Source organism: Erythranthe guttata, chromosome 12 (assembly GCF_056151865.1).
Source record: "Erythranthe guttata isolate IM_541 chromosome 12, IM_541, whole genome shotgun sequence".
NCBI classification, from domain to species: Eukaryota; Viridiplantae; Streptophyta; class Magnoliopsida; order Lamiales; family Phrymaceae; genus Erythranthe; species Erythranthe guttata.
The window spans coordinates 9,782,890-9,854,978 of record NC_142544.1 but is presented as its reverse complement, the minus strand read 5'-3'; positions in this window follow the sequence as shown (position 1 = coordinate 9,854,978).

The window sequence follows — 72,089 nt, the reverse complement described above, 5'->3', positions numbered from 1 at the left end:
TGTTTGGTTATTCGTTTTAAAGTCCTAGTGTTGTAATTTTTTTAAGAACCATGTTGCGAATGCACTTTTGCTCATGTTTTTCTACATGTACGTTTGTGCATGTCTATTTGAGCGAGTGTGTTTGTGCATGTTTGTTGATTTGTATGAATGTCCTAGGATTGTATTTTGTGTTTTCATGATCCTTTTTGCGAACGCACTTTTGCGTGAGTACTTTTGTGCATGGTTTTGTACTTTTTACTTATGTGCGTATCTTTTCTAGCGAGTGTTTTTGTGCATGTTTCTTGATGCGCATTCATGTCCTCGAACTGTAGTACGTATTTTTGTGATCGCTTTTGGAATCCAATTTTGACCATGTTCGAGTCCGAATTTGGAATTTTGACGTTAGACAGGAATTGTAGCCAGCTGAAATAGCTTTCTAATGCCGCCAGAACCAGTTGATTTGGAGTCCGGATGAGAAAGTTATGCTCGACTTCGTGGACACTACCAAAGATGTTGAGGGATCCTCTCTTCTAATTTGATTTTATTTTCCTAATTGCAACTCTTTTGTTACTCTTTGATCATTTTTGCTTCATGGACATCTAATTTTCGATTTGTACCTATAAGATACTAAATCCACCAATTAAAACAGAAAGATAAATTAATCCAAAAAAAATCCACGTAAACGTAGAGTGTTATTTCTACACTCCACTGTATCTTTTGTATCTAGTGGTTTTGCTGTTGTTTGGTTATTCGTTTTAAAGTTCTAGTGTTGTAATGTTTTTAAGAACCATGTTGCGAATGCACTTTTGCTCATATTTTTCTACATGTACGTTTGTGCATGTCTATTTGAGCGAGTGTGTTTGTGCATGTTTGTTGATTTGTATGAATGTCCTAGGATTGTATTTTGTGTTTTCATGATCCTTTTTGCGAACGCACTTTTGCGTGAGTACTTTTGTGCATGGTTTTGTACTTTTTACTTATGTGCGTATCTTTTCTAGCGAGTGTTTTTGTGCATGTTTCTTGATGCGCATTCATGTCCTCGAACTGTAGTACGTATTTTCGTGATCGCTGTTGGAATCCAATTTTGACCATGTTCGAGTCCGAATTTGGAATTTTTGTGTTAGACAGGAATTGTAGCCAGCTGAAATAGCTTTCTAATGCCGCTAGAACCAGTTGATTTGGAGTCCGGATGAGAAAGTTATGCTCGACTTCGTGGACACTACCAAAGATGTTGAGGGATCCTCTCTTCTAATTTGATTTTATTTTCCTAATTGCAACTCTTTTGTTACTCTTTGATCATTTTTGCTTCATGGACATCTAATTTTCGATTTGTACCTATAAGATACTAAATCCACCAATTAAAACAGAAGGATAAATTAATCCAAAAAAAATCCACGTAAACGTAGAGTGTTATTTCTACACTCCACTGTATCTTTTGTATCTAGTGGTTTTGCTGTTGTTTGGTAATTCGTTTTAAAGTCCTAGTGTTGTAATTTTTTTAAGAACCATGTTGCGAATGCACTTTTGCTCATGTTTTTCTACATGTACGTTTGTGCATGTCTATTTGAGCGAGTGTGTTTGTGCATGTTTGTTGATTTGTATGAATGTCCTAGGATTGTATTTTGTGTTTTCATGATCCTTTTTGCGAACGCACTTTTGCGTGAGTACTTTTGTGCATGGTTTTGTACTTTTTACTTATGTGCGTATCTTTTCTAGCGAGTGTTTTTGTGCATGCTTCTTGATGCGCATTCATGTCCTCGAACTGTAGTACGTATTTTTGTGATCGCTTTTGGAATCCAATTTTGACCATGTTCGAGTCCGAATTTGGAATTTTGACGTTAGACAGGAATTGTAGCCAGCTGAAATAGCTTTCTAATGCCGCCAGAACCAGTTGATTTGGAGTCCGGATGAGAAAGTTATGCTCGACTTCGTGGACACTACCAAAGATGTTGAGGGATCCTCTCTTCTAATTTGATTTTATTTTCCTAATTGCAACTCTTTTGTTACTCTTTGATCATTTTTGCTTCATCGACATCTAATTTTCGATTTGTACCTATAAGATACTAAATCCACCAATTAAAACAGAAAGATAAATTAATCCAAAAAAAATCCACGTAAACGTAGAGTGTTATTTCTACACTCCACTGTATCTTTTGTATCTAGTGGTTTTGCTGTTGTTTGGTTATTCGTTTTAAAGTTCTAGTGTTGTAATGTTTTTAAGAACCATGTTGCGAATGCACTTTTGCTCATATTTTTCTACATGTACGTTTGTGCATGTCTATTTGAGCGAGTGTGTTTGTGCATGTTTGTTGATTTGTATGAATGTCCTAGGATTGTATTTTGTGTTTTCATGATCCTTTTTGCGAACGCACTTTTGCGTGAGTACTTTTGTGCATGGTTTTGTACTTTTTACTTATGTGCGTATCTTTTCTAGCGAGTGTTTTTGTGCATGTTTCTTGATGCGCATTCATGTCCTCGAACTGTAGTACGTATTTTCGTGATCGCTGTTGGAATCCAATTTTGACCATGTTCGAGTCCGAATTTGGAATTTTTGTGTTAGACAGGAATTGTAGCCAGCTGAAATAGCTTTCTAATGCCGCTAGAACCAGTTGATTTGGAGTCCGGATGAGAAAGTTATGCTCGACTTCGTGGTCACTACCAAAGATGTTGAGGGATCCTCTCTTCTAATTTGATTTTATTTTCCTAATTGCAACTCTTTTGTTACTCTTTGATCATTTTTGCTTCATGGACATCTAATTTTCGATTTGTACCTATAAGATACTAAATCCACCAATTAAAACAGAAGGATAAATTAATCCAAAAAAAATCCACGTAAACGTAGAGTGTTATTTCTACACTCCACTGTATCTTTTGTATCTAGTGGTTTTGCTGTTGTTTGGTAATTCGTTTTAAAGTCCTAGTGTTGTAATTTTTTTAAGAACCATGTTGCGAATGCACTTTTGCTCATGTTTTTCTACATGTACGTTTGTGCATGTCTATTTGAGCGAGTGTGTTTGTGCATGTTTGTTGATTTGTATGAATGTCCTAGGATTGTATTTTGTGTTTTCATGATCCTTTTTGCGAACGCACTTTTGCGTGAGTACTTTTGTGCATGGTTTTGTACTTTTTACTTATGTGCGTATCTTTTCTAGCGAGTGTTTTTGTGCATGCTTCTTGATGCGCATTCATGTCCTCGAACTGTAGTACGTATTTTTGTGATCGCTTTTGGAATCCAATTTTGACCATGTTCGAGTCCGAATTTGGAATTTTGACGTTAGACAGGAATTGTAGCCAGCTGAAATAGCTTTCTAATGCCGCCAGAACCAGTTGATTTGGAGTCCGGATGAGAAAGTTATGCTCGACTTCGTGGACACTACCAAAGATGTTGAGGGATCCTCTCTTCTAATTTGATTTTATTTTCCTAATTGCAACTCTTTTGTTACTCTTTGATCATTTTTGCTTCATGGACATCTAATTTTCGATTTGTACCTATAAGATACTAAATCCACCAATTAAAACAGAAAGATAAATTAATCCAAAAAAAATCCACGTAAACGTAGAGTGTTATTTCTACACTCCACTGTATCTTTTGTATCTAGTGGTTTTGCTGTTGTTTGGTTATTCGTTTTAAAGTTCTAGTGTTGTAATGTTTTTAAGAACCATGTTGCGAATGCACTTTTGCTCATATTTTTCTACATGTACGTTTGTGCATGTCTATTTGAGCGAGTGTGTTTGTGCATGTTTGTTGATTTGTATGAATGTCCTAGGATTGTATTTTGTGTTTTCATGATCCTTTTTGCGAACGCACTTTTGCGTGAGTACTTTTGTGCATGGTTTTGTACTTTTTACTTATGTGCGTATCTTTTCTAGCGAGTGTTTTTGTGCATGTTTCTTGATGGGCATTCATGTCCTCGAACTGTAGTACGTATTTTCGTGATCGCTGTTGGAATCCAATTTTGACCATGTTCGAGTCCGAATTTGGAATTTTTGTGTTAGACAGGAATTGTAGCCAGCTGAAATAGCTTTCTAATGCCGCTAGAACCAGTTGATTTGGAGTCCGGATGAGAAAGTTATGCTCGACTTCGTGGACACTACCAAAGATGTTGAGGGATCCTCTCTTCTAATTTGATTTTATTTTCCTAATTGCAACTCTTTTGTTACTCTTTGATCATTTTTGCTTCATGGACATCTAATTTTCGATTTGTACCTATAAGATACTAAATCCACCAATTAAAACAGAAGGATAAATTAATCCAAAAAAAATCCACGTAAACGTAGAGTGTTATTTCTACACTCCACTGTATCTTTTGTATCTAGTGGTTTTGCTGTTGTTTGGTAATTCGTTTTAAAGTCCTAGTGTTGTAATTTTTTTAAGAACCATGTTGCGAATGCACTTTTGCTCATGTTTTTCTACATGTACGTTTGTGCATGTCTATTTGAGCGAGTGTGTTTGTGCATGTTTGTTGATTTGTATGAATGTCCTAGGATTGTATTTTGTGTTTTCATGATCCTTTTTGCGAACGCACTTTTGCGTGAGTACTTTTGTGCATGGTTTTGTACTTTTTACTTATGTGCGTATCTTTTCTAGCGAGTGTTTTTGTGCATGTTTCTTGATGCGCATTCATGTCCTCGAACTGTAGTACGTATTTTTGTGATCGCTTTTGGAATCCAATTTTGACCATGTTCGAGTCCGAATTTGGAATTTTGACGTTAGACAGGAATTGTAGCCAGCTGAAATAGCTTTCTAATGCCGCCAGAACCAGTTGATTTGGAGTCCGGATGAGAAAGTTATGCTCGACTTCGTGGACACTACCAAAGATGTTGAGGGATCCTCTCTTCTAATTTGATTTTATTTTCCTAATTGCAACTCTTTTGTTACTCTTTGATCATTTTTGCTTCATGGACATCTAATTTTCGATTTGTACCTATAAGATACTAAATCCACCAATTAAAACAGAAAGATAAATTAATCCAAAAAAAATCCACGTAAACGTAGAGTGTTATTTCTACACTCCACTGTATCTTTTGTATCTAGTGGTTTTGCTGTTGTTTGGTTATTCGTTTTAAAGTTCTAGTGTTGTAATGTTTTTAAGAACCATGTTGCGAATGCACTTTTGCTCATATTTTTCTACATGTACGTTTGTGCATGTCTATTTGAGCGAGTGTGTTTGTGCATGTTTGTTGATTTGTATGAATGTCCTAGGATTGTATTTTGTGTTTTCATGATCCTTTTTGCGAACGCACTTTTGCGTGAGTACTTTTGTGCATGGTTTTGTACTTTTTACTTATGTGCGTATCTTTTCTAGCGAGTGCTTTTGTGCATGTTTCTTGATGGGCATTCATGTCCTCGAACTGTAGTACGTATTTTCGTGATCGCTGTTGGAATCCAATTTTGACCATGTTCGAGTCCGAATTTGGAATTTTTGTGTTAGACAGGAATTGTAGCCAGCTGAAATAGCTTTCTAATGCCGCTAGAACCAGTTGATTTGGAGTCCGGATGAGAAAGTTATGCTCGACTTCGTGGTCACTACCAAAGATGTTGAGGGATCCTCTCTTCTAATTTGATTTTATTTTCCTAATTGCAACTCTTTTGTTACTCTTTGATCATTTTTGCTTCATGGACATCTAATTTTCGATTTGTACCTATAAGATACTAAATCCACCAATTAAAACAGAAGGATAAATTAATCCAAAAAAAATCCACGTAAACGTAGAGTGTTATTTCTACACTCCACTGTATCTTTTGTATCTAGTGGTTTTGCTGTTGTTTGGTAATTCGTTTTAAAGTCCTAGTGTTGTAATTTTTTTAAGAACCATGTTGCGAATGCACTTTTGCTCATGTTTTTCTACATGTACGTTTGTGCATGTCTATTTGAGCGAGTGTGTTTGTGCATGTTTGTTGATTTGTATGAATGTCCTAGGATTGTATTTTGTGTTTTCATGATCCTTTTTGCGAACGCACTTTTGCGTGAGTACTTTTGTGCATGGTTTTGTACTTTTTACTTATGTGCGTATCTTTTCTAGCGAGTGTTTTTGTGCATGCTTCTTGATGCGCATTCATGTCCTCGAACTGTAGTACGTATTTTTGTGATCGCTTTTGGAATCCAATTTTGACCATGTTCGAGTCCGAATTTGGAATTTTGACGTTAGACAGGAATTGTAGCCAGCTGAAATAGCTTTCTAATGCCGCCAGAACCAGTTGATTTGGAGTCCGGATGAGAAAGTTATGCTCCACTTCGTGGACACTACCAAAGATGTTGAGGGATCCTCTCTTCTAATTTGATTTTATTTTCCTAATTGCAACTCTTTTGTTACTCTTTGATCATTTTTGCTTCATCGACATCTAATTTTCGATTTGTACCTATAAGATACTAAATCCACCAATTAAAACAGAAAGATAAATTAATCCAAAAAAAATCCACGTAAACGTAGAGTGTTATTTCTACACTCCACTGTATCTTTTGTATCTAGTGGTTTTGCTGTTGTTTGGTTATTCGTTTTAAAGTTCTAGTGTTGTAATGTTTTTAAGAACCATGTTGCGAATGCACTTTTGCTCATATTTTTCTACATGTACGTTTGTGCATGTCTATTTGAGCGAGTGTGTTTGTGCATGTTTGTTGATTTGTATGAATGTCCTAGGATTGTATTTTGTGTTTTCATGATCCTTTTTGCGAACGCACTTTTGCGTGAGTACTTTTGTGCATGGTTTTGTACTTTTTACTTATGTGCGTATCTTTTCTAGCGAGTGCTTTTGTGCATGTTTCTTGATGGGCATTCATGTCCTCGAACTGTAGTACGTATTTTCGTGATCGCTGTTGGAATCCAATTTTGACCATGTTCGAGTCCGAATTTGGAATTTTTGTGTTAGACAGGAATTGTAGCCAGCTGAAATAGCTTTCTCATGCCGCTAGAACCAGTTGATTTGGAGTCCGGATGAGAAAGTTATGCTCGACTTCGTGGTCACTACCAAAGATGTTGAGGGATCCTCTCTTCTAATTTGATTTTATTTTCCTAATTGCAACTCTTTTGTTACTCTTTGATCATTTTTGCTTCATGGACATCTAATTTTCGATTTGTACCTATAAGATACTAAATCCACCAATTAAAACAGAAGGATAAATTAATCCAAAAAAAATCCACGTAAACGTAGAGTGTTATTTCTACACTCCACTGTATCTTTTGTATCTAGTGGTTTTGCTGTTGTTTGGTAATTCGTTTTAAAGTCCTAGTGTTGTAATTTTTTTAAGAACCATGTTGCGAATGCACTTTTGCTCATGTTTTTCTACATGTACGTTTGTGCATGTCTATTTGAGCGAGTGTGTTTGTGCATGTTTGTTGATTTGTATGAATGTCCTAGGATTGTATTTTGTGTTTTCATGATCCTTTTTGCGAACGCACTTTTGCGTGAGTACTTTTGTGCATGGTTTTGTACTTTTTACTTATGTGCGTATCTTTTCTAGCGAGTGTTTTTGTGCATGCTTCTTGATGCGCATTCATGTCCTCGAACTGTAGTACGTATTTTTGTGATCGCTTTTGGAATCCAATTTTGACCATGTTCGAGTCCGAATTTGGAATTTTGACGTTAGACAGGAATTGTAGCCAGCTGAAATAGCTTTCTAATGCCGCCAGAACCAGTTGATTTGGAGTCCGGATGAGAAAGTTATGCTCGACTTCGTGGACACTACCAAAGATGTTGAGGGATCCTCTCTTCTAATTTGATTTTATTTTCCTAATTGCAACTCTTTTGTTACTCTTTGATCATTTTTGCTTCATCGACATCTAATTTTCGATTTGTACCTATAAGATACTAAATCCACCAATTAAAACAGAAAGATAAATTAATCCAAAAAAAATCCACGTAAACGTAGAGTGTTATTTCTACACTCCACTGTATCTTTTGTATCTAGTGGTTTTGCTGTTGTTTGGTTATTCGTTTTAAAGTTCTAGTGTTGTAATGTTTTTAAGAACCATGTTGCGAATGCACTTTTGCTCATATTTTTCTACATGTACGTTTGTGCATGTCTATTTGAGCGAGTGTGTTTGTGCATGTTTGTTGATTTGTATGAATGTCCTAGGATTGTATTTTGTGTTTTCATGATCCTTTTTGCGAACGCACTTTTGCGTGAGTACTTTTGTGCATGGTTTTGTACTTTTTACTTATGTGCGTATCTTTTCTAGCGAGTGCTTTTGTGCATGTTTCTTGATGGGCATTCATGTCCTCGAACTGTAGTACGTATTTTCGTGATCGCTGTTGGAATCCAATTTTGACCATGTTCGAGTCCGAATTTGGAATTTTTGTGTTAGACAGGAATTGTAGCCAGCTGAAATAGCTTTCTAATGCCGCTAGAACCAGTTGATTTGGAGTCCGGATGAGAAAGTTATGCTCGACTTCGTGGTCACTACCAAAGATGTTGAGGGATCCTCTCTTCTAATTTGATTTTATTTTCCTAATTGCAACTCTTTTGTTACTCTTTGATCATTTTTGCTTCATGGACATCTAATTTTCGATTTGTACCTATAAGATACTAAATCCACCAATTAAAACAGAAGGATAAATTAATCCAAAAAAAATCCACGTAAACGTAGAGTGTTATTTCTACACTCCACTGTATCTTTTGTATCTAGTGGTTTTGCTGTTGTTTGGTAATTCGTTTTAAAGTCCTAGTGTTGTAATTTTTTTAAGAACCATGTTGCGAATGCACTTTTGCTCATGTTTTTCTACATGTACGTTTGTGCATGTCTATTTGAGCGAGTGTGTTTGTGCATGTTTGTTGATTTGTATGAATGTCCTAGGATTGTATTTTGTGTTTTCATGATCCTTTTTGCGAACGCACTTTTGCGTGAGTACTTTTGTGCATGGTTTTGTACTTTTTACTTATGTGCGTATCTTTTCTAGCGAGTGTTTTTGTGCATGCTTCTTGATGCGCATTCATGTCCTCGAACTGTAGTACGTATTTTTGTGATCGCTTTTGGAATCCAATTTTGACCATGTTCGAGTCCGAATTTGGAATTTTGACGTTAGACAGGAATTGTAGCCAGCTGAAATAGCTTTCTAATGCCGCCAGAACCAGTTGATTTGGAGTCCGGATGAGAAAGTTATGCTCGACTTCGTGGACACTACCAAAGATGTTGAGGGATCCTCTCTTCTAATTTGATTTTATTTTCCTAATTGCAACTCTTTTGTTACTCTTTGATCATTTTTGCTTCATCGACATCTAATTTTCGATTTGTACCTATAAGATACTAAATCCACCAATTAAAACAGAAAGATAAATTAATCCAAAAAAAATCCACGTAAACGTAGAGTGTTATTTCTACACTCCACTGTATCTTTTGTATCTAGTGGTTTTGCTGTTGTTTGGTTATTCGTTTTAAAGTTCTAGTGTTGTAATGTTTTTAAGAACCATGTTGCGAATGCACTTTTGCTCATATTTTTCTACATGTACGTTTGTGCATGTCTATTTGAGCGAGTGTGTTTGTGCATGTTTGTTGATTTGTATGAATGTCCTAGGATTGTATTTTGTGTTTTCATGATCCTTTTTGCGAACGCACTTTTGCGTGAGTACTTTTGTGCATGGTTTTGTACTTTTTACTTATGTGCGTATCTTTTCTAGCGAGTGCTTTTGTGCATGTTTCTTGATGGCATTCATGTCCTCGAACTGTAGTACGTATTTTCGTGATCGCTGTTGGAATCCAATTTTGACCATGTTCGAGTCCGAATTTGGAATTTTTGTGTTAGACAGGAATTGTAGCCAGCTGAAATAGCTTTCTCATGCCGCTAGAACCAGTTGATTTGGAGTCCGGATGAGAAAGTTATGCTCGACTTCGTGGTCACTACCAAAGATGTTGAGGGATCCTCTCTTCTAATTTGATTTTATTTTCCTAATTGCAACTCTTTTGTTACTCTTTGATCATTTTTGCTTCATGGACATCTAATTTTCGATTTGTACCTATAAGATACTAAATCCACCAATTAAAACAGAAGGATAAATTAATCCAAAAAAAATCCACGTAAACGTAGAGTGTTATTTCTACACTCCACTGTATCTTTTGTATCTAGTGGTTTTGCTGTTGTTTGGTAATTCGTTTTAAAGTCCTAGTGTTGTAATTTTTTTAAGAACCATGTTGCGAATGCACTTTTGCTCATGTTTTTCTACATGTACGTTTGTGCATGTCTATTTGAGCGAGTGTGTTTGTGCATGTTTGTTGATTTGTATGAATGTCCTAGGATTGTATTTTGTGTTTTCATGATCCTTTTTGCGAACGCACTTTTGCGTGAGTACTTTTGTGCATGGTTTTGTACTTTTTACTTATGTGCGTATCTTTTCTAGCGAGTGTTTTTGTGCATGCTTCTTGATGCGCATTCATGTCCTCGAACTGTAGTACGTATTTTTGTGATCGCTTTTGGAATCCAATTTTGACCATGTTCGAGTCCGAATTTGGAATTTTGACGTTAGACAGGAATTGTAGCCAGCTGAAATAGCTTTCTAATGCCGCCAGAACCAGTTGATTTGGAGTCCGGATGAGAAAGTTATGCTCGACTTCGTGGACACTACCAAAGATGTTGAGGGATCCTCTCTTCTAATTTGATTTTATTTTCCTAATTGCAACTCTTTTGTTACTCTTTGATCATTTTTGCTTCATCGACATCTAATTTTCGATTTGTACCTATAAGATACTAAATCCACCAATTAAAACAGAAAGATAAATTAATCCAAAAAAAATCCACGTAAACGTAGAGTGTTATTTCTACACTCCACTGTATCTTTTGTATCTAGTGGTTTTGCTGTTGTTTGGTTATTCGTTTTAAAGTTCTAGTGTTGTAATGTTTTTAAGAACCATGTTGCGAATGCACTTTTGCTCATATTTTTCTACATGTACGTTTGTGCATGTCTATTTGAGCGAGTGTGTTTGTGCATGTTTGTTGATTTGTATGAATGTCCTAGGATTGTATTTTGTGTTTTCATGATCCTTTTTGCGAACGCACTTTTGCGTGAGTACTTTTGTGCATGGTTTTGTACTTTTTACTTATGTGCGTATCTTTTCTAGCGAGTGCTTTTGTGCATGTTTCTTGATGGGCATTCATGTCCTCGAACTGTAGTACGTATTTTCGTGATCGCTGTTGGAATCCAATTTTGACCATGTTCGAGTCCGAATTTGGAATTTTTGTGTTAGACAGGAATTGTAGCCAGCTGAAATAGCTTTCTCATGCCGCTAGAACCAGTTGATTTGGAGTCCGGATGAGAAAGTTATGCTCGACTTCGTGGTCACTACCAAAGATGTTGAGGGATCCTCTCTTCTAATTTGATTTTATTTTCCTAATTGCAACTCTTTTGTTACTCTTTGATCATTTTTGCTTCATGGACATCTAATTTTCGATTTGTACCTATAAGATACTAAATCCACCAATTAAAACAGAAGGATAAATTAATCCAAAAAAAATCCACGTAAACGTAGAGTGTTATTTCTACACTCCACTGTATCTTTTGTATCTAGTGGTTTTGCTGTTGTTTGGTAATTCGTTTTAAAGTCCTAGTGTTGTAATTTTTTTAAGAACCATGTTGCGAATGCACTTTTGCTCATGTTTTTCTACATGTACGTTTGTGCATGTCTATTTGAGCGAGTGTGTTTGTGCATGTTTGTTGATTTGTATGAATGTCCTAGGATTGTATTTTGTGTTTTCATGATCCTTTTTGCGAACGCACTTTTGCGTGAGTACTTTTGTGCATGGTTTTGTACTTTTTACTTATGTGCGTATCTTTTCTAGCGAGTGTTTTTGTGCATGCTTCTTGATGCGCATTCATGTCCTCGAACTGTAGTACGTATTTTTGTGATCGCTTTTGGAATCCAATTTTGACCATGTTCGAGTCCGAATTTGGAATTTTGACGTTAGACAGGAATTGTAGCCAGCTGAAATAGCTTTCTAATGCCGCCAGAACCAGTTGATTTGGAGTCCGGATGAGAAAGTTATGCTCGACTTCGTGGACACTACCAAAGATGTTGAGGGATCCTCTCTTCTAATTTGATTTTATTTTCCTAATTGCAACTCTTTTGTTACTCTTTGATCATTTTTGCTTCATCGACATCTAATTTTCGATTTGTACCTATAAGATACTAAATCCACCAATTAAAACAGAAAGATAAATTAATCCAAAAAAAATCCACGTAAACGTAGAGTGTTATTTCTACACTCCACTGTATCTTTTGTATCTAGTGGTTTTGCTGTTGTTTGGTTATTCGTTTTAAAGTTCTAGTGTTGTAATGTTTTTAAGAACCATGTTGCGAATGCACTTTTGCTCATATTTTTCTACATGTACGTTTGTGCATGTCTATTTGAGCGAGTGTGTTTGTGCATGTTTGTTGATTTGTATGAATGTCCTAGGATTGTATTTTGTGTTTTCATGGTCCTTTTTGCGAACGCACTTTTGCGTGAGTACTTTTGTGCATGGTTTTGTACTTTTTACTTATGTGCGTATCTTTTCTAGCGAGTGCTTTTGTGCATGTTTCTTGATGGGCATTCATGTCCTCGAACTGTAGTACGTATTTTCGTGATCGCTGTTGGAATCCAATTTTGACCATGTTCGAGTCCGAATTTGGAATTTTTGTGTTAGACAGGAATTGTAGCCAGCTGAAATAGCTTTCTCATGCCGCTAGAACCAGTTGATTTGGAGTCCGGATGAGAAAGTTATGCTCGACTTCGTGGTCACTACCAAAGATGTTGAGGGATCCTCTCTTCTAATTTGATTTTATTTTCCTAATTGCAACTCTTTTGTTACTCTTTGATCATTTTTGCTTCATGGACATCTAATTTTCGATTTGTACCTATAAGATACTAAATCCACCAATTAAAACAGAAGGATAAATTAATCCAAAAAAAATCCACGTAAACGTAGAGTGTTATTTCTACACTCCACTGTATCTTTTGTATCTAGTGGTTTTGCTGTTGTTTGGTAATTCGTTTTAAAGTCCTAGTGTTGTAATTTTTTTAAGAACCATGTTGCGAATGCACTTTTGCTCATGTTTTTCTACATGTACGTTTGTGCATGTCTATTTGAGCGAGTGTGTTTGTGCATGTTTGTTGATTTGTATGAATGTCCTAGGATTGTATTTTGTGTTTTCATGATCCTTTTTGCGAACGCACTTTTGCGTGAGTACTTTTGTGCATGGTTTTGTACTTTTTACTTATGTGCGTATCTTTTCTAGCGAGTGTTTTTGTGCATGCTTCTTGATGCGCATTCATGTCCTCGAACTGTAGTACGTATTTTTGTGATCGCTTTTGGAATCCAATTTTGACCATGTTCGAGTCCGAATTTGGAATTTTGACGTTAGACAGGAATTGTAGCCAGCTGAAATAGCTTTCTAATGCCGCCAGAACCAGTTGATTTGGAGTCCGGATGAGAAAGTTATGCTCCACTTCGTGGACACTACCAAAGATGTTGAGGGATCCTCTCTTCTAATTTGATTTTATTTTCCTAATTGCAACTCTTTTGTTACTCTTTGATCATTTTTGCTTCATCGACATCTAATTTTCGATTTGTACCTATAAGATACTAAATCCACCAATTAAAACAGAAAGATAAATTAATCCAAAAAAAATCCACGTAAACGTAGAGTGTTATTTCTACACTCCACTGTATCTTTTGTATCTAGTGGTTTTGCTGTTGTTTGGTTATTCGTTTTAAAGTTCTAGTGTTGTAATGTTTTTAAGAACCATGTTGCGAATGCACTTTTGCTCATATTTTTCTACATGTACGTTTGTGCATGTCTATTTGAGCGAGTGTGTTTGTGCATGTTTGTTGATTTGTATGAATGTCCTAGGATTGTATTTTGTGTTTTCATGATCCTTTTTGCGAACGCACTTTTGCGTGAGTACTTTTGTGCATGGTTTTGTACTTTTTACTTATGTGCGTATCTTTTCTAGCGAGTGCTTTTGTGCATGTTTCTTGATGGGCATTCATGTCCTCGAACTGTAGTACGTATTTTCGTGATCGCTGTTGGAATCCAATTTTGACCATGTTCGAGTCCGAATTTGGAATTTTTGTGTTAGACAGGAATTGTAGCCAGCTGAAATAGCTTTCTCATGCCGCTAGAACCAGTTGATTTGGAGTCCGGATGAGAAAGTTATGCTCGACTTCGTGGTCACTACCAAAGATGTTGAGGGATCCTCTCTTCTAATTTGATTTTATTTTCCTAATTGCAACTCTTTTGTTACTCTTTGATCATTTTTGCTTCATGGACATCTAATTTTCGATTTGTACCTATAAGATACTAAATCCACCAATTAAAACAGAAGGATAAATTAATCCAAAAAAAATCCACGTAAACGTAGAGTGTTATTTCTACACTCCACTGTATCTTTTGTATCTAGTGGTTTTGCTGTTGTTTGGTAATTCGTTTTAAAGTCCTAGTGTTGTAATTTTTTTAAGAACCATGTTGCGAATGCACTTTTGCTCATGTTTTTCTACATGTACGTTTGTGCATGTCTATTTGAGCGAGTGTGTTTGTGCATGTTTGTTGATTTGTATGAATGTCCTAGGATTGTATTTTGTGTTTTCATGATCCTTTTTGCGAACGCACTTTTGCGTGAGTACTTTTGTGCATGGTTTTGTACTTTTTACTTATGTGCGTATCTTTTCTAGCGAGTGTTTTTGTGCATGCTTCTTGATGCGCATTCATGTCCTCGAACTGTAGTACGTATTTTTGTGATCGCTTTTGGAATCCAATTTTGACCATGTTCGAGTCCGAATTTGGAATTTTGACGTTAGACAGGAATTGTAGCCAGCTGAAATAGCTTTCTAATGCCGCCAGAACCAGTTGATTTGGAGTCCGGATGAGAAAGTTATGCTCGACTTCGTGGACACTACCAAAGATGTTGAGGGATCCTCTCTTCTAATTTGATTTTATTTTCCTAATTGCAACTCTTTTGTTACTCTTTGATCATTTTTGCTTCATCGACATCTAATTTTCGATTTGTACCTATAAGATACTAAATCCACCAATTAAAACAGAAAGATAAATTAATCCAAAAAAAATCCACGTAAACGTAGAGTGTTATTTCTACACTCCACTGTATCTTTTGTATCTAGTGGTTTTGCTGTTGTTTGGTTATTCGTTTTAAAGTTCTAGTGTTGTAATGTTTTTAAGAACCATGTTGCGAATGCACTTTTGCTCATATTTTTCTACATGTACGTTTGTGCATGTCTATTTGAGCGAGTGTGTTTGTGCATGTTTGTTGATTTGTATGAATGTCCTAGGATTGTATTTTGTGTTTTCATGATCCTTTTTGCGAACGCACTTTTGCGTGAGTACTTTTGTGCATGGTTTTGTACTTTTTACTTATGTGCGTATCTTTTCTAGCGAGTGCTTTTGTGCATGTTTCTTGATGGGCATTCATGTCCTCGAACTGTAGTACGTATTTTTGTGATCGCTTTTGGAATCCAATTTTGACCATGTTCGAGTCCGAATTTGGAATTTTGACGTTAGACAGGAATTGTAGCCAGCTGAAATAGCTTTCTAATGCCGCCAGAACCAGTTGATTTGGAGTCCGGATGAGAAAGTTATGCTCGACTTCGTGGACACTACCAAAGATGTTGAGGGATCCTCTCTTCTAATTTGATTTTATTTTCCTAATTGCAACTCTTTTGTTACTCTTTGATCATTTTTGCTTCATGGACATCTAATTTTCGATTTGTACCTATAAGATACTAAATCCACCAATTAAAACAGAAAGATAAATTAATCCAAAAAAAATCCACGTAAACGTAGAGTGTTATTTCTACACTCCACTGTATCTTTTGTATCTAGTGGTTTTGCTGTTGTTTGGTTATTCGTTTTAAAGTTCTAGTGTTGTAATGTTTTTAAGAACCATGTTGCGAATGCACTTTTGCTCATATTTTTCTACATGTACGTTTGTGCATGTCTATTTGAGCGAGTGTGTTTGTGCATGTTTGTTGATTTGTATGAATGTCCTAGGATTGTATTTTGTGTTTTCATGATCCTTTTTGCGAACGCACTTTTGCGTGAGTACTTTTGTGCATGGTTTTGTACTTTTTACTTATGTGCGTATCTTTTCTAGCGAGTGCTTTTGTGCATGTTTCTTGATGGGCATTCATGTCCTCGAACTGTAGTACGTATTTTCGTGATCGCTGTTGGAATCCAATTTTGACCATGTTCGAGTCCGAATTTGGAATTTTTGTGTTAGACAGGAATTGTAGCCAGCTGAAATAGCTTTCTCATGCCGCTAGAACCAGTTGATTTGGAGTCCGGATGAGAAAGTTATGCTCGACTTCGTGGTCACTACCAAAGATGTTGAGGGATCCTCTCTTCTAATTTGATTTTATTTTCCTAATTGCAACTCTTTTGTTACTCTTTGATCATTTTTGCTTCATGGACATCTAATTTTCGATTTGTACCTATAAGATACTAAATCCACCAATTAAAACAGAAGGATAAATTAATCCAAAAAAAATCCACGTAAACGTAGAGTGTTATTTCTACACTCCACTGTATCTTTTGTATCTAGTGGTTTTGCTGTTGTTTGGTAATTCGTTTTAAAGTCCTAGTGTTGTAATTTTTTTAAGAACCATGTTGCGAATGCACTTTTGCTCATGTTTTTCTACATGTACGTTTGTGCATGTCTATTTGAGCGAGTGTGTTTGTGCATGTTTGTTGATTTGTATGAATGTCCTAGGATTGTATTTTGTGTTTTCATGATCCTTTTTGCGAACGCACTTTTGCGTGAGTACTTTTGTGCATGGTTTTGTACTTTTTACTTATGTGCGTATCTTTTCTAGCGAGTGTTTTTGTGCATGCTTCTTGATGCGCATTCATGTCCTCGAACTGTAGTACGTATTTTTGTGATCGCTTTTGGAATCCAATTTTGACCATGTTCGAGTCCGAATTTGGAATTTTGACGTTAGACAGGAATTGTAGCCAGCTGAAATAGCTTTCTAATGCCGCCAGAACCAGTTGATTTGGAGTCCGGATGAGAAAGTTATGCTCCACTTCGTGGACACTACCAAAGATGTTGAGGGATCCTCTCTTCTAATTTGATTTTATTTTCCTAATTGCAACTCTTTTGTTACTCTTTGATCATTTTTGCTTCATCGACATCTAATTTTCGATTTGTACCTATAAGATACTAAATCCACCAATTAAAACAGAAAGATAAATTAATCCAAAAAAAATCCACGTAAACGTAGAGTGTTATTTCTACACTCCACTGTATCTTTTGTATCTAGTGGTTTTGCTGTTGTTTGGTTATTCGTTTTAAAGTTCTAGTGTTGTAATGTTTTTAAGAACCATGTTGCGAATGCACTTTTGCTCATATTTTTCTACATGTACGTTTGTGCATGTCTATTTGAGCGAGTGTGTTTGTGCATGTTTGTTGATTTGTATGAATGTCCTAGGATTGTATTTTGTGTTTTCATGGTCCTTTTTGCGAACGCACTTTTGCGTGAGTACTTTTGTGCATGGTTTTGTACTTTTTACTTATGTGCGTATCTTTTCTAGCGAGTGCTTTTGTGCATGTTTCTTGATGGCATTCATGTCCTCGAACTGTAGTACGTATTTTCGTGATCGCTGTTGGAATCCAATTTTGACCATGTTCGAGTCCGAATTTGGAATTTTTGTGTTAGACAGGAATTGTAGCCAGCTGAAATAGCTTTCTCATGCCGCTAGAACCAGTTGATTTGGAGTCCGGATGAGAAAGTTATGCTCGACTTCGTGGTCACTACCAAAGATGTTGAGGGATCCTCTCTTCTAATTTGATTTTATTTTCCTAATTGCAACTCTTTTGTTACTCTTTGATCATTTTTGCTTCATGGACATCTAATTTTCGATTTGTACCTATAAGATACTAAATCCACCAATTAAAACAGAAGGATAAATTAATCCAAAAAAAATCCACGTAAACGTAGAGTGTTATTTCTACACTCCACTGTATCTTTTGTATCTAGTGGTTTTGCTGTTGTTTGGTAATTCGTTTTAAAGTCCTAGTGTTGTAATTTTTTTAAGAACCATGTTGCGAATGCACTTTTGCTCATGTTTTTCTACATGTACGTTTGTGCATGTCTATTTGAGCGAGTGTGTTTGTGCATGTTTGTTGATTTGTATGAATGTCCTAGGATTGTATTTTGTGTTTTCATGATCCTTTTTGCGAACGCACTTTTGCGTGAGTACTTTTGTGCATGGTTTTGTACTTTTTACTTATGTGCGTATCTTTTCTAGCGAGTGTTTTTGTGCATGCTTCTTGATGCGCATTCATGTCCTCGAACTGTAGTACGTATTTTTGTGATCGCTTTTGGAATCCAATTTTGACCATGTTCGAGTCCGAATTTGGAATTTTGACGTTAGACAGGAATTGTAGCCAGCTGAAATAGCTTTCTAATGCCGCCAGAACCAGTTGATTTGGAGTCCGGATGAGAAAGTTATGCTCCACTTCGTGGACACTACCAAAGATGTTGAGGGATCCTCTCTTCTAATTTGATTTTATTTTCCTAATTGCAACTCTTTTGTTACTCTTTGATCATTTTTGCTTCATCGACATCTAATTTTCGATTTGTACCTATAAGATACTAAATCCACCAATTAAAACAGAAAGATAAATTAATCCAAAAAAAATCCACGTAAACGTAGAGTGTTATTTCTACACTCCACTGTATCTTTTGTATCTAGTGGTTTTGCTGTTGTTTGGTTATTCGTTTTAAAGTTCTAGTGTTGTAATGTTTTTAAGAACCATGTTGCGAATGCACTTTTGCTCATATTTTTCTACATGTACGTTTGTGCATGTCTATTTGAGCGAGTGTGTTTGTGCATGTTTGTTGATTTGTATGAATGTCCTAGGATTGTATTTTGTGTTTTCATGGTCCTTTTTGCGAACGCACTTTTGCGTGAGTACTTTTGTGCATGGTTTTGTACTTTTTACTTATGTGCGTATCTTTTCTAGCGAGTGCTTTTGTGCATGTTTCTTGATGGGCATTCATGTCCTCGAACTGTAGTACGTATTTTCGTGATCGCTGTTGGAATCCAATTTTGACCATGTTCGAGTCCGAATTTGGAATTTTTGTGTTAGACAGGAATTGTAGCCAGCTGAAATAGCTTTCTCATGCCGCTAGAACCAGTTGATTTGGAGTCCGGATGAGAAAGTTATGCTCGACTTCGTGGTCACTACCAAAGATGTTGAGGGATCCTCTCTTCTAATTTGATTTTATTTTCCTAATTGCAACTCTTTTGTTACTCTTTGATCATTTTTGCTTCATGGACATCTAATTTTCGATTTGTACCTATAAGATACTAAATCCACCAATTAAAACAGAAGGATAAATTAATCCAAAAAAAATCCACGTAAACGTAGAGTGTTATTTCTACACTCCACTGTATCTTTTGTATCTAGTGGTTTTGCTGTTGTTTGGTAATTCGTTTTAAAGTCCTAGTGTTGTAATTTTTTTAAGAACCATGTTGCGAATGCACTTTTGCTCATGTTTTTCTACATGTACGTTTGTGCATGTCTATTTGAGCGAGTGTGTTTGTGCATGTTTGTTGATTTGTATGAATGTCCTAGGATTGTATTTTGTGTTTTCATGATCCTTTTTGCGAACGCACTTTTGCGTGAGTACTTTTGTGCATGGTTTTGTACTTTTTACTTATGTGCGTATCTTTTCTAGCGAGTGTTTTTGTGCATGCTTCTTGATGCGCATTCATGTCCTCGAACTGTAGTACGTATTTTTGTGATCGCTTTTGGAATCCAATTTTGACCATGTTCGAGTCCGAATTTGGAATTTTGACGTTAGACAGGAATTGTAGCCAGCTGAAATAGCTTTCTAATGCCGCCAGAACCAGTTGATTTGGAGTCCGGATGAGAAAGTTATGCTCCACTTCGTGGACACTACCAAAGATGTTGAGGGATCCTCTCTTCTAATTTGATTTTATTTTCCTAATTGCAACTCTTTTGTTACTCTTTGATCATTTTTGCTTCATCGACATCTAATTTTCGATTTGTACCTATAAGATACTAAATCCACCAATTAAAACAGAAAGATAAATTAATCCAAAAAAAATCCACGTAAACGTAGAGTGTTATTTCTACACTCCACTGTATCTTTTGTATCTAGTGGTTTTGCTGTTGTTTGGTTATTCGTTTTAAAGTTCTAGTGTTGTAATGTTTTTAAGAACCATGTTGCGAATGCACTTTTGCTCATATTTTTCTACATGTACGTTTGTGCATGTCTATTTGAGCGAGTGTGTTTGTGCATGTTTGTTGATTTGTATGAATGTCCTAGGATTGTATTTTGTGTTTTCATGGTCCTTTTTGCGAACGCACTTTTGCGTGAGTACTTTTGTGCATGGTTTTGTACTTTTTACTTATGTGCGTATCTTTTCTAGCGAGTGCTTTTGTGCATGTTTCTTGATGGGCATTCATGTCCTCGAACTGTAGTACGTATTTTCGTGATCGCTGTTGGAATCCAATTTTGACCATGTTCGAGTCCGAATTTGGAATTTTTGTGTTAGACAGGAATTGTAGCCAGCTGAAATAGCTTTCTCATGCCGCTAGAACCAGTTGATTTGGAGTCCGGATGAGAAAGTTATGCTCGACTTCGTGGTCACTACCAAAGATGTTGAGGGATCCTCTCTTCTAATTTGATTTTATTTTCCTAATTGCAACTCTTTTGTTACTCTTTGATCATTTTTGCTTCATGGACATCTAATTTTCGATTTGTACCTATAAGATACTAAATCCACCAATAAAACAGAAGGATAAATTAATCCAAAAAAAATCCACGTAAACGTAGAGTGTTATTTCTACACTCCACTGTATCTTTTGTATCTAGTGGTTTTGCTGTTGTTTGGTAATTCGTTTTAAAGTCCTAGTGTTGTAATTTTTTTAAGAACCATGTTGCGAATGCACTTTTGCTCATGTTTTTCTACATGTACGTTTGTGCATGTCTATTTGAGCGAGTGTGTTTGTGCATGTTTGTTGATTTGTATGAATGTCCTAGGATTGTATTTTGTGTTTTCATGATCCTTTTTGCGAACGCACTTTTGCGTGAGTACTTTTGTGCATGGTTTTGTACTTTTTACTTATGTGCGTATCTTTTCTAGCGAGTGTTTTTGTGCATGCTTCTTGATGCGCATTCATGTCCTCGAACTGTAGTACGTATTTTTGTGATCGCTTTTGGAATCCAATTTTGACCATGTTCGAGTCCGAATTTGGAATTTTGACGTTAGACAGGAATTGTAGCCAGCTGAAATAGCTTTCTAATGCCGCCAGAACCAGTTGATTTGGAGTCCGGATGAGAAATTTATGCTCCACTTCGTGGACACTACCAAAGATGTTGAGGGATCCTCTCTTCTAATTTGATTTTATTTTCCTAATTGCAACTCTTTTGTTACTCTTTGATCATTTTTGCTTCATCGACATCTAATTTTCGATTTGTACCTATAAGATACTAAATCCACCAATTAAAACAGAAAGATAAATTAATCCAAAAAAAATCCACGTAAACGTAGAGTGTTATTTCTACACTCCACTGTATCTTTTGTATCTAGTGGTTTTGCTGTTGTTTGGTTATTCGTTTTAAAGTTCTAGTGTTGTAATGTTTTTAAGAACCATGTTGCGAATGCACTTTTGCTCATATTTTTCTACATGTACGTTTGTGCATGTCTATTTGAGCGAGTGTGTTTGTGCATGTTTGTTGATTTGTATGAATGTCCTAGGATTGTATTTTGTGTTTTCATGGTCCTTTTTGCGAACGCACTTTTGCGTGAGTACTTTTGTGCATGGTTTTGTACTTTTTACTTATGTGCGTATCTTTTCTAGCGAGTGCTTTTGTGCATGTTTCTTGATGGGCATTCATGTCCTCGAACTGTAGTACGTATTTTCGTGATCGCTGTTGGAATCCAATTTTGACCATGTTCGAGTCCGAATTTGGAATTTTTGTGTTAGACAGGAATTGTAGCCAGCTGAAATAGCTTTCTCATGCCGCTAGAACCAGTTGATTTGGAGTCCGGATGAGAAAGTTATGCTCGACTTCGTGGTCACTACCAAAGATGTTGAGGGATCCTCTCTTCTAATTTGATTTTATTTTCCTAATTGCAACTCTTTTGTTACTCTTTGATCATTTTTGCTTCATGGACATCTAATTTTCGATTTGTACCTATAAGATACTAAATCCACCAATTAAAACAGAAGGATAAATTAATCCAAAAAAAATCCACGTAAACGTAGAGTGTTATTTCTACACTCCACTGTATCTTTTGTATCTAGTGGTTTTGCTGTTGTTTGGTAATTCGTTTTAAAGTCCTAGTGTTGTAATTTTTTTAAGAACCATGTTGCGAATGCACTTTTGCTCATGTTTTTCTACATGTACGTTTGTGCATGTCTATTTGAGCGAGTGTGTTTGTGCATGTTTGTTGATTTGTATGAATGTCCTAGGATTGTATTTTGTGTTTTCATGATCCTTTTTGCGAACGCACTTTTGCGTGAGTACTTTTGTGCATGGTTTTGTACTTTTTACTTATGTGCGTATCTTTTCTAGCGAGTGTTTTTGTGCATGCTTCTTGATGCGCATTCATGTCCTCGAACTGTAGTACGTATTTTTGTGATCGCTTTTGGAATCCAATTTTGACCATGTTCGAGTCCGAATTTGGAATTTTGACGTTAGACAGGAATTGTAGCCAGCTGAAATAGCTTTCTAATGCCGCCAGAACCAGTTGATTTGGAGTCCGGATGAGAAAGTTATGCTCCACTTCGTGGACACTACCAAAGATGTTGAGGGATCCTCTCTTCTAATTTGATTTTATTTTCCTAATTGCAACTCTTTTGTTACTCTTTGATCATTTTTGCTTCATCGACATCTAATTTTCGATTTGTACCTATAAGATACTAAATCCACCAATTAAAACAGAAAGATAAATTAATCCAAAAAAAATCCACGTAAACGTAGAGTGTTATTTCTACACTCCACTGTATCTTTTGTATCTAGTGGTTTTGCTGTTGTTTGGTTATTCGTTTTAAAGTTCTAGTGTTGTAATGTTTTTAAAACCATGTTGCGAATGCACTTTTGCTCATATTTTTCTACATGTACGTTTGTGCATGTCTATTTGAGCGAGTGTGTTTGTGCATGTTTGTTGATTTGTATGAATGTCCTAGGATTGTATTTTGTGTTTTCATGGTCCTTTTTGCGAACGCACTTTTGCGTGAGTACTTTTGTGCATGGTTTTGTACTTTTTACTTATGTGCGTATCTTTTCTAGCGAGTGCTTTTGTGCATGTTTCTTGATGGGCATTCATGTCCTCGAACTGTAGTACGTATTTTCGTGATCGCTGTTGGAATCCAATTTTGACCATGTTCGAGTCCGAATTTGGAATTTTTGTGTTAGACAGGAATTGTAGCCAGCTGAAATAGCTTTCTCATGCCGCTAGAACCAGTTGATTTGGAGTCCGGATGAGAAAGTTATGCTCGACTTCGTGGTCACTACCAAAGATGTTGAGGGATCCTCTCTTCTAATTTGATTTTATTTTCCTAATTGCAACTCTTTTGTTACTCTTTGATCATTTTTGCTTCATGGACATCTAATTTTCGATTTGTACCTATAAGATACTAAATCCACCAATTAAAACAGAAGGATAAATTAATCCAAAAAAAATCCACGTAAACGTAGAGTGTTATTTCTACACTCCACTGTATCTTTTGTATCTAGTGGTTTTGCTGTTGTTTGGTAATTCGTTTTAAAGTCCTAGTGTTGTAATTTTTTTAAGAACCATGTTGCGAATGCACTTTTGCTCATGTTTTTCTACATGTACGTTTGTGCATGTCTATTTGAGCGAGTGTGTTTGTGCATGTTTGTTGATTTGTATGAATGTCCTAGGATTGTATTTTGTGTTTTCATGATCCTTTTTGCGAACGCACTTTTGCGTGAGTACTTTTGTGCATGGTTTTGTACTTTTTACTTATGTGCGTATCTTTTCTAGCGAGTGTTTTTGTGCATGCTTCTTGATGCGCATTCATGTCCTCGAACTGTAGTACGTATTTTTGTGATCGCTTTTGGAATCCAATTTTGACCATGTTCGAGTCCGAATTTGGAATTTTGACGTTAGACAGGAATTGTAGCCAGCTGAAATAGCTTTCTAATGCCGCCAGAACCAGTTGATTTGGAGTCCGGATGAGAAAGTTATGCTCCACTTCGTGGACACTACCAAAGATGTTGAGGGATCCTCTCTTCTAATTTGATTTTATTTTCCTAATTGCAACTCTTTTGTTACTCTTTGATCATTTTTGCTTCATCGACATCTAATTTTCGATTTGTACCTATAAGATACTAAATCCACCAATTAAAACAGAAAGATAAATTAATCCAAAAAAAATCCACGTAAACGTAGAGTGTTATTTCTACACTCCACTGTATCTTTTGTATCTAGTGGTTTTGCTGTTGTTTGGTTATTCGTTTTAAAGTTCTAGTGTTGTAATGTTTTTAAGAACCATGTTGCGAATGCACTTTTGCTCATATTTTTCTACATGTACGTTTGTGCATGTCTATTTGAGCGAGTGTGTTTGTGCATGTTTGTTGATTTGTATGAATGTCCTAGGATTGTATTTTGTGTTTTCATGGTCCTTTTTGCGAACGCACTTTTGCGTGAGTACTTTTGTGCATGGTTTTGTACTTTTTACTTATGTGCGTATCTTTTCTAGCGAGTGCTTTTGTGCATGTTTCTTGATGGGCATTCATGTCCTCGAACTGTAGTACGTATTTTCGTGATCGCTGTTGGAATCCAATTTTGACCATGTTCGAGTCCGAATTTGGAATTTTTGTGTTAGACAGGAATTGTAGCCAGCTGAAATAGCTTTCTCATGCCGCTAGAACCAGTTGATTTGGAGTCCGGATGAGAAAGTTATGCTCGACTTCGTGGTCACTACCAAAGATGTTGAGGGATCCTCTCTTCTAATTTGATTTTATTTTCCTAATTGCAACTCTTTTGTTACTCTTTGATCATTTTTGCTTCATGGACATCTAATTTTCGATTTGTACCTATAAGATACTAAATCCACCAATTAAAACAGAAGGATAAATTAATCCAAAAAAAATCCACGTAAACGTAGAGTGTTATTTCTACACTCCACTGTATCTTTTGTATCTAGTGGTTTTGCTGTTGTTTGGTAATTCGTTTTAAAGTCCTAGTGTTGTAATTTTTTTAAGAACCATGTTGCGAATGCACTTTTGCTCATGTTTTTCTACATGTACGTTTGTGCATGTCTATTTGAGCGAGTGTGTTTGTGCATGTTTGTTGATTTGTATGAATGTCCTAGGATTGTATTTTGTGTTTTCATGATCCTTTTTGCGAACGCACTTTTGCGTGAGTACTTTTGTGCATGGTTTTGTACTTTTTACTTATGTGCGTATCTTTTCTAGCGAGTGTTTTTGTGCATGCTTCTTGATGCGCATTCATGTCCTCGAACTGTAGTACGTATTTTTGTGATCGCTTTTGGAATCCAATTTTGACCATGTTCGAGTCCGAATTTGGAATTTTGACGTTAGACAGGAATTGTAGCCAGCTGAAATAGCTTTCTAATGCCGCCAGAACCAGTTGATTTGGAGTCCGGATGAGAAAGTTATGCTCCACTTCGTGGACACTACCAAAGATGTTGAGGGATCCTCTCTTCTAATTTGATTTTATTTTCCTAATTGCAACTCTTTTGTTACTCTTTGATCATTTTTGCTTCATCGACATCTAATTTTCGATTTGTACCTATAAGATACTAAATCCACCAATTAAAACAGAAAGATAAATTAATCCAAAAAAAATCCACGTAAACGTAGAGTGTTATTTCTACACTCCACTGTATCTTTTGTATCTAGTGGTTTTGCTGTTGTTTGGTTATTCGTTTTAAAGTTCTAGTGTTGTAATGTTTTTAAGAACCATGTTGCGAATGCACTTTTGCTCATATTTTTCTACATGTACGTTTGTGCATGTCTATTTGAGCGAGTGTGTTTGTGCATGTTTGTTGATTTGTATGAATGTCCTAGGATTGTATTTTGTGTTTTCATGGTCCTTTTTGCGAACGCACTTTTGCGTGAGTACTTTTGTGCATGGTTTTGTACTTTTTACTTATGTGCGTATCTTTTCTAGCGAGTGCTTTTGTGCATGTTTCTTGATGGGCATTCATGTCCTCGAACTGTAGTACGTATTTTCGTGATCGCTGTTGGAATCCAATTTTGACCATGTTCGAGTCCGAATTTGGAATTTTTGTGTTAGACAGGAATTGTAGCCAGCTGAAATAGCTTTCTCATGCCGCTAGAACCAGTTGATTTGGAGTCCGGATGAGAAAGTTATGCTCGACTTCGTGGTCACTACCAAAGATGTTGAGGGATCCTCTCTTCTAATTTGATTTTATTTTCCTAATTGCAACTCTTTTGTTACTCTTTGATCATTTTTGCTTCATGGACATCTAATTTTCGATTTGTACCTATAAGATACTAAATCCACCAATTAAAACAGAAGGATAAATTAATCCAAAAAAAATCCACGTAAACGTAGAGTGTTATTTCTACACTCCACTGTATCTTTTGTATCTAGTGGTTTTGCTGTTGTTTGGTAATTCGTTTTAAAGTCCTAGTGTTGTAATTTTTTTAAGAACCATGTTGCGAATGCACTTTTGCTCATGTTTTTCTACATGTACGTTTGTGCATGTCTATTTGAGCGAGTGTGTTTGTGCATGTTTGTTGATTTGTATGAATGTCCTAGGATTGTATTTTGTGTTTTCATGATCCTTTTTGCGAACGCACTTTTGCGTGAGTACTTTTGTGCATGGTTTTGTACTTTTTACTTATGTGCGTATCTTTTCTAGCGAGTGTTTTTGTGCATGCTTCTTGATGGGCATTCATGTCCTCGAACTGTAGTACGTATTTTCGTGATCGCTGTTGGAATCCAATTTTGACCATGTTCGAGTCCGAATTTGGAATTTTGACGTTAGACAGGAATTGTAGCCAGCTGAAATAGCTTTCTAATGCCGCCAGAACCAGTTGATTTGGAGTCCGGATGAGAAAGTTATGCTCCACTTCGTGGACACTACCAAAGATGTTGAGGGATCCTCTCTTCTAATTTGATTTTATTTTCCTAATTGCAACTCTTTTGTTACTCTTTGATCATTTTTGCTTCATCGACATCTAATTTTCGATTTGTACCTATAAGATACTAAATCCACCAATTAAAACAGAAAGATAAATTAATCCAAAAAAAATCCACGTAAACGTAGAGTGTTATTTCTACACTCCACTGTATCTTTTGTATCTAGTGGTTTTGCTGTTGTTTGGTTATTCGTTTTAAAGTTCTAGTGTTGTAATGTTTTTAAAAACCATGTTGCGAATGCACTTTTGCTCATATTTTTCTACATGTACGTTTGTGCATGTCTATTTGAGCGAGTGTGTTTGTGCATGTTTGTTGATTTGTATGAATGTCCTAGGATTGTATTTTGTGTTTTCATGGTCCTTTTTGCGAACGCACTTTTGCGTGAGTACTTTTGTGCATGGTTTTGTACTTTTTACTTATGTGCGTATCTTTTCTAGCGAGTGCTTTTGTGCATGTTTCTTGATGGGCATTCATGTCCTCGAACTGTAGTACGTATTTTCGTGATCGCTGTTGGAATCCAATTTTGACCATGTTCGAGTCCGAATTTGGAATTTTTGTGTTAGACAGGAATTGTAGCCAGCTGAAATAGCTTTCTGATGCCGCTAGAACCAGTTGATTTGGAGTCCGGATGAGAAAGTTATGCTCGACTTCGTGGTCACTACCAAAGATGTTGAGGGATCCTCTCTTCTAATTTGATTTTATTTTCCTAATTGCAACTCTTTTGTTACTCTTTGATCATTTTTGCTTCATGGACATCTAATTTTCGATTTGTACCTATAAGATACTAAATCCACCAATTAAAACAGAAGGATAAATTAATCCAAAAAAAATCCACGTAAACGTAGAGTGTTATTTCTACACTCCACTGTATCTTTTGTATCTAGTGGTTTTGCTGTTGTTTGGTAATTCGTTTTAAAGTCCTAGTGTTGTAATTTTTTTAAGAACCATGTTGCGAATGCACTTTTGCTCATGTTTTTCTACATGTACGTTTGTGCATGTCTATTTGAGCGAGTGTGTTTGTGCATGTTTGTTGATTTGTATGAATGTCCTAGGATTGTATTTTGTGTTTTCATGATCCTTTTTGCGAACGCACTTTTGCGTGAGTACTTTTGTGCATGGTTTTGTACTTTTTACTTATGTGCGTATCTTTTCTAGCGAGTGTTTTTGTGCATGCTTCTTGATGCGCATTCATGTCCTCGAACTGTAGTACGTATTTTTGTGATCGCTTTTGGAATCCAATTTTGACCATGTTCGAGTCCGAATTTGGAATTTTGACGTTAGACAGGAATTGTAGCCAGCTGAAATAGCTTTCTAATGCCGCCAGAACCAGTTGATTTGGAGTCCGGATGAGAAAGTTATGCTCCACTTCGTGGACACTACCAAAGATGTTGAGGGATCCTCTCTTCTAATTTGATTTTATTTTCCTAATTGCAACTCTTTTGTTACTCTTTGATCATTTTTGCTTCATCGACATCTAATTTTCGATTTGTACCTATAAGATACTAAATCCACCAATTAAAACAGAAAGATAAATTAATCCAAAAAAAATCCACGTAAACGTAGAGTGTTATTTCTACACTCCACTGTATCTTTTGTATCTAGTGGTTTTGCTGTTGTTTGGTTATTCGTTTTAAAGTTCTAGTGTTGTAATGTTTTTAAGAACCATGTTGCGAATGCACTTTTGCTCATATTTTTCTACATGTACGTTTGTGCATGTCTATTTGAGCGAGTGTGTTTGTGCATGTTTGTTGATTTGTATGAATGTCCTAGGATTGTATTTTGTGTTTTCATGGTCCTTTTTGCGAACGCACTTTTGCGTGAGTACTTTTGTGCATGGTTTTGTACTTTTTACTTATGTGCGTATCTTTTCTAGCGAGTGCTTTTGTGCATGTTTCTTGATGGGCATTCATGTCCTCGAACTGTAGTACGTATTTTCGTGATCGCTGTTGGAATCCAATTTTGACCATGTTCGAGTCCGAATTTGGAATTTTTGTGTTAGACAGGAATTGTAGCCAGCTGAAATAGCTTTCTCATGCCGCTAGAACCAGTTGATTTGGAGTCCGGATGAGAAAGTTATGCTCGACTTCGTGGTCACTACCAAAGATGTTGAGGGATCCTCTCTTCTAATTTGATTTTATTTTCCTAATTGCAACTCTTTTGTTACTCTTTGATCATTTTTGCTTCATGGACATCTAATTTTCGATTTGTACCTATAAGATACTAAATCCACCAATTAAAACAGAAGGATAAATTAATCCAAAAAAAATCCACGTAAACGTAGAGTGTTATTTCTACACTCCACTGTATCTTTTGTATCTAGTGGTTTTGCTGTTGTTTGGTAATTCGTTTTAAAGTCCTAGTGTTGTAATTTTTTTAAGAACCATGTTGCGAATGCACTTTTGCTCATGTTTTTCTACATGTACGTTTGTGCATGTCTATTTGAGCGAGTGTGTTTGTGCATGTTTGTTGATTTGTATGAATGTCCTAGGATTGTATTTTGTGTTTTCATGATCCTTTTTGCGAACGCACTTTTGCGTGAGTACTTTTGTGCATGGTTTTGTACTTTTTACTTATGTGCGTATCTTTTCTAGCGAGTGTTTTTGTGCATGCTTCTTGATGGGCATTCATGTCCTCGAACTGTAGTACGTATTTTCGTGATCGCTGTTGGAATCCAATTTTGACCATGTTCGAGTCCGAATTTGGAATTTTGACGTTAGACAGGAATTGTAGCCAGCTGAAATAGCTTTCTAATGCCGCCAGAACCAGTTGATTTGGAGTCCGGATGAGAAAGTTATGCTCCACTTCGTGGACACTACCAAAGATGTTGAGGGATCCTCTCTTCTAATTTGATTTTATTTTCCTAATTGCAACTCTTTTGTTACTCTTTGATCATTTTTGCTTCATCGACATCTAATTTTCGATTTGTACCTATAAGATACTAAATCCACCAATTAAAACAGAAAGATAAATTAATCCAAAAAAAATCCACGTAAACGTAGAGTGTTATTTCTACACTCCACTGTATCTTTTGTATCTAGTGGTTTTGCTGTTGTTTGGTTATTCGTTTTAAAGTTCTAGTGTTGTAATGTTTTTAAGAACCATGTTGCGAATGCACTTTTGCTCATATTTTTCTACATGTACGTTTGTGCATGTCTATTTGAGCGAGTGTGTTTGTGCATGTTTGTTGATTTGTATGAATGTCCTAGGATTGTATTTTGTGTTTTTATGGTCCTTTTTGCGAACGCACTTTTGCGTGAGTACTTTTGTGCATGGTTTTGTACTTTTTACTTATGTGCGTATCTTTTCTAGCGAGTGCTTTTGTGCATGTTTCTTGATGGGCATTCATGTCCTCGAACTGTAGTACGTATTTTCGTGATCGCTGTTGGAATCCAATTTTGACCATGTTCGAGTCCGAATTTGGAATTTTTGTGTTAGACAGGAATTGTAGCCAGCTGAAATAGCTTTCTCATGCCGCTAGAACCAGTTGATTTGGAGTCCGGATGAGAAAGTTATGCTCGACTTCGTGGTCACTACCAAAGATGTTGAGGGATCCTCTCTTCTAATTTGATTTTATTTTCCTAATTGCAACTCTTTTGTTACTCTTTGATCATTTTTGCTTCATGGAAATCTAATTTTCGATTTGTACCTATAAGATACTAAATCCACCAATTAAAACAGAAGGATAAATTAATCCAAAAAAAATCCACGTAAACGTAGAGTGTTATTTCTACACTCCACTGTATCTTTTGTATCTAGTGGTTTTGCTGTTGTTTGGTAATTCGTTTTAAAGTCCTAGTGTTGTAATTTTTTTAAGAACCATGTTGCGAATGCACTTTTGCTCATGTTTTTCTACATGTACGTTTGTGCATGTCTATTTGAGCGAGTGTGTTTGTGAATGTTTGTTGATTTGTATGAATGTCCTAGGATTGTATTTTGTGTTTTCATGATCCTTTTTGCGAACGCACTTTTGCGTGAGTACTTTTGTGCATGGTTTTGTACTTTTTACTTATGTGCGTATCTTTTCTAGCGAGTGTTTTTGTTCATGCTTCTTGATGCGCATTCATGTCCTCGAACTGTAGTACGTATTTTTGTGATCGCTTTCGGAATCCAATTTTGACCATGTTCGAGTCCGAATTTGGAATTTTGACGTTAGACAGGAATTGTAGCCAGCTGAAATAGCTTTCTAATGCCGCCAGAACCAGTTGATTTGGAGTCCGGATGAGAAAGTTATGCTCCACTTCGTGGACACTACCAAAGATGTTGAGGGATCCTCTCTTCTAATTTGATTTTATTTTCCTAATTGCAACTCTTTTGTTACTCTTTGATCATTTTTGCTTCATCGACATCTAATTTTCGATTTGTACCTATAAGATACTAAATCCACCAATTAAAACAGAAAGATAAATTAATCTAAAAAAAATCCACGTAAACGTAGAGTGTTATTTCTACACTCCACTGTATCTTTTGTATCTAGTGGTTTTGCTGTTGTTTGGTTATTCGTTTTAAAGTTCTAGTGTTGTAATGTTTTTAAGAACCATGTTGCGAATGCACTTTTGCTCATATTTTTCTACATGTACGTTTGTGCATGTCTATTTGAGCGAGTGTGTTTGTGCATGTTTGTTGATTTGTATGAATGTCCTAGGATTGTATTTTGTGTTTTCATGGTCCTTTTTGCGAACGCACTTTTGCGTGAGTACTTTTGTGCATGGTTTTGTACTTTTTACTTATGTGCGTATCTTTTCTAGCGAGTGCTTTTGTGCATGTTTCTTGATGGGCATTCATGTCCTCGAACTGTAGTACGTATTTTCGTGATCGCTGTTGGAATCCAATTTTGACCATGTTCGAGTCCGAATTTGGAATTTTTGTGTTAGACAGGAATTGTAGCCAGCTGAAATAGCTTTCTCATGCCGCTAGAACCAGTTGATTTGGAGTCCGGATGAGAACGTTATGCTCGACTTCGTGGTCACTACCAAAGATGTTGAGGGATCCTCTCTTCTAATTTGATTTTATTTTCCTAATTGCATTTCTTTTGTTACTCTTTGATCATTTTTGCTTCATGGACATCTAATTTTCGATTTGTACCTATAAGATACTAAATCCACCAATTAAAACAGAAGGATAAATTAATCCAAAAAAAATCCACGTAAACGTAGAGTGTTATTTCTACACTCCACTGTATCTTTTGTATCTAGTGGTTTTGTTGTTGTTTGGTAATTCGTTTTAAAGTCCTAGTGTTGTAATTTTTTTAAGAACCATGTTGCGAATGCACTTTTGCTCATATTTTTCTACATGTACGTTTGTGCATGTCTATTTGAGAGAGTGTGTTTGTGCATGTTTGTTGATTTGTATGAATGTCCTAGGATTGTATTTTGTGTTTTCATGGTCCTTTTTGCGAACGCACTTTTGCGTGAGTACTTTTGTGCATGGTTTTGTACTTTTTACTTATGTGCGTATCTTTTCTAGCGAGTGCTTTTGTGCATGTTTCTTGATGGGCATTCATGTCCTCGAACTGTAGTACGTATTTTCGTGATCGCTGTTGGAATCCAATTTTGACCATGTTCGAGTCCGAATTTGGAATTTTTGTGTTAGACAGGAATTGTAGCCAGCTGAAATAGCTTTCTCATGCCGCTAGAACCAGTTGATTTGGAGTCCGGATGAGAACGTTATGCTCGACTTCGTGGTCACTACCAAAGATGTTGAGGGATCCTCTCTTCTAATTTGATTTTATTTTCCTAATTGCAACTCTTTTGTTACTCTTTGATCATTTTTGCTTCATGGACATCTAATTTTCGATTTGTACCTATAAGATACTAAATCCACCAATTAAAACAGAAGGATAAATTAATCCAAAAAAAATCCACGTAAACGTAGAGTGTTATTTCTACACTCCACTGTATCTTTTGTATCTAGTGGTTTTGTTGTTGTTTGGTAATTCGTTTTAAAGTCCTAGTGTTGTAATTTTTTTAAGAACCATGTTGCGAATGCACTTTTGCTCATGTTTTTCTACATGTACGTTTGTGCATGTCTATTTGAGCGAGTGTGTTTGTGCATGTTTGTTGATTTGTATGAATGTCCTAGGATTGTATTTTGTGTTTTCATGATCCTTTTTGCGAACGCACTTTTGCGTGAGTACTTTTGTGCATGGTTTTGTACTTTTTACTTATGTGCGTATCTTTTCTAGCGAGTGTTTTTGTGCATGCTTCTTGATGCGCATTCATGTCCTCGAACTGTAGTACGTATTTTTGTGATCGCTTTTGGAATCCAATTTTGACCATGTTCGAGTCCGAATTTGGAATTTTGACGTTAGACAGGAATTGTAGCCAGCTGAAATAGCTTTCTAATGCCGCCAGAACCAGTTGATTTGGAGTCCGGATGAGAAAGTTATGCTCCACTTCGTGGACACTACCAAAGATGTTGAGGGATCCTCTCTTCTAATTTGATTTTATTTTCCTAATTGCAACTCTTTTGTTACTCTTTGATCATTTTTGCTTCATCGACATCTAATTTTCGATTTGTACCTATAAGATACTAAATCCACCAATTAAAACAGAAAGATAAATTAATCCAAAAAAAATCCACGTAAACGTAGAGTGTTATTTCTACACTCCACTGTATCTTTTGTATCTAGTGGTTTTGCTGTTGTTTGGTTATTCGTTTTAAAGTTCTAGTGTTGTAATGTTTTTAAGAACCATGTTGCGAATGCACTTTTGCTCATATTTTTCTACATGTACGTTTGTGCATGTCTATTTGAGCGAGTGTGTTTGTGCATGTTTGTTGATTTGTATGAATATCCTAGGATTGTATTTTGTGTTTTCATGGTCCTTTTTGCGAACGCACTTTTGCGTGAGTACTTTTGTGCATGGTTTTGTACTTTTTACTTATGTGCGTATCTTTTCTAGCGAGTGCTTTTGTGCATGTTTCTTGATGGGCATTCATGTCCTCGAACTGTAGTACGTATTTTCGTGATCGCTGTTGGAATCCAATTTTGACCATGTTCGAGTCCGAATTTGGAATTTTTGTGTTAGACAGGAATTGTAGCCAGCTGAAATAGCTTTCTCATGCCGCTAGAACCAGTTGATTTGGAGTCCGGATGAGAACGTTATGCTCGACTTCGTGGTCACTACCAAAGATGTTGAGGGATCCTCTCTTCTAATTTGATTTTATTTTCCTAATTGCAACTCTTTTGTTACTCTTTGATCATTTTTGCTTCATGGACATCTAATTTTCGATTTGTACCTATAAGATACTAAATCCACCAATTAAAACAGAAGGATAAATTAATCCAAAAAAAATCCACGTAAACGTAGAGTGTTATTTCTACACTCCACTGTATCTTTTGTATCTAGTGGTTTTGTTGTTGTTTGGTAATTCGTTTTAAAGTCCTAGTGTTGTAATTTTTTTAAGAACCATGTTGCGAATGCACTTTTGCTCATGTTTTTCTACATGTACGTTTGTGCATGTCTATTTGAGCGAGTGTGTTTGTGCATGTTTGTTGATTTGTATGAATGTCCTAGGATTGTATTTTGTGTTTTCATGATCCTTTTTGCGAACGCACTTTTGCGTGAGTACTTTTGTGCATGGTTTTGTACTTTTTACTTATGTGCGTATCTTTTCTAGCGAGTGTTTTTGTGCATGCTTCTTGATGCGCATTCATGTCCTCGAACTGTAGTACGTATTTTTGTGATCGCTTTTGGAATCCAATTTTGACCATGTTCGAGTCCGAATTTGGAATTTTGACGTTAGACAGGAATTGTAGACAGCTGAAATAACTTTCTAATGCCGCCAGAACCAGTTGATTTGGAGTCCGGATGAGAAAGTTATGCTCCACTTCGTGGACACTACCAAAGATGTTGAGGGATCCTCTCTTCTAATTTGATTTTATTTTCCTAATTGCAACTCTTTTGTTACTCTTTGATCATTTTTGCTTCATCGACATCTAATTTTCGATTTGTACCTATAAGATACTAAATCCACCAATTAAAACAGAAAGATAAATTAATCCAAAAAAAATCCACGTAAACGTAGAGTGTTATTTCTACACTCCACTGTATCTTTTGTATCTAGTGGTTTTGCTGTTGTTTGGTTATTCGTTTTAAAGTTCTAGTGTTGTAATGTTTTTAAGAACCATGTTGCGAATGCACTTTTGCTCATATTTTTCTACATGTACGTTTGTGCATGTCTATTTGAGCGAGTGTGTTTGTGCATGTTTGTTGATTTGTATGAATGTCCTAGGATTGTATTTTGTGTTTTCATGGTCCTTTTTGCGAACGCACTTTTGCGTGAGTACTTTTGTGCATGGTTTTGTACTTTTTACGTATGTGCGTATCTTTTCTAGCGAGTGCTTTTGTGCATGTTTCTTGATGGGCATTCATGTCCTCGAACTGTAGTACGTATTTTCGTGATCGCTGTTGGAATCCAATTTTGACCATGTTCGAGTCCGAATTTGGAATTTTTGTGTTAGATAGGAATTGTAGCCAGCTGAAATAGCTTTCTCATGCCGCTAGAACCAGTTGATTTGGAGTCCGGATGAGAAAGTTATGCTCGACTTCGTGGTCACTACCAAAGATGTTGAGGGATCCTCTCTTCTAATTTGATTTTATTTTCCTAATTGCAACTCTTTTGTTACTCTTTGATCATTTTTGCTTCATGGACATCTAATTTTCGATTTGTACCTATAAGATACTAAATCCACCAATTAAAACAGAAGGATAAATTAATCCTAAAAAAATCCACGTAAACGTAGAGTGTTATTTCTACACTCCACTGTATCTTTTGTATCTAGTGGATTTGCTGTTGTTTGGTAATTCGTTTTAAAGTCCTAGTGTTGTAATTTTTTTAAGAACCATGTTGCGATTGCACTTTTGCTCATGTTTTTCTACATGTACGTTTGTGCATGTCTATTTGAGCGAGTGTGTTTGTGCATGTTTGTTGATTTGTATGAATGTCCTAGGATTGTATTTTGTGTTTTCATGATCCTTTTTGCGAACGCACTTTTGCGTGAGTACTTTTGTGCATGGTTTTGTACTTTTTACTTATGTGCGTATCTTTTCTAGCGAGTGTTTTGGTGCATGCTTCTTGATGCGCATTCATGTCCTCGAACTGTAGTACGTATTTTTGTGATCGCTTTTGGAATCCAATTTTGACCATGTTCGAGTCCGAATTTGGAATTTTGACGTTAGACAAGAATTGTAGCCAGCTGAAATAGCTTTCTAATGCCGCCAGAACCAGTTGATTTGGAGTCCGGATGAGAAAGTTATGCTCCACTTCGTGGACACTACCAAAGATGTTGAGGGATCCTCTCTTCTAATTTGATTTTATTTTCCTAATTGCAACTCTTTTGTTACTCTTTGATCATTTTTGCTTCATGGACATCTAATTTTCGATTTGTACCTATAAGATACTAAATCCACCAATTAAAACAGAAATATAAATTAATCCACAAAAAATCAACGTAAACGTAAACGTAGAGTGTTATTTCTACTCCACTGTATCTTTTGATTCTAGTAATTTTGTTGTTGTTTGGTTATGGGTACTAAAGTCTTACTGTTGAGGTTCGTGTTTTGAAGAACGTTGTTGCGAATGCAGTTATGCGCATGTTTCTTTAGATGTACGTTTGTGTTAGAGTAAGTGACCGGCAAGCCAACTTGTGGCTGTGGTCTTTCTCTTTTCTTTGTAATAAAACAATCGTTTTTCGTTCGTAATAATAAAATATCATATTTGGCATTCTATATCTGTTATCCCATGCAAGCAGCATAGATATAGTCCTAACGAGTTACTCTATTACTGTGAGTTGATCTAGTAGAATCGTGAGATAACTCAGCAATGTAATGTAACTGTTAAACCTTGTTCCTAGTCGATGGGTTACGCCAATAATGAGGATACCGGCCTTTCCCTTTTGAGACTAGCACTTAGTGTATGTGTACTGCGTCTCATCAGTCCTCGGTGTTGTGACATCGGCATACTTGAGTGGGTGCTCATACTGGATGAGTTCACTGAACTCCCTCGCCCTAGAAATCTATAAGTGGTTCTCATTCATCGAGTAATAGGTTTCTAAGATATAGTTGTACACCATTAGTCCTTAAGACCCAGACATCACCGTGACTTCACTAGAGGACCGATTGTATCGTGACCTGTCCCTGAGTCCCACCGCGGACCGCACCAAGGGCCAACGTTCGTGCAATCCGAAATCTAGTGTGAAGTCTGTGTATTGTAGTAGGGGATTCGAGCGCTTGAGTAGTCATGGATGTCCTGTGTGTTCTGACGGTTTATAATCCATGGAATCTCTGGCCAGAGTTGATAGTGGGGTGATTAGGGAAATGTGTTTCCCTAAGTCGCACACGAACGGATTTATAATACCTAGAACGTTCGCACGGTTATTGAACTTTATAAGAGGTCTCGGTGAACCAATGCCTCTAGTTCAATCGGGACATGTGCTACGAAGGGATCGTACCGTACGCTAACTATATCATAAGGTTCTTGCAGGCACTTCATTTGTATCTAGGGAATCATGATGCGTAGTTGCTAGACGCCAATCTTGATTCGTTGGGCACCGATTTGATCGGGATTAGGTAAAATGAGTTTTACCCTAATCGGGACTCTTGGGAGGAGTTCGTATAAGAACAATGTGTTGTTCGAATCACAAAGAGTTGTGAGCCCACGGCTAGCATACACCTGAACCATTGAGGGTCACACTTCTCGTGTAACATGGATCCTTGATAACAATGAGCATAGATTAATATGTTAATCTTTGCAAAGTTGGAGGTCAATATGATTGAGTCCAAGATTCGTGATTGTGGATTACGAGTCGGAATAAACGTGGAGAAAGAGAAATGCGGAATTTAGTGAACTTTCTAAATTGGGAAGTTTCCCGATTTAGCAAGTCCACTAAAGTGGAAGTTTCCAATTTTGGAAATTGGAAATTTCGAAGAGGCACTCGTATCGACGAGGACTTTGAGCTCGTCACAAATATAATTTTGTTATAATTTTGTGGACGATCGTTTATTAGAAACGAGGCCGACGAGGGAATGGGCTTAATGCATCAGTGGGTCAAGCCCAATGACTTAAGCCCGCTAGGGTTGAAAACCCTAGGTATAAATAGACCTCAAACAAGAGTTTGAGATCAGATTTTTACACAACAAACCCTAGCCGCTCAAGCCCTAGCCGTCCTCCCTCACGGCCGTTGCTGCACCGCCGCACCACCGCCGTCCGCCGCCGGAATCCGCCGGTTTTTCCCTCTCCTTTCTCTATCGTATTCCCTTGTTATCTAACCCCTTTGTATCTAGTGCTACAGTAGGGGGAGATCCGTTTATTCGAGGTGAAACCTAATTGGAGAGGAGCTGCTGCCCCGACGGAATTGCCACACCGCCGCACGCGCCGCTGCACCGCCCACGCGCCGCCGCCGTTGTCACGCACGCGCCGCCGTCGCTCCACCTACGGACCAGCTGCCGTTCAATGGTGTTCCTGCAGCCCCGAGGATTGGTAATCGCAGCTTGTACGTGATTGGTTCTTGATTTCGATTCGTTGAAATCTCACGCTACAAGAGGTAAACAAATCGAAACTGTCGTAGATTAATTCGAACATGTTTGTATGAATTGCAATTTATGACTATGAGTAATATGCGATTATGTGTTTCGATTTCATTAAATGATGTATAAGCATGTTTCGTGATTTTCGATTATACGTATTTTCAATTAAATCAAAAATTTACCATATGTATGGCGGAAGCGTTAAGGTACGTTGACTATGTGATTAGTTTATGCATGTAATCGAAACTAGTTCGATATAATTTTTTTAAATTCCGCTGCGTATACATGCACGATCCCCATAATTTGTTCGATATAATTTGTTTATCGTTTTCGAAAGCATGCTTCGATTTGTTGAATTGTTGAATTTTTGGTGTTATCAAATTGGGTGGTTTAATATTAATTAAATATTTTGAATATTTCAGAAAATATAAAATTTTGAAAACTCGTTTTTCTGCTGTTTTTCCCCAGCTGACCGAACCGGTCCGGTCGGACCGGTCCGACCGGTCCGGTCAGCAACAACAAAAAAAAAAAAAAAAAATAATAATTTCTTTTATTGATTTTCTGAGATTAATATTAAAATTAATTGATTTTTAATTTTTGAAATTATTTATCAATTAAACCCAATTAGATAATTGATCCATTAATTTAATTTGAATTCAAAGAATAGTGTTGGATTAATTATTTAATTTAATCGTTAAATTAGTTTAATTAATGGAACACAAATTAGATGGCAAATAATTAATGGACTTCATTCTTATTTGAATGATTTATGAATGAAGGAAGTCCGTTAATTATATTTGCAATTTATCGTATTTATTAATTAATTCATGAGATGAATAATTGTGATTAAGTACGATGATGATCGTATGTCTCTCTTAGGATCAATATGCGTTTCCACATACCTAGAGAACATAGTTGTATGAATCACAAACGATCATAACCTAAAACTTCCGATGAGCTAATAAGATTTAATAAATAAAATCCCTCATTCTTAATTAAGAATAATTATCAAGCTATAAAGAAAAACCAAATTGTTGAATTTTTCTTTCCTTCTACCAACAATTAAATTATGTGTAGCCTCTCATAATAGTGCAGTAAGCCGTGTTAGCGGGGAGTGCTATTGTGGGATAAGCTGTAATTTAATTGACATTAGATGGAGAAACGGTCATAGATAAAATTATGTTGGATTAATGTGGTCGGCTAGATTAACTAGGGATTGCATTAGTTTGATATAGTTGGATCTATGACATCTCATATTGGTGGGCTAGACTTGACACACGAAGATTTTGATATTCGCTAGATTAACTTAGGTCATTATCAAGTGTGAGGTAAATCGATCTTTAGGGTCACATAGTGATGTGATTGATAGTACTCTACCTTTAGGCTTATGTAATCAGGATAGATTAACTACGGGTTACATTAGCGCTATTGGACCTAAAGCCCATTAAAGAAAAATAAGTTTTCTCGATTGTCTGCTAGAGGGTGGTGGAATTCGATAAAATTAGTGGGAGAACAATTAAAATATAAAAGTCCAAAATTTTAATTGTAACGATTATTACGAACTAAACTCTAATTATTGTCTTCTTAAAATTTTCTCAGCAACAATGTCCAAACATCCCCTTTCCTCAATCCTCGACCAAAACAAACTCACCGGTCCAAACTATTTGGATTGGCTTCGCAATCTGAAACTTGTGCTCCAAGTCGAGGAGCGTCTCTATGTGCTCAATGAACGTCCCCCCGCTGCTCTTCCTGCGACTGCTACTGCTGACGAGACTGCCACTTTCGAGGCATGGAAGAAGGACGACCTCCATGCGAGGTGCTACATGCTAGCATCCATGGTGCCAGAGCTCACGAGGAAGTATGAGTCTCACGTGCATGCTTATGATATCAAGCACCATCTTGAAAGCATGTACAGTGAGAATACTAGGGCATCGAGGTACTAAGCTACCAAGGAGTTGATCACCATGAGGCTGCGTGAAGGGGCTTCGGTCCACGAACACGGTCTCAAGATGATCACTCTCCTTGAGAAGCTGGTGAGCCTCGATGTCACCCTCCCCGCTGAGCTCTCGGTGGATTTGATCCTACTGTCCCTTCCTAGTTCTTATGAATCGTTCATAGTGAACTTCAACATGAACAAGATCGATCCACCATTGGATGAGTTGTTGAACATGTTGGTCAGCTATGAGTCCACAATCAAGAAGGAGAAATCTGTTCTCCTAGTTGCTCCTTCTGTGAAGAAAAGTTCTTTCCAGAAGAAAAGGAAAGAAAGGAGTTTCGGCCCGAGCAAGAAACTTGAAAAGGGCGAGTCGAGCGGAGTGAAGAATGACAAGGTCACCAAGCAAGTTGATTACGCTTGCCATCATTGTGGAAAGAAGGGCCATTGGCGACGCAACTGCAAGGCTTACCTCGATCAGAAACGTTCTGAAAAGGGTACGTATTTAGTTGAAGTTAACTTGTCCGTTAAATCTTCTGCTTGGGTATTGGATACTGGTTGTGGCTCACATCTTTGTAATGATTTGCAGCTCATGACAAGAAGTAGGAAGCTTAATGTGGGTGAGACCTACCTAAGAATGGGCAACGGAGCAAGGGTTGCTGCTGAAGCCATTGGGACAATTTATCTTTCTGTTTTGGATTCTAGTTTTTCCATTGTTTTGAACAATTGTTTATTTGTTCCGTCACTTATTCGAAACCTTATTTCAATTCCTGTTTTGGATAATGAAGGTTTTACTTTTGTTTTTGGAAATTCGATTTGCATTATACAAAATGAACAAAATATGATTTGTAAGGGACAACTTATAAACAACTTATATGAACTGAATCCAAGTGAAATACCTATTAACGTTATACCAGCAAAACGAAAAGATATAAGTCTTAACCCCGCACAACTTTGGCACGCTCGACTAGGTCACATTTCCTTGAGAAGGATGAACAAGTTTGTTAGTGAAGGAATGTTCTCCTTGGAGGACGTTAAATCACTTCAATCTTGTGTATCCTGCCTTAAAGGAAAAATGACCAAGACACCCTTCAAAGGGAAGATGGAACGGGCCGAGGGTCTTTTGGATTTGATCCATTCAGACGTGTGTGGTCCACTAAGCGTTAGTGCTAGGGGTGGTTTTAACTACTTCGTTACCTTTACCGATGATTATTCTAGGTATGGTTTCGTGTACTTAATGAAGTATAAGTCTGAAACTTTTGAAAGGTTCAAAGATTTTAGACACCAAGTAGAAAACCAACTCGGTGGACGTATTAAGAAACTACGATCCGATCGTGGTGGCGAATACTTAAGTACTGAGTTTATAGACTATCTTAAAGAGAATGGGATTCTGTCTCAATGGACTCCTCCTGGAACTCCTCAACTTAATGGAGTTTCCGAACGTCGGAATCGAACACTGTTAAACATGGTTCGATCTATGATGGGGTTCACCGAGCTACCGGCATACCTGTGGGGTCATGCACTCCTAACTGCCGTGTATTTGCTGAATAGGGTTAATACCAAAGCAGTTAACTCCACACCTTATGAACTTTGGCACTCCAAGAAACCCACGTTTAAACATATTAGGATATGGGGTTGTCCCGCTTACGTGAAGCGGCTAGTGGGAGATAAGTTGGATACAAAATCCGACCTATGCTATTTTGTGGGGTATCCCGAGGATTCCATGGGATACGAATTCTACTATGTTTCCGAGGCAAAGGTGTTCGTCTCGAGAAATGCCGTGTTCCTTGAGAAGGAATTTCTATCGGATAGAAAGGGCAATGTAGTTGATCTCGAAGAAGTTCGAGAACCACAATCTGAAGTTCAAGCACAACAATCAGATAATGAACCAATTCAACAAACCACTAACATACCTCCTGAACCGTCGCTGCGTAGATCCGAAAGAGTTCGGAGAGCGCCCGATAGGTTATTCCTCGTTGATGAAGTTGACCAAGGATGTGATCCTAGAACTTTCAACGAAGCTGTATCGGATACAGACAAGGGACATTGGCTTAATGCCATGAAATCCGAAATGGACTCTATGTACTCCAACAAGGTATGGACCTTGGTAGATCCACCCGAGGGAATTGTTCCCATAGGCTGCAAGTGGATCTATAAGAAGAAAATTGGAGTAGATGGAAAGGTGTCGACCTACAAGGCTAGATTGGTAGCGAAGGGTTATACTCAAAAGCAAGGAGTTGACTATGAGGAAACCTTCTCTCCTGTTGCTATGCTTAAGTCCATTAGGATTTTGCTGGCCATTTCTGCGTGGTATGACTACGAGATATGGCAAATGGATGTGAAGACCGCTTTCCTTAATGGGGACATTGAGGAAGAAATATACATGGCGCAGCCGGAAGGCTTCATATCTTCTGGAGATGAGCAAAAGGTTTGCAAACTCCAGCGATCCATTTATGGATTGAAACAAGCATCCCGTAGTTGGAACAAAAGGTTCGACACAACTATCAAAGAGTTTGAATTTGTGAAAAACCCGGAGGAACCTTGTGTCTACAAGAAGGTTAGTGGGAGTGCAGTGACTTTTCTTGTACTTTATGTTGATGACATACTACTCATTGGGAATGATGTAGGGATGTTGCAGTCGACTAAAGTATGGTTATCCACACGTTTCTCGATGAAGGATTTGGGAGAAGCATCCTACGTATTGGGAATACGGATCTGTAGAGATAGATCGAGGAGATTGCTTGGCTTGTCCCAATCCATGTACATAGACACCGTTCTTAAACGGTTTAGCATGGAAGAATCCAAGAAGGGATTCTTGCCAATATCCCATGGGGTTCGTCTCTCGAAATCCATGCGTCCTCAAACGCAAATGGAAATCGAGGAGATGAAAAGGACACCTTATGCATCCGCTATAGGAAGCATAATGTATGGCATGCTGTGTACACGACCTGATATTGCGTATGCTGTAAGCGTCACAAGCAGATATCAGTCCGACCCCGGCCCAGCCCATTGGAAGGCTGTGAAGGACATTCTCAAGTACTTGCGAAGAACTCGAGATTTGTTTTTGGTCTATGGGGATACCGAGTTGAAAATAGAAGGCTTCACGGATTCTAGTTTTCAATCGGATGTGGATGACTCGAAGTCAAACTCGGGGTATATATTCAAAGTCAACGGAGGTGCCGTGTGTTGGAAGAGTTCCAAACAAGGCACGACGGCTGATTCCACCACCGAGGCTGAATATATTGCAGCATCAGATGCTTCAAAGGAAGGGTCATGGATTAGGAAATTCATCCAAGAGTTGGGTGTATTTCCGAACGCTAGCGATCCAGTACGGCTGTACTGCGATAACAACGGAGCCGTAGCACAAGCTAAGGAACCAAGAGCTCATCAGAAGTCGAAGCACGTGTTGAGAAAATACCATGTGATCCGAGAGATCATAGAGAGAGGTGAAGTCAAGCTAGACAGAGTCACCTCGGAGGACAATATTGCAGATCCCTTCACCAAGCCATTGTCAGGATCAGTCCACGAGAAACATCGAGAGTCGATGGGACTTAGATTTATGAGTAGTTGGCTTTAGGTCAAGTGGGAGATTGTTAGAGTAAGTGACCGGCAAGCCAACTTGTGGCTGTGGTCTTTCTCTTTTCTTTGTAATAAAACAAGCGTTTTTCGTTCGTAATAATAAAATATCATATTTGGCATTCTATATCTGTTATCCCATGCAAGCAGCATAGATATAGTCCTAACGAGTTACTCTATTACTGTGAGTTGATCTAGTAGAATCGTGAGATAACTCAGCAATGTAATGTAACTGTTAAACCTTGTTCCTAGTCGATGGGTTACGCCAATAATGAGGATACCGGCCTTTCCCTTTTGAGACTAGCACTTAGTGTATGTGTACTGCGTCTCATCAGTCCTCGGTGTTGTGACATCGGCATACTTGAGTGGGTGCTCATACTGGATGAGTTCACTGAACTCCCTCGCCCTAGAAATCTATAAGTGGTTCTCATTCATTGAGTAATAGGTTTCTAAGATATAGTTGTACACCATTCGTCCTTAAGACCCAGACATCACCGTGACTTCACTAGAGGACCGATTGTATCGTGACCTGTCCCTGAGTCCCACCGCGGACCGCACCAAGGGCCAACGTTCGTGCAATCCGAAATCTAGTGTGAAGTCTGTGTATTGTAGTAGGGGATTCGAGCGCTTGAGTAGTCATGGATGTCCTGCGTGTTCTGACGGTTTATAATCCATGGAATCTCTGGCCAGAGTTGATAGTGGGGTGATTAGGGAAATGTGTTTCCCTAAGTCGCACACGAACGGATTTATAATACCTAGAACGTTCGCACGGTTATTGAACTTTATAAGAGGTCTCGGTGAACCAATGCCTCTAGTTCAATCGGGACATGTGCTACGAAGGGATCGTACTGTACGCTAACTATATCATAAGGTTCTTGCAGGCACTTCATTTGTATCTAGGGAATCATGATGCGTAGTTGCTAGACGCCAATCTTGATTCGTTGGGCACCGATTTGATCGGGATTAGGTAAAATGAGTTTTACCCTAATCGGGACTCTTGGGAGGAGTTCGTATAAGAACAATGTGTTGTTCGAATCACAAAGAGTTGTGAGCCCACGGCTAGCATACACCTGAACCATTGAGGGTCACACTTCTCGTGTAACATGGATCCTTGATAACAATGAGCATAGATTAATATGTTAATCTTTGCAAAGTTGGAGGTCAATATGATTGAGTCCAAGATTCGTGATTGTGGATTACGAGTCGGAATAAACGTGGAGAAAGAGAAATGCGGAATTTAGTGAACTTTCTAAATTGGGAAGTTTCCCGATTTAGCAAGTCCACTAAAGTGGAAGTTTCCAATTTTGGAAATTGGAAATTTCGAAGAGGCACTCGTATCGACGAGGACTTTGAGCTCGTCACAAATATAATTTTGTTATAATTTTGTGGACGATCGTTTATTAGAAACGAGGCCGACGAGGGAATGGGCTTAATGCATCAGTGGGTCAAGCCCAATGACTTAAGCCCGCTAGGGTTGAAAACCCTAGGTATAAATAGACCTCAAACAAGAGTTTGAGATCAGATTTTTACACAACAAACCCTAGCCGCTCAAGCCCTAGCCGTCCTCCCTCTCGGCCGTTGCTGCACCGCCGCACCACCGCCGTCCGCCGCCGGAATCCGCCGGTTTTTCCCTCTCCTTTCTCTATCGTATTCCCTTGTTATCTAACCCCTTTGTATCTAGTGCTACAGTAGGGGGAGATCCGTTTATTCGAGGTGAAACCTAATTGGAGAGGAGCTGCTGCCCTGACGGAATTGCCACACCGCCGCACGCGCCGCTGCACCGCCCACGCGCCGCCGCCGTTGTCACGCACGCGCCGCCGTCGCTCCACCTACGGACCAGCTGCCGTTCGGTGGTGTTCCTGCAGCCCCGAGGATTGGTAATCGCAGCTTGTACGTGATTGGTTCTTGATTTCGATTCGTTGAAATCTCACGCTACAAGAGGTAAACAAATCGAAACTGTCGTAGATTAATTCGAACATGTTTGTATGAATTGCAATTTATGACTATGAGTAATATGCGATTATGTGTTTCGATTTCATTAAATGATGTATAAGCATGTTTCGTGATTTTCGATTATACGTATTTTCAATTAAATCGAAAATTTACCATATGTATGGCGGAAGCGTTAAGGTACGTTGACTATGTGATTAGTTTATGCATGTAATCGAAACTAGTTCGATATAATTTTTTTAAATTCCGCTGCGTATACATGCACGATCCCCAACAGTGGTATCAGAGCCACGGGTAAATCGTTTATTTGTCAACGTGTTTATCGTTTTCGAAAGCATGCTTCGATTTGTTGAATTGTTGAATTTTTGGTGTTATCAAATTGGGTGGTTTAATATTCATTAAATATTTTGAATATTTCAGAAAATATAAAATTTTGAAAACTCGTTTTTCTGCTGTTTTTCCCCAGCTGACCGAACCGGTCCGGTCGGACCGGTCCGACCGGTCCGGTCAGCAACAACAAAAAAAAAAAAAAAAAAATAATAATTTCTTTTATTGATTTTCTGAGATTAATATTAAAATTAATTGATTTTTAATTTTTGAAATTATTTATCAATTAAACCCAATTAGATAATTGATCCATTAATTTAATTTGAATTCAAAGAATAGTGTTGGATTAATTATTTAATTTAATCGTTAAATTAGTTTAATTAATGGAACACAAATTAGATGGCAAATAATTAATGGACTTCATTCTTATTTGAATGATTTATGAATGAAGGAAGTCCGTTAATTATATTTGCAATTTATCGTATTTATTAATTAATTCATGAGATGAATAATTGTGATTAAGTACGATGATGATCGTATGTCTCTCTTAGGATCAATATGCGTTTCCACATACCTAGAGAACATAGTTGTAGGAATCACAAACGATCATAACCTAAAACTTCCGATGAGCTAATAAGATTTAATAAATAAAATCCCTCATTCTTAATTAAGAATAATTATCAAGCTATAAAGAAAAATCAAATTGTTGAATTTTTCTTTCCTTCTACCAACAATTAAATTATGTGTAGCCTCTCATAATAGTGCAGTAAGCCGTGTTAGCGGGGAGTGCTATTGTGGGATAAGCTGTAATTTAATTGACATTAGATGGAGATACGGTCATAGATAAAATTATGTTGGATTAATGTGGTCGGCTAGATTAACTAGGGATTGCATTAGTTTGATATAGTTGGATCTATGACATCTCATATTGGTGGGCTAGACTTGACACACGAAGATTTTGATATTCGCTAGATTAACTTAGGTCATTATCAAGTGTGAGGAAAATCGATCTTTAGGGTCACATAGTGATGTGATTGATAGTACTCTACCTTTAGGCTTATGTAATCGGGATAGATTAACTACGGGTTACATTAGCGCTATTGGACCTAAAGCCCATTAAAGAAAAATAAGTTTTCTCGATTGTCTGCTAGAGGGTGGTGGAATTCGATAAAATTAGTGGGAGAACAATTAAAATATAAAAGTCCAAAATTTTAATTGTAACGATTATTACGAACTAAACTCTAATTATTGTCTTCTTAAAATTTTCTCAGCAACAATGTCCAAACATCCCCTTTCCTCAATCCTCGACCAAAACAAACTCACCGGTCCAAACTATTTGGATTGGCTTCGCAATCTGAAACTTGTGCTCCAAGTCGAGGAGCGTCTCTATGTGCTCAATGAACGTCCCCCCGCTGCTCTTCCTGCGACTGCTACTGCTGACGAGACTGCCACTTTCGAGGCATGGAAGAAGGACGACCTCCATGCGAGGTGCTACATGCTAGCATCCATGGTGCCAGAGCTCGCGAGGAAGTATGAGTCTCACGTGCATGCTTATGATATCAAGCACCATCTTGAAAGCATGTACAGTGAGAATACTAGGGCATCGAGGTACTAAGCTACCAAGGAGTTGATCACCATGAGGCTGCGTGAAGGGGCTTCGGTCCACGAACACGGTCTCAAGATGATCACTCTCCTTGAGAAGCTGGTGAGCCTCGATGTCACCCTCCCCGCCGAGCTCTCGGTGGATTTGATCCTACTGTCCCTTCCTAGTTCTTATGAATCGTTCATAGTGAACTTCAACATGAACAAGATCGATCCACCATTGGATGAGTTGTTGAACATGTTGGTCAGCTATGAGTCCACAATCAAGAAGGAGAAATCTGTTCTCCTAGTTGCTCCTTCTGTGAAGAAAAGTTCTTTCCAGAAGAAAAGTTCTTTCCAGAAGAAAACTTCTCGACTTCGTGGACACTACCAAAGATGTTGAGGGATCCTCTCTTGTAATTTGATTTTATTTTCCTAATTGCAACTCTTTTGTTACACTTTGATCATTTTTGCTTCATGGACATCTAATTTTCGATGTGTACCTATAAGATAGTAAATCCACCAATTAAAACAGAAATATAAATTAATCCACAAAAAATCAACGTAAACGTAAACGTAGAGTGTTATTTCTACTCCACTGTATCTTTTGATTCTAGTAATTTTGTTGTTGTTTGGTTATGGGTATTAAAGTCCTACTGGTGAGGTTCGTGTTTTGAAGAACGTTGTTGCGAATGTAGTTATGCGCATGTTTCTTTAGACGTACGTTTGTGCATGTCCATTTGAGTGAGTGTGTTTATGCATGTTTGTTGATTTGTATTAATGTCATAGGATTGTAGTTTGTGTTTCCATGATCCTTTTTGCGAATGCACTTTTGCGTGCATGCTTTTGTACTTTTACTTATGTGCGTATCTTTTGTAGCGTGTGTTTTTTAGCATGTTTCTTGATGCGCATTCATGTCCTCGAAATGTAGTACGTATTTTCGTGATCGTTGTTGGAATCCAATTTTGACCATGTTCGAGTCCGAATTTGGAATTTTTGTGTTAGACAGGAATTGTAGCCAGCTGAAATAGCTTTCTAATGCCGCCAGAACTAGTTTATTTGGAGTCCGCATGAGAAAGTTATGCTCGACTTCGTGGACACTACCAAAGATGTTGAGGGATCCTCTCTTCTGATTTGATTTTATTTTTCTGATTGCAACTCTTTTGTTACTCTTTGATCATTTTTGCTTCATGGACATCTAATTTTCGATTTGTACCTATAAGATACTAAATCCACCAATTAAAACAGAAAGATAAATTAATCCAAAAAAAATCCACGTAAACGTAGCTGTATCTTTTGTATCTAGTGGTTTTGCTGTTGTTTGGTTATTCGTTTTAAAGTCCTAGTGTTGTAATGTTTTTAAGAACCATATTGCGAATGCACTTGTGCTCATGTTTTTCTACATGTACGTTTGTGCATGTCTATTTGAGCGAGTGTGTTTGTGCATGTTTGTTGATTTGTATGAATGTCCTAGGATTGTATTTGTGTTTTCATGATCCTTTTTGCGAACGCACTTTTGCGTGAGTACTCTTGTGCATGGTTTTGTACTTTTTACTTATGTGCGTATGTTTTCTAGCGAGTGTTTTTGTGCATGCTTCTTGATGCGCATTCATGTCCTCGAACTGTAGTACGTATTTTTCTGATCGCTTTTGGAATCCAATTTTGACCATGTTCGAGTCCGAATTTGGAATTTTGACGTTAGACAGGAATTGTAGCCAGCTGAAATTGCTTTCTAATGCCGCCAGAACCAGTTGATTTGGAGTCCGGATGAGAAAGTTATGCTCCACTTCGTGGACACTACCAAAGATGTTGAGGGATCCTCTCTTCTAAATTGATTTTATTTTCCTAATTGCAACTCTTTTGTTACTCTTTGATCATTTTTGCTTCATGGACATCTAATTTCCGATTTGTACCTATAAGATACTAAATCCACCAATTAAAACAGAAATATAAATTAATCCACAAAAAGTCAACGTAAACATAAACGTAGAGTGTTATTTCTACTCCACTGTATCTTTTGATTCTAGTAATTTTGTTGTTGTTTGGTTATGGGTATTAAAGTCCTACTGTTGAGGTTCGTGTTTTTAAGAACGTTGTTGCGAATGCAGTTATGCGCATGTTTCCTTAGACGTACGTTTGTGCATGTCCATTTGAGTGAGTGTGTTTATGCATGTTTGTTGATTTGTATTAATGTCATAGGATTGTAGTTTGCGTTTCCATGATCCTTTTTGCGAATGCACTTTTGTGTGCATGCTTTTGTACTTTTACTTATGTGCGTATCTTTTGTAGCGTGTGTTTTTTAGCATGTTTCTTGATGCGCATTCATGTCCTCGAATTGTGGTACGTATTTTCGTGATCGCTGTTGGAATCAAATTTTGACCATGTTCGAGTCCGAATTTGGAATTTTTGTGTTAGACAGGAATTGTAGCCAGCTGAAATAGCTTTCTAATGCCGCCTGAACCAGTTTATTTGGAGTCCGGATGAGAAAGTTATGCTCGACTTCGTGGACACTACCAAAGATGTTGAGGGATCCTCTCTTCTAATTTGATTTTATTTTCCTAATTGCAACTCTTTTGTTACTCTTTGATCATTTTTGCTTCATGGACATCTAATTTACGATTTGTACCTATAAGATACTAAATCCACCAATTAAAACAGAAAGATAAATTAATCCAAAAAAAATCCACGTAAACGTAGAGTGTTATTTCTACACTCCACTGTATCTTTTGTATCTAGTGGTTTTACTGTTGTTTGGTTATTCGTTTCAAAGTCCTAGTGTTGTAATGTTTTTAAGAACCATGTTGCGAATGCACTTGTGCTCATGTTTTTCTACATGTACGTTTGTGCATGTCTATTTGAGCGAGTGTGTTTGTGCATGTTTGTTGATTTGTATGAATGTCCTAGGATTGTATTTGTGTTTTCATGATCCTTTTTGCGAACGCACTTTTGCGTGAGTACTCTTGTGCATGGTTTTGTACTTTTTACTTATGTGCGTATGTTTTCTAGCGAGTGTTTTTGTGCATGCTTCTTGATGCGCATTCATGTCCTCGAACTGTAGTACGTATTTTTCTGATCGCTTTTGGAATCCAATTTTGACCATGTTCGAGTCCGAATTTGGAATTTTGACGTTAGACAGGAATTGTAGCCAGCTGAAATTGCTTTCTAATGCCGCCAGAACCAGTTGATTTGGAGTCCGGATGAGAAAGTTATGCTCCACTTCGTGGACACTACCAAAGATGTTGAGGGATCCTCTCTTCTAATTTGATTTTATTTTCCTAATTGCAACTCTTTTGTTATTCTTTGATCATTTTTGCTTCGTGGACATCTAATTTTCGATTTGTACCTATAAGATACTAAATCCACCAATTAAAACAGAAATATAAAGTAATCCACAAAAAATCAACGTAAACGTAAACGTAGAGTGTTATTTCTACTCCACTGTATCTTTTGATTCTAGTACTTTTGTTGTTGTTTGGTTATGGGTATTAAAGTCCTACTGTTGAGGTTCGTGTTTTTAAGAACGTTGTTGCGAATGCAGTTATGCGCATGTGTACGTTTGTGCATGTCCATTTGAGTGAGTGTGTTTATGCATGTTTGTTGATTTGTATTAATGTCATAGGATTGTAGTTTGTGTTTCCATGATCCTTTTTGCGAATTCACTTTTGTGTGCATGCTTTTGTACTTTTACTTATGTGCGTATCTTTTCTAGCGTGTGTTTTTTAGCATGTTTCTTGATGCGCATTCATGTCCTCGAATTGTGGTACGTATTTTTGTGATCGCTGTTGGAATCCAATTTTGACCATGTTCGAGTCTGAATTTGGAATTTTTGTGTTAGACAGGAATTGTAGCCAGCTCAAATAGCTATCTAATGCCGCCTGAACCAGTTTATTTGGACTCCGGATGAGAAAGTTATGCTCGACTTCGTGGACACTACCAAAGATGTTGAGGGATCCTCTCTTCTAATTTGATTTTATTTTCCTAATTGCAACTCTTTTGTTACTCTTTGATCATTTTTGCTTCATGGACATCTAATTTTCGATTTGTACCTATAAGATACTAAATCCACCAATTAAAACAGAAAGATAAATTAATCCAAAAAAAATCCACGTAAACGTAGAGTGTTATTTCTACACTCCACTGTATCTTTTGTATCTAGTGGTTTTGCTGATGTTTGGTTATTCGTTTTAAAGTCCTATTGTTGTAATGTTTTTAAGAACCATGTTGCGAATGCACTTGTGATCATGTTTTTCTACATGTACGTTTGTGCATGTCTATTTGAGCGAGTGTGTTTGTGCATGTTTGTTGATTTGTATGAATGTCCTAGGATTGTATTTGTGTTTTCATGATCCTTTTTGCGAACGCACTTTTGCGTGAGTACTTTTGTGCATGGTTTTGTACTTTTTACTTATGTGTGTATGTTTTCTAGCGAGTGTTTTTGTGCATGCTTCTTGATGCGCATTCATGTCCTCGAACTGTAGTACGTATTTTCGTGATCGCTTTTGGAATCCAATTTTGACCATGTTCGAGTCCGAATTTGGAATTTTGACGTTAGACAGGAATTGTAGCCAACTGAAATAGCTTTCTAATGCCGCCAGAACCAGTTGATTTGGAGTCCGGATGAGAAACTTATGCTCGACTTCGTGGACACTGCCAAAGATGTTGAGGGATCCTCTCTTCTAATTTGATTTTATTTTCCTAATTGCAACTCTTTTGTTACTCTTTGATCATTTTTGCTTCATGGACATCTAATTTTCGATTTGTACCTATAAGATACTAAATCCACCAATTAAAACAGAAATATAAAGTAATCCACAAAAAATCAACATAAACGTAAACGTAGAGTGTTATTTCTACTCCACTGTATCTTTTGATTCTAGTAATTTTGTTGTTGTTTGGTTATGGGTATTAAAGTCCTACTGTTGAGGTTCGTGTTTTGAAGAACGTTGTTGCGAATGCAGTTATGCGCATGTGTACGTTTGTGCATGTCCATTTGAGTGAGTGTGTTTATGCATGTTTGTTGATTTGTATTAATGTCATAGGATTGTAGTTTGTGTTTCCATGATCCTTTTTGCGAATTCACTTTTGTGTGCATGCTTTTGTACTTTTACTTATGTGCGTATCTTTTCTAGCGTGTGTTTTTTAGCATGTTTCTTGATGCGCATTCATGTCCTCGAATTGTGGTACGTATTTTTGTGATCGCTGTTGGAATCCAATTTTGACCATGTTCGAGTCTGAATTTGGAATTTTTGTGTTAGACAGTAATAGTAGCCAGCTGAAATAGCTTTCTAATGCCGCCTGAACCAGTTTATTTGGAGTCCGGATGAGAAAGTTATGCTCGACTTCGTGGACACTACCAAAGATGTTGAGGGATCCTCTCTTCTAATTTGATTTTATTTTCCTAATTGCAACTCTTTTGTTACTCTTTGATCATTTTTGCTTCATGGACATCTAATTTTCGATTTGTACCTATAAGATACTAAATCCACCAATTAAAACAGAAAGATAAATTAATCCAAAAAAAATCCACGTAAACGTAGAGTGTTATTTCTACACTCCACTGTATCTTTTGTATCTAGTGGTTTTGCTGATGTTTGGTTATTCGTTTTAAAGTCCTATTGTTGTAATGTTTTTAAGAACCATGTTGCGAATGCACTTGTGATCATGTTTTTCTACATGTACGTTTGTGCATGTCTATTTGAGCGAGTGTGTCACTTTTGCGTGAGTACTTTTGTGCATGGTTTTGTACTTTTTACTTATGTGTGTATGTTTTCTAGCGAGTGTTTTTGTGCATGCTTCTTGATGCGCATTCATGTCCTCGAACTGTAGTACGTATTTTCGTGATCGCTTTTGGAATCCAATTTTGACCATGTTCGAGTCCGAATTTGGAATTTTGACGTTAGACAGGAATTGTAGCCAACTGAAATAGCTTTCTAATGCCGCCAGAACCAGTTGATTTGGAGTCCGGATGAGAAACTTATGCTCGACTTCGTGGACACTGCCAAAGATGTTGAGGGATCCTCTCTTCTAATTTGATTTTATTTTCCTAATTGCAACTCTTTTGTTACTCTTTGATCATTTTTGCTTCATGGACATCTAATTTTCGATTTGTACCTATAAGATACTAAATCCACCAATTAAAACAGAAATATAAATTAATCCACAAAAAATCAACATAAACGTAAACGTAGAGTGTTATTTCTACTCCACTGTATCTTTTGATTCTAGTAATTTTGTTGTTGTTTGGTTATGGGTATTAAAGTCCTACTGTTGAGGTTCGTGTTTTGAAGAACGTTGTTGCGAATGCAGTTATGCGCATGTTTCTTTAGACGTACGTTTGTGCATGTCCATTTGAGTGAGTGTGTTTATGCATGTTTGTTGATTTGTATTAATGTCATAGGATTGTAGTTTGTGTTTCCATGATCCTTTTTGCGAATGCACTTTTGTGTGCATGCTTTTGTACTTTTACTTATGTGCGTATCTTTTCTAGCGTGTGTTTTTGAGCATATTTCTTGATGCGCATTCATGTCCTCGAACTGTAGTACGTATTTTTGTGATCGCTGTTGGAATCCAATTTTGACCATGTTCGAGTACGAATTTGGAATTTTTGTGTTAGACAGTAATTGTAGCCAGCTGAAATAGCTTTCTAATGCCGCCTGAACCAGTTTATTTGGAGTCCGGATGAGAAAGTTATGCTCGACTTCGTGGACACTACCAAAGATGTTGAGGGATCCTCTCTTCTAATTTGATTTTATTTTCCTAATTGCAACTCTTTTGTTACTCTTTGATCATTTTTGCTTCATGGACATCTAATTTTCGATTTGTACCTATAAGATACTAAATCCACCAATTAAAACAGAAAGATAAATTAATCCAAAAAAAATCCACGTAAACGTAGAGTGTTATTTCTACACTCCACTGTATCTTTTGTATCTAGTGGTTTTGCTGTTGTTTGGTTATTCGTTTTAAAGTCCTGGTGTTGTAATGTTTTCAAGAACCATGTTGCGAATGCACTTGTGCTCATGTTTTTCTACATGTACGTTTGTGCATGTCTATTTGAGCGAGTGTGTTTGTGCATGTTTGTTGATTTGTATGAATGTCCTAGGATTGTATTTGTGTTTTCATGATCCTTTTTGCGAACGCACTTTTGCGTGAGTACTCTTGTGCATGGTTTTGTACTTTTTACTTATGTGCGTATGTTTTCTAGCGAGTGTTTTTGTGCATGCTTCTTGATGCGCATTCATGTCCTCGAACTGTAGTACGTATTTTTCTGATCGCTTTTGGAATCCAATTTTGACCATGTTCGAGTTCGAATTTGGAATTTTGACGTTAGACAGGAATTGTAGCCAGCTGAAATTGCTTTCTAATGCCGCCAGAACCAGTTGATTTGGAGTCCGGATGAGAAAGTTATGCTCCACTTCGTGGACACTACCAAAGATGTTGAGGGATCCTCTCTTCTAATTTGATTTTATTTTCCTAATTGCAACTCTTTTGTTATTCTTTGATCATTTTTGCTTCGTGGACATCTAATTTTCGATTTGTACCTATAAGATACTAAATCCACCAATTAAAACAGAAATATAAATTAATCCACAAAAAAATCAACGTAAACGTAAACGTAGAGTGTTATTTCTACTCCACTGTATCTTTTGATTCTAGTACTTTTGTTGTTGTTTGCTTATGGGTATTAAAGTCCTACTGTTGAGGTTCGTGTTTTTAAGAACGTTGTTGCGAATGCAGTTATGCGCATGTGTACGTTTGTGCATGTCCATTTGAGTGAGTGTGTTTATGCATGTTTGTTGATTTGTATTAATGTCATAGGATTGTAGTTTGTGTTTCCATGATCCTTTTTGCGAATTCACTTTTGTGTGCATGCTTTTGTACTTTTACTTATGTGCGTATCTTTTCTAGCGTGTGTTTTTTAGCATGTTTCTTGATGCGCATTCATGTCCTCGAATTGTGGTACGTATTTTTGTGATCGCTGTTGGAATCCAATTTTGACCATGTTCGAGTCTGAATTTGGAATTTTTGTGTTAGACAGGAATTGTAGCCAGCTGAAATAGCTATCTAATGCCGCCTGAACCAGTTTATTTGGACTCCGGATGAGAAAGTTATGCTCGACTTCGTGGACACTACCAAAGATGTTGAGGGATCCTCTCTTCTAATTTGATTTTATTTTCCTAATTGCAACTCTTTTGTTACTCTTTGATCATTTTTGCTTCATGGACATCTAATTTTCGATTTGTACCTATAAGATACTAAATCCACCAATTAAAACAGAAAGATAAATTAATCCAAAAAAAATCCACGTAAACGTAGAGTGTTATTTCTACACTCCACTGTATCTTTTGTATCTAGTGGTTTTGCTGATGTTTGGTTATTCGTTTTAAAGTCCTATTGTTGTAATGTTTTTAAGAACCATGTTGCGAATGCACTTGTGATCATGTTTTTCTACATGTACGTTTGTGCATGTCTATTTGAGCGAGTGTGTTTGTGCATGTTTGTTGATTTGTATGAATGTCCTAGGATTGTATTTGTGTTTTCATGATCCTTTTTGCGAACGCACTTTTGCGTGAGTACTTTTGTGCATGGTTTTGTACTTTTTACTTATGTGTGTATGTTTTCTAGCGAGTGTTTTTGTGCATGCTTCTTGATGCGCATTCATGTCCTCGAACTGTAGTACGTATTTTCGTGATCGCTTTTGGAATCCAATTTTGACCATGTTCGAGTCCGAATTTGGAATTTTGACGTTAGACAGGAATTGTAGCCAACTGAAATAGCTTTCTAATGCCGCCAGAACCAGTTGATTTGGAGTCCGGATGAGAAACTTATGCTCGACTTCGTGGACACTGCCAAAGATGTTGAGGGATCCTCTCTTCTAATTTGATTTTATTTTCCTAATTGCAACTCTTTTGTTACTCTTTGATCATTTTTGCTTCATGGACATCTAATTTTCGATTTGTACCTATAAGATACTAAATCCACCAATTAAAACAGAAATATAAATTAATCCACAAAAAATCAACATAAACGTAAACGTAGAGTGTTATTTCTACTCCACTGTATCTTTTGATTCTAGTAATTTTGTTGTTGTTTGGTTATGGGTATTAAAGTCCTACTGTTGAGGTTCGTGTTTTGAAGAACGTTGTTGCGAATGCAGTTATGCGCATGTTTCTTTAGACGTACGTTTGTGCATGTCCATTTGAGTGAGTGTGTTTATGCATGTTTGTTGATTTGTATTAATGTCATAGGATTGTAGTTTGTGTTTCCATGATCCTTTTTGCGAATGCACTTTTGTGTGCATGCTTTTGTACTTTTACTTATGTGCGTATCTTTTCTAGCGTGTGTTTTTGAGCATGTTTCTTGATGCGCATTCATGTCCTCGAACTGTAGTACGTATTTTTGTGATCGCTGTTGGAATCCAATTTTGACCATGTTCGAGTCCGATTTTTGGAATTTTTGTGTTAGACAGTAATTGTAGCCAGCTGAAATAGCTTTCTAATGCCGCCTGAACCAGTTTATTTGGAGTCCGGATGAGAAAGTTATGCTCGACTTCGTGGACACTACCAAAGATGTTGAGGGATCCTCTCTTCTAATTTGATTTTATTTTCCTAATTGCAACTCTTTTGTTACTCTTTGATCATTTTTGCTTCATGGACATCTAATTTTCGATTTGTACCTATAAGATACTAAATCCACCAATTAAAACAGAAAGATAAATTAATCCAAAAAAAATCCACGTAAACGTAGAGTGTTATTTCTACACTCCACTGTATCTTTTGTATCTAGTGGTTTTGCTGTTGTTTGGTTATTCGTTTTAAAGTCCTGGTGTTGTAATGTTTTCAAGAACCATGTTGCGAATGCACTTGTGCTCATGTTTTTCTACATGTACGTTTGTGCATGTCTATTTGAGCGAGTGTGTTTGTGCATGTTTGTTGATTTGTATGAATGTCCTAGGATTGTATTTGTGTTTTCATGATCCTTTTTGCGAACGCACTTTTGCGTGAGTACTCTTGTGCATGGTTTTGTACTTTTTACTTATGTGCGTATGTTTTCTAGCGAGTGTTTTTGTGCATTCTTCTTGATGCGCATTCATGTCCTCGAACTGTAGTACGTATTTTTCAGATCGCTTTTGGAATCCAATTTTGACCATGTTCGAGTCCGAATTTGGAATTTTGACGTTAGACAGGAATTGTAGCCAGCTGAAATTGCTTTCTAATGCCGCCAGAACCAGTTGATTTGGAGTCCGGATGAGAAAGTTATGCTCCACTTCGTGGACACTACCAAAGATGTTGAGGGATCCTCTCTTCTAATTTGATTTTATTTTCCTAATTGCAACTCTTTTGTTATTCTTTGATCATTTTTGCTTCGTGGACATCTAATTTTCGATTTGTACCTATAAGATACTAAATCCACCAATTAAAACAGAAATATAAATTAATCCACAAAAAATCAACGTAAACGTAAACGTAGAGTGTTATTTCTACTCCACTGTATCTTTTGATTCTAGTACTTTTGTTGTTGTTTGGTTATGGGTATTAAAGTCCTACTGTTGAGGTTCGTGTTTTTAAGAACGTTGTTGCGAATGCAGTTATGCGCATGTGTACGTTTGTGCATGTCCATTTGAGTGAGTGTGTTTATGCATGTTTGTTGATTTGTATTAATGTCATAGGATTGTAGTTTGTGTTTCCATGATCCTTTTTGCGAATTCACTTTTGTGTGCATGCTTTTGTACTTTTACTTATGTGCGTATCTTTTCTAGCGTGTGTTTTTTAGCATGTTTCTTGATGCGCATTCATGTCCTCGAATTGTGGTACGTATTTTTGTGATCGCTGTTGGAATCCAATTTTGACCATGTTCGAGTCTGAATTTGGAATTTTTGTGTTAGACAGGAATTGTAGCCAGCTGAAATAGCTATCTAATGCCGCCTGAACCAGTTTATTTGGACTCCGGATGAGAAAGTTATGCTCGACTTCGTGGACACTACCAAAGATGTTGAGGGATCCTCTCTTCTAATTTGATTTTATTTTCCTAATTGCAACTCTTTTGTTACTCTTTGATCATTTTTGCTTCATGGACATCTAATTTTCGATTTGTACCTATAAGATACTAAATCCACCAATTAAAACAGAAAGATAAATTAATCCAAAAAAAATCCACGTAAACGTAGAGTGTTATTTCTACACTCCACTGTATCTTTTGTATCTAGTGGTTTTGCTGATGTTTGGTTATTCGTTTTAAAGTCCTATTGTTGTAATGTTTTTAAGAACCATGTTGCGAATGCACTTGTGATCATGTTTTTCTACATGTACGTTTGTGCATGTCTATTTGAGCGAGTGTGTTTGTGCATGTTTGTTGATTTGTATGAATGTCCTAGGATTGTATTTGTGTTTTCATGATCCTTTTTGCGAACGCACTTTTGCGTGAGTACTTTTGTGCATGGTTTTGTACTTTTTACTTATGTGTGTATGTTTTCTAGCGAGTGTTTTTGTGCATGCTTCTTGATGCGCATTCATGTCCTCGAACTGTAGTACGTATTTTCGTGATCGCTTTTGGAATCCAATTTTGACCATGTTCGAGTCCGAATTTGGAATTTTGACGTTAGACAGGAATTGTAGCCAACTGAAATAGCTTTCTAATGCCGCCAGAACCAGTTGATTTGGAGTCCGGATGAGAAACTTATGCTCGACTTCGTGGACACTGCCAAAGATGTTGAGGGATCCTCTCTTCTAATTTGATTTTATTTTCCTAATTGCAACACTTTTGTTACTCTTTGATCATTTTTGCTTCATGGACATCTAATTTTCGATTTGTACCTATAAGATACTAAATCCACCAATTAAAACAGAAATATAAATTAATCCACAAAAAATCAACATAAACGTAAACGTAGAGTGTTATTTCTACTCCACTGTATCTTTTGATTCTAGTAATTTTGTTGTTGTTTGGTTATGGGTATTAAAGTCCTACTGTTGAGGTTCGTGTTTTGAAGAACGTTGTTGCGAATGCAGTTATGCGCATGTTTCTTTAGACGTACGTTTGTGCATGTCCATTTGAGTGAGTGTGTTTATGCATGTTTGTTGATTTGTATTAATGTCATAGGATTGTAGTTTGTGTTTCCATGATCCTTTTTGCGAATGCACTTTTGTGTGCATGCTTTTGTACTTTTACTTATGTGCGTATCTTTTCTAGCGTGTGTTTTTGAGCATGTTTCTTGATGCGCATTCATGTCCTCGAATTGTAGTACGTATTTTTGTGATCACTGTTGGAATCCAATTTTGACCATGTTCGAGTCCGAATTTGGAATTTTTGTGTTAGACAGTAATTGTAGCCAGCTGAAATAGCTTTCTAATGCCGCCTGAACCAGTTTATTTGGAGTCCGGATGAGAAAGTTATGCTCGACTTCGTGGACACTACCAAAGATGTTGAGGGATCCTCTCTTCTAATTTGATTTTATTTTCCTAATTGCAACTCTTTTGTTACTCTTTGATCATTTTTGCTTCATGGACATCTAATTTTCGATTTGTACCTATAAGATACTAAATCCACCAATTAAAACAGAAAGATAAATTAATCCAAAAAAAATCCACGTAAACGTAGAGTGTTATTTCTACACTCCACTGTATCTTTTGTATCTAGTGGTTTTGCTGTTGTTTGGTTATTCGTTTTAAAGTCCTGGTGTTGTAATGTTTTCAAGAACCATGTTGCGAATGCACTTGTGCTCATGTTTTTCTACATGTACGTTTGTGCATGTCTATTTGAGCGAGTGTGTTTGTGCATGTTTGTTGATTTGTATGAATGTCCTAGGATTGTATTTGTGTTTTCATGATCCTTTTTGCGAACGCACTTTTGCGTGAGTACTTTTGTGCATGGTTTTGTACTTTTTACTTATGTGCGTATGTTTTCTAGCGAGTGGTTTTGTGCAAGCTTCTTGATGCGCATTCATGTCCTCGAACTGTAGTACGTATTTTCGTGATCGCTTTTGGAATCCAATTTTGACCATGTTCGAGTCCGAATTTGGAATTTTGACGTTAGACAGGAATTGTAGCCAGCTGAAATAGCTTTCTAATGCTGCCAGAACCAGTTGATTTGGAGTCCGGATGAGAAAGTTATGCTCGACTTCGTGGACACTACCAAAGATGTTGAGGGATCCTCTCTTCTAATTTGATTTTATTTTCCTAATTGCAACTCTTTTGTTACTCTTTGATCATTTTTGCTTCATGGACATCTAATTTTCGATTTGTACCTATAAGATACTAAATCCACCAATTAAAACAGAAATATAAATTAATCCACAAAAAATCAACGTAAACGTAAACGTAGAGTGTTATTTCTACTCCACTGTATCTTTTGATTCTAGTACTTTTGTTGTTGTTTGGTTATGGGTATTAAAGTCCTACTGTTGAGGTTCGTGTTTTTAAGAACGTTGTTGCGAATGCAGTTATGCGCATGTTTCTTTAGACGTACGTTTGTGCATGTCCATTTGAGTGAGTGTGTTTATGCATGTTTGTTGATTTGTATTAATGTCATAGGATTGTAGTTTGTGTTTCCATGATCCTTTTTGCGAATGCACTTTTGCGTGCAAGCTTTTGTACTTTTACTTATGTGCGTATCTTTTCTAGCGTGTGTTTTTGAGAATGTTTCTTGATGCGCATTCATGTCCTTGAACTGTAGTACGTATTTTCGTGATCGATGTTGGAATCCAATTTTGACCATGTTCGAGTCCGAATTTGGAATTTTTGTGTTAGACAGGAATTGTAGCCAGCTGAAAGAGCTTTCTAATGCCGCCAGGAGCAGTTGATTTGGAGTTCGGATGAGATAGTTATGCTCGACTTCGTGGACACTACCAAAGATGTTGAGGGATCCTCTCTTCTAATTTGATTTTATTTACCTAATTGCAACTCTTTTGTTACTCTTTGATCATTTTTGCTTCATGGACATCAAATTTTAGATTTGTACCTATAAGATACTAAATTCACCAATTAAAACAGAAAGATAAATTAATCCAAAAAAAATCCACGTAAACGTAGAGTGTTATTTTTACACTCCACTGTATCTTTTGTATCTAGTGGTTTTGCTGATGTTTGGTTATTCGTTTTAAAGTCCTAGTGTTTTAATGTTTTTAACAACCATGTTGCGAATGCACTTTTGCTCATGTTTTTCTACATGTACGTTTGTGCATGTTTATTTGAGCGAGTGTGTTTGTGCATGTTTGTTGATTTGTATGAATGTTCTAGGATTGTATTTTGTGTTTTCATGATCCTTTTTGCGAACGCACTTTTGCGTGAGTACTTTTGTGCATGGTTTTGTACTTTTTACTTATGTGCGTATCTTTTCTAGCGAGTGTTTTTGTGCATGCTTCTTGATGCGTATTCATGTCCTCGAACTGTAGTACGTATTTTCGTGATCGCTTTTGGAATCCAATTTTGACCATGTTCGAGTCGGAATTTGGAATTTTGACGTTAGACAGGAATTGTAGCCAGCTGAAATAGCTTTCTAATGCCGCCATAACCAGTTGATTTGTAGTCCGGATGAGAAAGTTATGCTCGACTTCGTGGACACTACCAAAGATGTTGAGGGATCCTCTCTTCTAATTTGATTTTATTTTCCTAATTGCAACTCTTTTGTTACTCTGTGATCATTTTTGCTTCATGGACATCTGTTGAGTGTAGACATTACACTCAATACGTTTACTTTACGTGGATCTTTTGTTTAGATTTAATTATATTTGTGCTTTAATTGATTGATTTTGTGTTTTATAGGTGAAGAACGAGAATTAGGTGTCCATGAAGGAAAATTGATCAAAAAGAAAGGAAAAAGTTGCAAATAAGGAAACAAATCAAATTGGAAGAAGGAATCTCGCCACAGCTTTGACAGTGTCCACCATTTCGAGGATATCTCTCGCATACAAACTCCGAATTAGGTGATTTTGACGGCATTGGAAAGCTAATTTCAAGGGCTACAATTCGGAATCTAACATGGCACAAATCGACGTACAAATCCTGATGGGGGAAAGTGGCGGAAATTGATTCCTATTAGGTTTCCACTACTTCCTTATCAAGAAAAGCCTATAAAAGCAACAAGTCTCTACACCATAAGCACGAAATTTTACACCACAAAACACGAAGAACGAAGATCAACGAAGACTCAAGCATAGTTTTTCTTATTTCTTTTATTTTTTTTTTGTTTATCATAAGAATTACGAGTAGCTAAGTTTTTAATCTAGGATTTTATTTGAACCCTATGTGGTAATTCGAACCTCTTTTTCTACTTTTATGCAAGTTTAATTCTTCGATTATTTCTTCTATTTTGATCTTATTTAGCGCATGAACGTAGCTAATTTATGTTGCTATTGGTTATTGTTAGAATTGATTGACATATCGTTTTAATAATTAGAACACGGATAGAAGAGCCTTCGAGTAGTTTTCACCGGATGAGTGTGTCAATTGCATGTATTATCGTAGATATATAGATAATACCTTAGGTAGCCATTTACGAGACTTGTTATTTAATGCTTTATTTATACTAGGTTTGCATAGACATATAGTGAATCTTTTATGAATAATAGACTTATAATACAGCGACAACTGGTTATGAGTAATTTCGTGTCTTGGGTTAATAATCGGGAATCATAACTTGCATGATAGAAGATTAATTGGTTGAAGAATTATCGCATAGGGGGAAGATAGAATCCTAGATCCGTTTTATATTGATATTTTCTTTTGTTTAATTGCTTTCTTAATTATTTTATTTTATTTAGTTAATTAATTTGGCAAACCTGCGTAGGCTGGATAAAAATCGTAATTGTTAGGATTTGGTACTTAGGATTAAATACTTTGCGTATTCCCTGTGGGATCGACATGCGACTCTCACGAGTCCACTTTTACTACTTGTTTGCGATACGTGCACTTGCGTGTTAGGTATTTAGCACCCAACAAGTTTTTGGCGCCATTGCCGGGGAATACGGCTAAATTATCTATTTATTCTACTATCAAATTTGAGCAATTTTTCTTACTTCAGCCATTTAATTTTTTTTTTAATTTTTTTTTTTAATTTTTTTTTTGTTGTTTTTTGTTTAATGTCTGGTTACAATGTTCGGGCACCTCAAACGGGATATGAATGGCTTCCATCTGACGAATACCTCCAAAACACCTATGATATGCCTCCGTTTTGTTCAACATGTGGTGGAAATCATTATTCCGATCAATGTTGGGGATCACCAAAAGCGACGAATTTCAACGAAATTACCAACAGAGGTTATTGGAACACTTACACCAACACATACGAGGAAAGCTTTCAAGACCAAGATTTGAACGAGTTTCAACATAGAGATCCACAATTTGATGATTCCCAAAATTATTATCTAATGCAGCAGCAGACCACTAATGAACAACTTGATTTGGTATCCCTCATTGCCGAAGTCATGAAGTCCACTCAAGCATCATTTCAAAACATGGAGATACAACTGGAAGAGATGACGCTCAAATTAAAATCTGAATCTCTTGAAAATATTCCAGACGAAATCGGCAATGGTTATATGAAAGAAAATTCGGGTGAAGCCTGCGGTGAGAAAAATCTTCTATGTCCGGAAAATAGTGTCGATGTGAGAGAAATAGAAATTACGAAGACACTTGAGCATGATGAATCTGAGAAGGCAATCGAGCTAAACCACGAAGATGCCTCAGAACAAGAGAAGAAGGAGATGGATGTAATGATTGAAGATATTCTAGTTGTGCACTCTGTCGTTGATCTAAATGTGGATTTGAAGGCATCAATAGTGGTTGATGAGAAGACTAATATTTTTGAGGTGGAGGTTATACGCAGACTAGAGATTTTTGTATACAGATTTGAGGGAGCGGGTGATGAAGATCCCATCTTGGCTTCGTACCGATTGATTACAACCAAAAAAGACTACAAGCTAAGGTGGACCGTGACATATTGCAGTGCTATCCATGCCTTAGTTGCAATTAAAGGGATAGAGCTCATGGATGGACGCGCAATCTACAAGTCTTTGGATTGGACATAACAATTTCAAGAAGCAAAGTCTGGCTGAAGACTTAAAATTTTGCGCTTCTCGGGAGGCAACCCGAGCTTTACTGTTTTTCATATTTTTCTTTAATTTTATGTTTTATTCTTATTTTCATAGGCATGCATTCTAATTAACTTATTTGATTTCTTATTTCTAAGGTCGGAATTGCGATCGGGACAGTCATCCGAGAGACATAGAGGGCATCTTCGCAAGAGGGAAATCAGATTTCTTTCCCACAAATTCTCACACCCCGAAGACAACGATTCCGACTAAATCAGGTGTTTTCTATCCTTAAACTTTGTGCTAATTTTGTTGAGGGCAACAAAAATTTTAAGTTTGGGGGTGAAAAAAAACATTTTTTTTTTGTGCTTATTTGTTTTAGTTTGCATGCATTAGGTTTTATTTATTTTTATTGCTTTTATCGTTTTTTCCGGAATAAAAAAAATTAAAAAAAAAAAAAAAACAATTGCTTGAGTCGAATGCATCGATGAGTTATAATGATGAGAGTTGATCAATGTTTAATGATGAGATTGTTTGTTTTGTGTGATAAGGATTAGATGTTTGTTTAGCTTTCGATTCAACAGAACTTAGAAACGAATTATTGCTAGGAATCACACTTTGTGCATTGCTTTGGTTGAATGTTTTGTATTTTAAATTTGGTGTTAATTTGTGTTAGATCATGCTATGTTCGGTTTTAGACCTCACCTTAGGAAATTTATGATACGAAGTATTGAGTAGTGAGTGATTTGGGATATGATTTGGGCCTTCTTTGAACCATTTGAGCCTTTCAAGCCGACCTTTTTATCGAATTATCATTAGAACCTTGATTTGAGCCTCGGAGAAAAGGTGTTCTTTCTTTTAGCGAAAGTGTATAAGGTAGAAAAGTGGAGATTTTTGAAAAATTAACCCTTGGAGTTCGGTCGAAAATTTTTATAAGGTCCTTCTTCTTCCCGAAAAAAAAAAAAGTGACAAATATACATGCTTCTATATATATATATATATTAAAAAAAAAAAAGAGAAAAAGAAGAAGAAGAGACTAGAAGAGAGAAGTAAGGACTAGTTGTTGAATTGTTTTGAAAGCTCGATCCATTGTCTTAAGAGCAAAAGTGGAGACTTTTGAACTCTTAAGAATCGAGTTTCTTAAAGTCCTTAGAGGTGAATTCATTGTTTCAAACGCCTATCTTTCAAATTTTGGCGTAATCACCTCAATTCAAGAAGAATAGCCACATGTACCTATATTTCCTACCTCGAACCAAATAGCCTAACAATTGAAAGCCAAAAAGCCCCAATGATCCCAATAGCTTAATGTTCGATATTAGTAGAGCAGAATATTTTGGTGAGTATTTGGATTCAAACATATACATGTAAGCATAACTTTTTTCTATCTTTAATTTACAAATATTGGATGCTTGAAGCAATTGCATGATTTGTGGTTTTTGGCTATGGTAAGTGACTAAGTGCTTTTGAATTTTGAGCTTGCGAATGCCTAAGAATTTTCATTATAATTACAAGTTCTGAAAACGTGAAGTTGGTCATTAATCTATGTGATGAGATGCGGTAGTTGAGTTTTTGTTTACGATTAGATTTTGCTTGAGGATTAGATTTTGCTTGAGGACAAGCAAAAGTTCAAGTTTGGGGGTGTGTTGAGTGTAGACATTACACTAAATACGTTTACTTTACGTGGATCTTTTGTTTAGATTTAATTATATTTGTGCTTTAATTGATTGATTTTGTGTTTTATAGGTGAAGAACGAGAATTAGGTGTCCATGAAGGAAAAAAGATCAAAAAGAAAGGAAAAGTTGCAAATAAGGAAACAAATCAAATTGGAAGAAGGAATCTCGCCACAGCTTTGACAGTGTCCACCATTTCGAGGATATATCTCTCATACGAACTCCGAATTAGGTGATTTTGACGGCATTGGAAAGCTAATTTCAAGGGCTACAATTCTTATTTGCACAACATTCCAAAATTCGGACTCTAACATGGCACAAATCGACGAACAAATCCTGACGGGGGAAAGTGGCGGAAATTGATTCCTATTAGGTTTCCACTACTTCCTTATCAAGAAAAGCCTATAAAAGCAACAAGTCTCTACATCATAAGCACGAAATTTTACACCACAAAACACGAAGAACGAAGATCAACGAAGACTCAAGCATAGTTTTTCTTATTTCTTTTATTTTTATTTTGTTTATCATAAGAATTACGAGCAGCTAAGTTTTTAATTTAGTATTTTATTTGAACCCTATGTGGTAATTCGAACCTCTTTTTCTACTTTTATGCAAGTTTAATTCTTCGATTATTTCTTCTATTTTGATCTTATTTAGCGCATGAACGTAGCTAATTTATTTTGCTATTGGTTATTGTTAGAATTGATTGACATATCGTTTTAATAATTAGAACAGGGATAGAAGAGCCTTCGAGTAGTTTTCACCGGATGAGTGTGTCAATTGCATGTATTATCGTAGACATATAGATAATACGTTATGTAGCCGTTTACGAGACTTGTTATTTAATGCTTTATTTATACTAGGTTTGCATAGACATATAGTGAATCTTTTATGAATAATAGACTTATAATACAGCGACAGCTGGTTATGAGTAATTTCGTGTCTTGGGTTAATAATCGGGAATCATAACTTGCATGATAGAAGATTAATTGGATGAAGAATTATCGCATAGGGGGAAGATAGAATCCTAGATCCGTTTTATATTGATATTTTCTTTTGTTTAATTGCTTTCTTAATTAATTTATTTTATTTAGTTAATTAATTTGGCAAACCTGCGTAGGCTGGATAAAAATCGTAATTGTTAGGATTTGGTACTTAGGATTAAATAATTTGCGTATTCCCTGTGAGATCGACATCCGGCTCTCACGAGTCCACTTTTACTACTTGTTTGCGATACGTGCACTTGCGTGTTAGGTATTTAGCACCCAACAACATCTAATTTTCAATTTGTACCTATAAGATACTAAATCCACCAATTAAAACAGAAATATAAATTAATCCACAAAAAATCAACGTAAACGTAAACTTAGAGTGTTATTTCTACTCAACTGTATCTTTTGGTTCTAGTAATTTTGTTGTTGTTTGGTTATGGGTATTAAAGTCCTACTGTTGAGGTTCGTGTTTTCAAGAACGTTGTTGCGAATGCAGTTATGCGCATGTTTCTTTAGACGTACGTTTGTGCATGTCCATTTGAGTGAGTGTGTATATGCATGTTTTTTGATTTGTATTAATTTCATAGGATTGTAGTTTGTGTTTCCATGATCCTTTTTGCGAATGCACGTTTGCGTGCATGATTTTGTACTTTTACTTATGTGCGTATCTTTTCTAGCGAGTGTTTTTGAGCATGTTTCTTGATGTGCATTCATGTCCTCGAACTGTAGTATGTATTTTCGTGATCGCCGTTGGAATCCAATTTTGACCATGTTCGAGTCCGAATATGGAATTTTCACATTAGACAGAAATTGTAGCCAGCTGAAATAGCCTTCTAATGCCGCCCGAACCAGTTGATTTGGAGTCCGGATGAGAAAGTTATGCTCGACTTCGTGGACACTACCAAAGATGTTGAGGGATCCTCTTTTCTAATTTGATTTTATTTTCCTAATTGCAACTCTTTTGTTACTCTTTGATCATTTTTGCTTCATGGACATCTAATTTTCGATTTGTACCTATAAGATACTAAATCCACCAATTAAAACAGAAAGATAAATTAATCCAAAATAAATCCACGTAAACGTAGAGTGTTATTTCTACACTCCATTGTATCTTTTGTATCTAGTGGTTTTGCTGTTGTTTGGTTATTCGTTTTAAAGTCCTAGTGTTGTAATGTTTTTAAGAACCATGTTGCGAATGCACTTTTGCTCATGTTTTTCTACATGTACGTTTGTGCATGTCTACTTGAGCGAGTGTGTTTGTGCATGTTTGTTGATTTGTATGAATGTCCAAGGATTGTATTGTTAGAGTAGGTGACCAACAAGCCAACTTGTGGCTGTGGTCTTTCGTATTTATGATGGTAATAAACGAACCTTTATTCGTATTAATGATAAAACACCTTGGCATTCTATATCTTTCTCCCTTTGTCACAAGCATAGATATAGTCCTTACAGTTATTACAAGTACTAGTAATTGATCATTAGGATCGTGAGATATTTAGTCAAGTATTATAACTGTTAAACGTGTTCTTAGTCGAAGGGTTACGCCACAAATGAGGATATCGGCCTTTCCCATTAAGACTAGCACTTAGTGTATGTGTACTACATCTCATCAGTAAACGGTATTGTGATATCGGCATGCATAAGTGGGTGCTCGTAAGTTGATGACTTCACTGAACTCCCTCACCCTAGAAATCTCTAATTGATTCCCAATAGTCGAGTAGAGATATCTATGGTATAGTTGTACACCATTAGTCCTTATGACCTAGACATCACCGTGACTTCACTAGAGGACCAGCTGTATCGTGACCTGTCCCTGAGTTCCACCGAGGACCATCCCAAGGGCCAGTGTTCGTGCAGTCCGAAATCTAGTGGGACGTATGTGCATTGTAGTCGGGGATTTGATCACTATAAAAGTCTTGGATGTCCTGTGTGTTCTGAAATTTTGTAATAATTCTAAGCCCCTGGCCAGAGCTGACTAAGTGATGATTAGAGAATTCGATTCTCTAAGTCATGCACGTAAGGATTACAACACTTGGAACGATCGCACAGTCATTGAACAAATAAAGAGGTCTCGATGAACCAAGGCCTCTAGTTCAATTGGGACATATGAATCGAAGGGACCGTACTGTACGTTAACTATATCTGAAGGTTCTTGCAGGCACTTCATTTGTATCTAGGGAATCATGACGCGTAGTTGCTAGACGCCAATCTTGATTCGTTGGGTGATTAAGGTGAAACGAGTTTCATCTTAATCGTAACTCTAAGGGGACGAGTTTTGACCACAAAGGGTTGTGGGCCCACGGCTAGCTTACACCTGAACCATCGAGGGTCACACTGCTCGTGCACATGAGATCTTTGAATAAACGGTCAAAGGTAAAATATGTTTATCTTTGCATGATTGAAAGTCAATATGATTGGGTCCAACATTCAAAATTTGGAATTATGAATGAGAATAAGAAAAGGAAAAGAATAGGCGAACGTATTATTGAACCTTCTAAATCGGGAAGTTTCCAAATTTAGAAAGTGCACTGAATTAGGGTTTCCACTTTTGGAAAGTTGGAAATCGAGAGTTGGCACTCGTAATGACGAGGACATTATAATGATTCCGAGAATGTAATCGTTACAGTTTTCCGATCATCGAATTGAGAGAGATGAGCAAGTAAAAGAACTAACGAACTTAAGCTGTTGGGCCCGGTCCAACTTAAGCCCGTTAGAATTTTATGAAAGACATATAAATACTTGATATATAGGTCTTGCACACACACAACTAAGAGAACACACGTTCATAACCCTAGCCGCTGCCTCTCTCGATCAGCCACCCTCTCCCACGGCCACCACCACCGCGCCGTCGCCGGAATCGGCCACTCGTTGGCCGATCTCTTTCGGTATTCCTTTCCTTCTCTCTTTTCTTCCGTTATTCTGACTATTACGTGTCTAGTGCCACGTGTTTAGTAGATCGAAGTATACAAGGTGAAATCCAAGAAGAGGAAGATTGAAGAATCGAAAATGCGAGAAGGCAATTCTGAAAAACTGCTCTCGGATTTTCTGCAATGTCCAGCGAGAAAATTCTCCATAAATCAACCAGTGATCGGATGGACGTGACATTTTGTCAGAAGCTTCACGACTCATAAATCTACATTCTTCCAGAAGGAATTGTCCATACAGTAAATAAGCATGGAGATATTGAAGTCGGAGCAAGGCTGTAATTTCAGATCAGCAAACAGGTTGGATCAATAGGAGTGCGAAGAGCAGCTGGCCATCTTCTCGAGTCTTCGTTCGATTGATGCTTCAAGGACAGAACGTGAATCACACGCGCCGCCGTAGCTTGGATCATCGCCGTTGCTGCCCCGGATTGCACAAATTGGTTTCCGTGGCAATCTAGCTTTGCTTAGTGCGCCTACCTCACGCTTCAAGAGGTAATGTTTCGAATCTATTGTCATTCGATTCGGTTACGTTTAAATTAATATATGCATGTTCGTTTTAATAAGAAACTTGTATGATTTTATGTGTCTACATGAAATTGGTTTTATTATTGCGAGCATGATTATTTGATTTAAAAGCGAGCATGCTAATTGATTTAATTTCGATTAAGTAATTAAGCATGTATGATGTTTTTAATTTCGCTGGAAGCGCAAAGGTACGCAATTAATTGTTTTCAATTATCGGGCATGTGTTTATGTGCTTTAAAGTTGTTTATATCGCATAATTTTTTTTGTTTTCCGCTGCGTACACTTGCCTGAAACCCAACAGTGGTATCAGAGCTCGTTGCGCAATTAATTGCTTTCGTTTTTATATGCTATGAATTTATGCATGATTCGATTTATTATAGTAGTGATTGTTGTATTATGTAATTGGGAGTTTTCGTAAGTTTAAAATATTTTTGAAATATTGTTTAGAATTTTTCCAGCTTTAAAATTGTTTAAAATTGGAAAATCGGATCTGAAATTATTTTTAAAACGTCGGTTTTTAATTGTTCGGATCGAACCGGTCGGACCGGCCGGTTCGATGGTTGTGCAAGATACAATTGACCGAATCCAAGTGGATTAGGGTTTGTCAGACCGGTTCTCGTTCCGACTGACCCGGCCCACTGATTTGGGTCAACTGGACCGGGCAGAACCGGACCGCTTCGGTCCGAACCGGTCAGACCGGTTGGGCCGAACCGGTTCACTGAAAAAAAAAATTAAAAAAAAAATTTAATTTCATATTTCTAAAATTAAACTTAAAACAAATTGATTTTAATTTTCGGAAAATTATTTTCAATTAATCCCAATTAGATAATTGGATCAACCATCATCTATTTTAGTAAATAGGTGTTAGATTAATTGATTAATTTAAATTGTTAAATTGATTTCAATTAATAGAACACAAATATAATATTGATTATAGTTCAACTTAATTACTAGTAC